At 46.0% G+C, this 72089-nt stretch overlaps 1 protein-coding gene across 1 annotated transcript; it reads left to right on the forward strand.

Moving 5' to 3' along the window:
• Positions 1-26450: 26450 nt before the first annotated feature.
• On the forward strand, positions 26451-46064 carry AREG (amphiregulin). Its single transcript, XM_083583622.1, has 6 exons — positions 26451-26740; positions 29219-29398; positions 34748-34925; positions 37479-37628; positions 40573-40672; positions 43729-46064. Exons 1-5 carry the CDS (start codon positions 26695-26697, stop codon positions 40658-40660), a joined length of 642 nt encoding a protein of 213 aa, XP_083439748.1. The 5' UTR covers positions 26451-26694; the 3' UTR covers positions 40661-40672; positions 43729-46064.
• The last annotated feature ends 26025 nt before the right edge of the window (positions 46065-72089 follow it).

Here is a 72089-nt window from a genome sequence, read left to right on the forward strand (position 1 = left end):
ATCAAAATGCATCATCTGGTTTGCAACCTAGCCAGACAACGAATATTTCATCACGCTTCCCCCTTCGACATTCCCATTCTGTGAATCATCATATTTAGTAAGAAGAAATCTATAACCTTTGCTTTGTTTGCATTGAAACAGCATGCATATTTCAGCTCTCAAAGGAATGTATCTCGGGTACAAAATAGATGTGATGTGTGCAGGGGGGATTAAATATTTCAAAGAAAATGAATACAATAGGTTTTGTTCTGGGCAGAAACTCAAAAGGGACAAGGAACCCCCACTGGGGAACAATTCTTAGCGCCGCAGCAAAATTCTTTCGAGCTTGCTGACATCATCAGAGCAACAGCAATATCAGGTGTTGCTAGCAAAGAATAGGATTTCCAAGGAGGCAAAGCAAACATGCCAGCGACACTAGCAAGACCAAACAAAAAATTATTAACGGGTTTCTTTGCTGATGCAGTGCTTGCAGGAGGGAAGGAAAAGAACCACCTCTAGGATTTGTGCGGTCATTATGTGTGTCTTCAAGCTTTGTTCCAGTGTGGTTTACAGATTTCAAGAACTGGTACAAAAATCTAGTTCTGGCAAACGACAGGGCAGAAAGGAATTTGCGTTTGTTCAAGGCTTCCTTAAGTGACAGGTGGTTTCTAAGCACGTTAAATTCAGAAGATTAAGTTTATTTAGATATTACTTTTTTAAAAAAAAATTAAAAAAGACGCCTTAACATCTTGCAAGCCTATAATGCAGGTGGCGATAAAATGGTTCTGCAGGACTAAACCTCCTTCGACTCTCTCACACATAGCGGTGTGATTTCGTTAGAGTAATTTCCCCGAAGTGGGAGAACAAACAGTACTTGCACAACTGGCCCAAATCAGTTTCTCAATGCAAAGCTGTTCTCATTTGTCCCTCAGTCAGCCTAGCAGACTGGTTTACATGGCTTGGTTCCTTGGCCTCTAGTGGCATTCAGCCAGCCTTGGAAATAATGGCCCCAAAACATTTAAAAAGATTATTTTAGCAGCCCATTTGCCCATTGTAATCATTTGTGGCCATCATTAAGGAGTTGGGTAACTTTGTAAAGGCGTTCTTCCTACTTGTCTGGAAACCAGTTCTTATAAACCAGAATAACCAGGAGAGAAGATGAACATCTGAACGACCATTTACAAGCCTGCAGTAGACCACATTCACAAGGGTGCCAGGGAACCCGTTTAGGGGCTCCAACTGCCACTGGCCGCAGCCAGAGGGGTTGGGAGTTGTAGCCCATCAGCTCCTGAAGGGAAGCAGGTTCTCCACCCCAGATGTAGGGTCATGCCTTCATTTTCCATTATGGCATTTCTGACTCAGCAGGATGTGGAAGGCGGGGCGGCAAGATAGCACAGGTCTCCGGAAAGAAGAATGGGTGGTGAAGGGGGAACCCGGGGCCATCTGCTTCCAGGCACACTGCAGCTAGAATCATAGAGTTGGGAGGGACCCTGGCGATCATCTAGTCCAACCCCTGGCAATGCAGGAAGATGCAGCCCTTCCATAGGGAGATAGAACCTGCAACCTTGGCACTATCAGCACCATGCTCCAACCAACGGAGCTGTCCAGACTGCTGCCTAGTGGCACTGCATTTTGCCAGGAGACTCTAGGTTGGTGCTATGTACTGAGTTGAATAGGATCCAAAATGCAGCAGTCTGATTGGTCCTAGAACAATGCAGCAGTATGATTGGTCCGCAGGAGCCACCCAATCCAGCTCCAGGTGGAAGTGAATCCGCAACCTGATTGGCCTACAGGAGAATCCTGGAATTAGCCAATCACATGCAGCCCATTGTGTAAATAATGTATATAAAGCAGATATTGTGGGGAAACTTCCATTCCTCCTCACCACTATGAGCTGAATAAAGAGCATGAAATCGACTCTCGACTCCGAGTATATTTCAGTTGGCAACGCATCAGCGCAAAGGCAGACTGTCTTGCCAGAATGGTGCAGGCTCAAGTTATCTCCTGCTTGGACTACCGCAATGTGCTCTACGTGGGGCTACCTTTGAAGGTGACCCAGAAACTACAACTAATCCAGAATGCAGCAGCTAGACTGGTGACTGGGAGTGGCCGCCGGGACCATATAACACCAGTCCTGAAAGACCTACATTGGCTCCCAGTACATTTCCAAGCACAATTCAAAGTGTTGGCGGTGACCTTTGAAGCCCTAAATGGCCTCGGCCCAGTATACCTGAAGGAGCGTCTCCACCCCCATCGTTCAGCCCGGACACTGAGGTCCAGCACCGAGGGCCTTCTGGCGGTTCCCTCACTACGAGAAGTGAGGTGACAGGGAACCAGGCAGAGGGCCTTCTCGGTAGTGGCACCCGCCCTGTGGAACACCGTCCCATCAGATGTCAAGGAAATAAACAACTATCTGACTTTTAGAAGACATCTGAAGGCAGCCCTGTTTAGGGAAGTTTTTAATGTTTGGTGTTTTTAATATTCTGTTGGGAGCTGCTCAGAGTGGTGGGGAAACCCAGCCAGATGGGTGGGGTATAAATAATAAAGTAGTAGTATTAGTATTTGCAGCTCCTTGAGGAAAAGCTGCCATGCAGAAACACCTTTCCAATCACATAGAATCATAGAGTTTTGGAAGGGACCACGAGGGTCATCTAGTCCAACCCCCTACAACGCAGGAATCTTTTGCCCGACGTGGGGCTCAAACCCACGACCCTGAGATTAAGAGTCTCGTGCTCTTCCGACTGAGCTATCCCAGTTGCATAAGCTGGCTTGTCTCTGCATACCGTGGATTTGCATGCTAGACAGTACACAAGGCACATTCCATGTCTCTTGGCTCCGTCTTCCCTGTGCCAATCAACATGACATCATGCCGTACGCTTCCCCCGCCCCCACTAGCCAATGATGTAAGGCAGAACTGCCTCCTCATCACTCAAGTTGGGAAAATATGTCGTTTTTGGCTTTCTCTCCCTTTCTCATTTGCCCAGTTGTCAGTTGAGTTCACCACATTTGCACATTGTGTTTATTTCCTTATTTTTAAATCCCTCGTGAAAATGCACCAGGGTTTTTGGGTGCAAATTTCACCTGTTTGTACACAAGATTGTATGCAGTTTTGCCCTAAAAGTGCAAGAGTGGTCTTTGGTAATGTCGAGCCCAGAGCAAGGAACAAATTTGGTACCCACCCTACATATTTCTTATCTTCACAATCTTTCCTTTTGGCACAGTTTACCCATATATATATATATGGGGACGTGGGTGGCGCTGTGGTCTAAACCACTGAGCCTAGGGCTGGCCGATCAGAAGGTCGGCGGTTCGAATCCCCGCGACGGGGTGAGCTCCCGTTGTTCGGTTCCAGCTCCTGCCAACCTAGCAGTTCGAAAGCATGCCAGTGCAAGTAGATAAATAGGTACCGCTCCAGTGGGAAGGTAAACGGCATTTCCATGCGCTGCTCTGGTTTCGCCAGAAGCAGCTTAGTCATGCTGGCCACATAACCCGGAAAAACTGTCTGTGGACAAACGTCAACTCCCTCGGCCAGTAAAGCGAGATGAGCACCGCAACCCCAGAGTCGTTCATGACTGGACTTAACTGTCAGGGGTCCTTTACCTTTGCCTTTCAACCATATATATGTGGGGCCCTTTCTAAGCCGGAACTTGCCAGAACTCAGTTCCAGCACCTCTCAGGTGGGCGCCATTGACATTCTAAGAGAACGAAGCAGATGTAAGTGGTGAATTCTCGCACCTCTTTTTCTAGAAAAAGATTTCACCCCTCCCATATCCAAGAATCTCCTGATGAGTCTGCTGATTTTCCAGAGAGGAGGGGGCGGTGTTCTGCTCTCTACTTATTCCGCTCCAGCCTAACATCAATCAGTCAGTCAGTGTGTCGGAGAGAGAGAGACTGAGTGTTAGAGATCGTGTGTATAGATAAGGTTGCTGCTAAGAGCAGCTGCAGACACTCAGTGCAGTGCAGCATTCATTTATGCTTAGACCTATTTAGCTCTGTATATAGTTGTGTATAATAGTTGTAGATAGAATAATGAAGGTATTCTACAGAGCTGCTCTCCGAGTCGTTTATACTCTGCTAGACTCTGCTAGACTCTGCTGTGCGACGACTGTCTTCTTGTTGGAGAACCACAGCACTTTGACCTGTTCCTGTGCAGAAGGTGGTCTCTGGAAGTGCTACCCAGTTCGCCTGGCCCATTCGGGGCTGAAGTGTGTGAGTCCAGCTGGTGGCACTGGCTCAAGGGCGATGCTGACACTCTATACAGTGGTACCTCGGGTTAAGTACTTCATTCGTTCCGGAGGTCCGTACTTAACCTGAAACTGTTCTTAACCTGAAGCACCACTTTAGCTAATGGGGCCTCCCGCTGCCGCTGCACCGCTGCCGCACGATTTCTGTTCTCATCCTGAAGCAAAGTTCTTAACCTGAAGCACTATTTCTGGGTTAGCAGAGTCTGTAACCTGAAGCGTATGTAACCTGAGGTACCACTGTACATATATATACAGTGGTATCTCGGGTTACAAATGCTTCGGGTTACAAACACTTCGGGTTACAAACGCCGCTAACCCGGAAGTAGTATCTGGGGTTGCGAACTTCGCCACAGGATGAGAATGGAAATTGTGCGGAGTGAGGCCTATATCACACTTATACCAAAGACAGAGACTGAAAAGACTCAACTTAAAAACTACCGACCCATCTCGTTATTGAATGTGGATTATAAAATCTTTGCTGATATTTTAGCAAAGAGACTGAAAAGAGTTTTGATGGAGGAGATTCATGGGGACCAAGCAGGCTTTCTCCCGAAAAGGCATTTGTCGGACAATGTAAGGAATATAATTGACATTTTGGAAAAGTTGGAAGTGAATATAAATACCAAGGCGGTTTTGATTTTTGTGGATGCCGAGAAAGCCTTTGATAACATTTCTTGGAGTTTTATGTTGAAGAACCTCCGGGGGATGGGGGTAGGCCAAGGGTTTGAGAATGGTATAGGTGCAATATACTCTGAACAGAAAGCGAAACTAATTGTAAATAATGTGGTTACAGAAGAGTTCAAGATTGAAAAAGGGACACGTCAGGGGTGCCCTATCTCCCCACTACTTTTTATATCGGTCCTGGAGGTTTTGCTTAATATGATTAGGAGGGACCAGTTGGTTAAAGGGATTCAGGTCGGAGCTAAACAATATAAACTGAGAGCATTTGCAGATGATTTAGTACTTACATTGCAAGAGCCAGAAGCTAGCACGAAAAGAGTTTTGGAAATAATTCAAGAGTTTGGTCAAATGGCAGGATTTAAATTGAATAAGTCTAAGACAAAGGTTTTGGAGAAAAATTTGACACAGATAGAAAAAGAAAGGTTTCAGAACGAGACAGGGTTGACTGTGGTTAAAAAAGTGAAATATTTGGGTATAAATATGACAGCTAAAAATGTGAATTTGTTTAAAGATAATTATGAAAAAACTTGGAGAGAAGTGAAAAAAGATTTGGAGATTTGGTCCAATTTAAAGCTTTCCTTGTTAGGCCGAATTGCAGTTATAAAAATGAATGTATTGCCAAGAATGTTGTTTTTGTTCCAAGCATTGCAAATAATTGATAAAATGGATTGTTTCAAGAAGTGGCAAAAAGACATATCTAAATTTGTCTGGCAGGGCAAAAAGCCCAGAATTAAATTTAAGATATTAACGGATTCAAAGGAAAGAGGGGGGTTTGCCCTGCCAGACTTTAAATTGTACTATGAAGCGGCAGCTTTCTGCTGGCTGAAAGAATGGCTGCTTCTTGAAAACACAGACATTTTGGATTTGGAAGGTTTTAACAATATTTTTGGGTGGCATGCATATTTGTGGTATGACAAGGTTAAAGCACATAAAAGTTTTAAAAATCATATTGTCAGAAAAGCACTATTAAATGTCTGGGTTAGATATAAAGACTTGCTGGAAAATAAAACTCCAAGGTGGCTGTCGCCAATGGAAGCTAAGGCAGTTAAAAAGTTAAATATGGAGTCCAAGTGGCCAAGATACTGGGAAATTTTGGAAAAGGAAGGGGACAAACTGAGATTGCAGAGTTTTGAGAAATTAAAAGGGAAGGTGAGAGACTGGTTGCACTATCATCAAATAAATGAAGCGTTTAAACTGGACAGTAAAATTGGCTTCCAGGTGGAAAAATCAAAATTGGAGACAGAACTGTTAGAACCCAGTACTAAGAATTTGTCAAAAATGTACAATTTGCTGCTGAAATGGAATACACAAGATGAAACGGTTAAATCGGCCATGATTAAATGGGCTCAGGACATTGGTCATAATATTTTGTTTGCTGATTGGGAAAAGTTGTGGACCACCGGGATGAAATTTACGGCATGTAATGCCTTAAGAGAAAACATTATGAAAATGATATATAGGTGGTACATAACCCCAGTCAAGCTTGCAAAGATTTACCATTTGCCTGACAATAAATGTTGGAAATGTAAAGAAACTGAAGGTACATTTTTTCATCTTTGGTGGACTTGCCCGAAGATTAAGGTATTCTGGGAAATGATCTATAATGAACTTAAAAAGGTATTTAAATATACTTTCTCCAAGAAACCAGAGGCCTTTCTCTTGGGTATTGTCGGCCAAGGGGTGTTAAAGACGGATATAACTTTCTTTATGTATGCTACAACAGCAGCTAGAATACTCATTGCGAAGTACTGGAAGACGCAAGAGCTACCCACACTGGAAGAATGGCAGATGAAGGTGATAGACTACATGGGCTTGGCAGAAATGACGAGCAGAATCCGAAACCAGGGAAGAGAAGCAGCGCAAGAAGAATGGAAAAAATTCAAAGACTATTTAAAGAAATATTACAAAATTAATGAAAGTTAGAATGATGTTGGACTGGAAAGTAAATGGTTACTATTAGCTATGGTTAAGACAAGGAGAATAAGGAAGACTAGTCTAAATTTAAATTAAAATAAGGGAAGATTTGCTGAGCAATCGATAAGAATTTGGAATACAGAAAAGGGAGGCATGAGGAAGTCGGGGAAGAAAGGTATAAGAAATTAGGATATGAAATGGTACATGCTTTTTGTTTTGTTTTTGTCTTTGTATGTTTATGTATGTTGTGTTTATATGGAAAAAATAAAAATATTATAAAAAAAAAAAAGAGAATGGAAATTGTGCGACGGCGGTGTGGCAGCAGGAGGCCCCATTAGCGAAAGCGCACCTCAGGTTAAGAACGGTTTCGGGTTAAGTACGGACCTCCGGAACGTATTAAGTACTTAACCCGAGGTACCATTGTATATGATCATCATTATTTTGCGCCTCCTGGGCCCTATGTGGAGACACCACCCACGCTGCCCTAAATCTGGCGCTGATATATGCATCTTTGCAAAGCACTCCCCGCTCTAATCTGATGGATGTTTGTGTGTTATATTCACTAATAATAAGGACGCGGATGGCGCTGTGGGTTAAACTACAGAGCCTAGGACTTGCCGATCAGAAGGTCGGCGGTTCGAATCCCCGTGACGGGGTGAGCTCCCGTTGCTCGGCCCCTGCTCCTGCCAACCTAGCAGTTCAAAAGCATGTCAAAGTGCAAGTAAATAAATAGGGACCGCTCTGGCGGGAAGGTAAACGGCGTTTCCGTGTGCTGCTCTGGTTCGCCAGAAGCAGCTTAGTCATGCTGGCCACATGACCCGGAAGCTGTATGCCGGCTCCCTCGGCCAATAAAGCGAGATGAGCGCCGCAACCCCAGAGTCGGCCACGACCAGACCTAATGGTCAGGGGTGTCTTTACCTTTACCTTTACTTGGCTGGGGAACTGCGAAATCAGGAAAAGCTCACCTATTTTTTCAGAAAGCGTGAGTTAGGAAGTGAATCAAATTTCTCCCCATCCCCGCTCATCGCATATGTTAGCAGATCTTACCAGCGCCTGATCAATACATTTTGCTGCCTAAAGCAAAGACCAGATAATTCAGAGACAGAATGGAGTGGCTTTTCTCAGGGTTTGAGGCTAAGAAAGATGGGAGATATCCCAAGTGGGATCTTTGTTTGTGAATTGAAGATCAAGGTAGAAGTTTGAGAGAATATAAAATGTTTATTTTATTTTTATTTTATTTTATTTTTAAAAAAATAGGTTTTTTAAAATTTTAATTTATTTAATCGTTTTTTCAATAATAACAACCACAAAAAACACATACAACAAAAACCGCAATAACCGCAATAATAACACATTTTAACATTTCAGATTTGAGTACTAGTATACTTATGACTACACCTTTTTAACAATATTTCCCCACCTCTCATCCCCCTACTTCCCACCACCGTCCGCCTTATCGCTTAAATATTCCTTCCAGAATATAAAATGTTGTGTTTTATGGGTGTGTTTCTTTTGTAGCTTCTTTGTTTCCCCCCTCCCTTTTCTTTTTTTAATTATTCTCTTTAGATATTAGCTTTGTTTGTTTTTTATTGTATTAGATGTTAGAAACCTTTAATAAAACTGAGTTTAAAAAACCCAAATAATGCCTTGACCTCTTCCCTACTGGGCACAACTCGCTGCATCCTATAATATTCACACATCAGTTCCTGACTTCCTCTCAATTAATACAGGCACCCATGGGGGTGACTGATGTTTAATAGATGTTTAATAGATTATTGTATTTTAATATTCTGCTGGAAGCCACCCAGAGTGGCTGGGGAAACCCAGCCAGATGTAAAAGGTAAAGGGACCCCCGACCATTAGGTCCAGTCGTGGCCGACTCTGGGGTTGCGGCGCTCATCTCGCTTTATTGGCCAAGGGAGCCGGCGTACAGCTTCCGGGTCATGTGGCCAGCATGACTAAGCCGCTTCTGGCAAACCAGAGCAGCGCACGGAAACGCCGCTTACCTTCCCGCCGGAGCAGTACCTATTTATCTACTTGCACTTTGACGTGCTTTTGAACTGCTAGGTGGGCAGGACCAGCCAGATGGGCGGGGTATAAATAAATTATTATTATTATTATTATTATTATTATTATTATTTTGGCCACTTGGCCCTTCAATGTGACAGGGCTGTTCCTCTGCATTAGGAGAAAGACCACGCAAAGCGATAAAGTCTGCAGTGGTGCCCTAGGAAGACAGAGTTAGTGCAAACATTGTTTTGAAACACATGCTTAGCCTCATTAGACCTAAGGATATGCAAATAATGAAACAGCGTTTAAAGAGCTTTGTCAAACACCAAGCCACACAGAGAATCAGGTCACAAAATCCTTCCCAGGTGATGCTCTGCTCTGGTACTTTAAGCCATGCACGGCCAGGAAAGCCTTGTCCTTTTTTGTCCCCGCCAGAGCCAGCCCAAGGACACAGGCAGCCAGAGAGATGACCGTAGCTTTGAGAAAGGCTTAAAGGTAAAGGTAAAGGGACCCCTGACCATTAGGTCCAGTCATGACCGACTTTGGAGTTGCGGCGCTCATCTCGCTTTACTGGCCGAGGGAGCTGGCGTACAGCTTCCGGGTCATGTGACCAGCATGACTAAGCCGCTTCTGGCAAACCAGAGCAGCACACGGAAACACCGTTTACCTTCCCGCCGGAGCGATACCTATTTATGTACTTGCACTTTGATGTGCTTTCGAACTGCTAGGTTGGCAGGAGCAGGGACCGAGCAACGGGAGCTTACCCTGTCACGGGGATTCGAACCGCCAACCTTCTGATCGGCAAGTCCTAGGCTCTGTGGTTTAACTCACAGCGCCACCCTTGAGAAAGGCTTACAAAGCAGCAAAAAGATCTAAGAGGTGCGCCACTGCAGGTAGCCCTCACACTGGGCACAGCCAGGTGTAATCTGAGTTTTGGAGGGCTGGCCCAAGACATTTGCTGCTTGCATTGCACCCAAGGCCGGCCAAGTTATTTTGGCACAGAGGCAGAACATCCCACAAACACCTCTCCCCCTCTGTGGTAGCAAAAATGGAGACTGACAACGGCAACAGCGAAGGGGGCAAATCTCACCAACATGGACATCATTGAGCATAATTTAGCTCACCTGGGAGCCTCGAGCTGCTATCCCCATGCTAGCATAAGTCTCTTGAAACCTGCCCTGCACTAACATTATATCACATTGACTGATTCACATCTAAGGCTGCAGTCAAAACTACCACCCTCCATTTGCATGAGAGCAAGCCCCATTGAATTCAATCAGACATACAGTGGTACCTCGGGTTACAGACGCTTCAGGTTACAGATGCTACAGGTTACAGACTCTGCTAACCCAGAAGTAGTACCTCGGGTTTAGAACTTTACCTCAGGATGAGAACAGAAATCGCACGACGGCGGCAGCAGGACGCCCCATTAGCTAAAGTGGTACCTCAGGTTAAGAACGGTTTCAGGTTAAGAATGGCCCTCAGAACGAATTAAGTTCTTAACCCGAGGTACCACTGTATATAGGGTTGTGCTGTAAGCCACATGATCTCGCCACAAATGGATGCTGAGTTCCCAAACTGGGTTCTGCTTACATGCCATCTCTGATTTCAGAAAGTCTGAAACCTTCTTCCAACTTTCTAGGGGGGGACACATAGGGAGCGAGGCAGGTAAAGGTCACCTTGGAGCCTGTTCCAGATGGACTGTCTCCCTTCCTGTTTACTTTGTTTATAATGTTTAGGTAAAGGGACCCCTGACTATTAGGTCCAGTCGAGGCCGACTGGGGTTGCGGCGCTCATCTCGCTTTACTGGCCGAGGGAGCCGGCGTACAGCTTCTGGGTCATGTGGCCAGCAGGACTAAGCCGCTTCTGGCGAACCACAGCAGCGCATGGAAACGGCATTTACCTTCCCGCCGGAGCGGTACCTATTTATCTACTTGTACTTTGACGTGCTTTCGAACTGCTAGGTTGGCAGGAGCAGGGACCGAGCAACAGGAGCTCACCCCGTCGCGGGGATTCGAACCACCAAAATGCTTTTTTTCTAAGCTTACCTGTAAGCTGCCTTGGAAGAATTGGAAGGATATAAATAACAGTTGCCAATCGATCCACCATTCAATAAACTCGCCTCCATTTGGTGCAGATCCAGTCTTTCAAGGCAGGTTTGGGGAACCGTTGGCTCGCCAGATATTGCTGTAATACTACATTTCCCATCAGCCCCAGCAAGCATGGCCACTCACCAGGAATGATGGGAGTTGTAGTTCAGCAACATCTGGAAGGGCCCCACCCTCCCCAAGCCACAGACATTTCTGAAACATTTTACTCCTCTGCTACCGTCTATCGCACTGTTATATAAATGCTCGAGTTTCACTCAGCTCAGCAGATCTGAAGCGCATGCAACGGTGTGGTTCTGGATTATGGTTTTGGTGCCCAGAAAAAGACATCAACAGCCGTTCTCCAAATGCCAGCAGAAAGCCTTGGATGAAAATGACAGATTAAATTATCATCAGGAAGGAGTGGGAGATGACTGGCACACAATTTCATGATTAATATCTTAGGAATGGCAGGTTAGCGCAGAGGTAGCTGCAAAGTTAACCCTTTGGAAGCTTATCCGGTAATGCTTTACAAAATGTGGAAAATTCATTTCTTGGAAGGTAGGAGGCCCTTTTCTGAACTAAAGAAGAGAAATGTCTGATTTTCAGGACCGAACATTATTTGGGTGCAGCTTCTGTGTGTATACCAGGGCTATGAATTCCTGCTGTTTTGCACAGAAGCTATTGTGGCGACAGAATAAAGTTATAACCCGATCAATGGCAGCAAAGAAAAGATAGACACTTAGACCTAGTTCTCACAAATAGCAGGCAAGGTGCCTAAACAGATGCACAAACTCAAAATTACTGTTTTGTCCTGTTGGGGAAAGACAAAATAGTTGCAATGGCGTTGACATTTTAAGCCTCCCCGCCCCCATAAATTGAGGCAGGGAATTGTGAATTTTTCATAAAGATTATATTTCTGTGTTTCCTTGGGGGTTTATCCTTTCCACCCAGTGGTTGCCATGCATGCACCCAGGGGTCACACGCAGGGCCGGATTTAGGTTTGGTGAAGGTAATGGGGCCCTTTATATGTCCAGCTGCCCTTTGTCAACAACAAATTGTCTCTGCTTTTTGTGTTGAATATATGCTGTGTGGTAATTTACAGACCAAATAGGTCCATACACAACACTAAACACTGTTGCTGTATGTAGGTTTTATTTTATTTGCTTTTTATCTTATATTTTGGAAATGTACATCCAGGTGTTTTTTCCCTTTGAATTTTTTGGGGGCCCCCAAGCGAGTGGGGCCCTAAGCTATATATAGCTTGTTTAGCTCACAGTGGAACCTCGGGTTGTGGACATAATCCGTGACGGAGGCACGTCCGCAACCCGCAGCGTTCGCATCCTGAAGTGCCGCGTCTGTGCTGATTTGGTATTCTGCGCATGCGCAAGCCGCGATTTAGCACTTCTGCACATGTGCGAGCAGTGAAACCCGGAAGTAACTTGTTCCAGTACTTCCAGGTTTCCCGCAGTCTGCAACCCGAAAACATGTAACCTGAAGCGTCCGTAACATGAGGTGTGACTGTATGTATAAATCCAAGACTGGATCACATGGAGGCTCAGTCTTGGAAGGCAACTCATAGACTTTGCTCTATGGGCAGGCTTCTAGTGCGAATTCTGTGCAATACCTTATCTATCCTGCACCTGCTAGGAAATAGAGGAAAGGGCACGGTTTGCAGTTGTTCTCATGCATTCCAAGAGAGACCATCTACAGTATATGGGTGGAAGGCGAATGCAGGTCAGATCTTGAACTCAGTTATGCAGCTGAGTCAATACAGGAAATTGCACCCCCCCCCGAAAGCAGCCTTGATGCTGAACAAATTTTAAAAGGTTTCTATTTTAGGTATACCTGCCCAACAGCAGAACTTTCAGCTTTCAGTTTGACAATTCAATTTAGCCAGTTTTTTTAAAAAATCTAATCGAATGCTTTCATTTTATCCTAAAATGTCAAAACTGGTTTCATTCCAGTCAGCTTGTTTGAGTTTTCATTAAAAAAATACGAGCCGACACACAGGCTTTAAACAAACAAACAGAAACTGACTTTTTTTTTAAAAAAAGATGCACATGCTTTAACAAAGCCAAGCTACATTTAGCTGGAGAAAAAGAATGAAACGAAGGGAACATGCTGGGTGTGTGAAAAATTACTGGATTGATTTTCCAGCAATTAGGAAATAATTTTCCAAAAATGTTTTATTAAAAGGGGGGCATCAATATACAGTGGTACCTCGGATTACATATGCTTCAGGTTACATACACTTCAGGTTACAGACTCCGCTAACCCAGAAATAGTGCTTCAGGTTAAGAACTTTGCTTCAGGATGAGAACAGAAATCGTGCTCCAGCGGCAGGAGGCCTCATTAGCTAAAGTGGTACCTCAAGTTAAGAACAGTTTCAGGTTAAGTACAGATCTCCGGAACGAATTAAGTACTTAACCCGAGGTACCACTGTAATTTCATCTGTATTTGGAAGACATCAATTAATATGCAACAGTCTGATTTTCTCATCCACTGCAATGGCATGGTTACCAAATTTCTATATTAATCCTCAATATTTGTCCTGTTCAGAACCAGTCCCTGCAGTTGCACCCTTCAGCAGAGAGCAGGATTGATCCCCGGGAGCTAACATGTCTACCCCTAGGGTGCTTCCAGGTGTTGTGAGTTACCAATCGGCCTCACCTGTGCGGCTGTGCCTTGCCTCTTCAGAATAAACTTAGGAAAGTCCCAGTCCTGCGAAGCCCTACCGGTCACAGGGCCTGGCTCCTGCACGCACTCCTGACAAGTTGGTTCAGTTGCTGGACCGAGAATGTCCCATTCCTGGAACTCTGGAGAGCTGATGTGAGTCATTGTAGTCAACGCCAATCTAGACGCCTGATCTTCATTAATAAGCTTCCTATGTTCCAATGGCTAGCAAAAGGGCTGGGGACCAAGATATTTCCCGGAAAGGAGAGTCTGTTCACTAGCTGGAGACATTGATTACTCTTTATTGAATGCCTCCGTGTCCCTGGTTGTTACATTCCTTGAGGAAGTATGACAGTTGTTTCAAATACTTGCTGCACTCAGGTCTGCTGGGCTTCCAGGATAATGAATCTCACTCCGTGTTCTTGCCTTTACAGTGGTACCTCAGGTTACATACGCCTCAGGTTACAGACTCCGCTAATCCAGAAATATTACCTCAGGTTAAGAACTTTGCTTCAGGATGAGAACAGAAATCATGCTCCAGTGGCGCGGTGGCAGCAGGAGGCCCCATTAGCTAAAGTGGTGCTTCAGGTTAAGAACAGTTTCAGGTTAAGTATGGACCTCCGGAACGAATTAAGTACTTAACCTGAGGTACCACTGTATCTGCACAGTCAAGCATGTTTAAGGAGAGTCCTACTGTTCCACAGCTCAGTAAATGGTGTTGACAGTGGCTTGCTTCAGATAGGTTTGTGTCTAGACCCAGTGGATTCATTGGGCTACTAGATTTCTAGTTACTCTGGTTACTCATTGGCTCCCAGTATGTTTCCGAGCACAATTCAAAGTGTTGGTGCTGACCTTTAAAGCCATAAACGGCCTCAGTCCTGTACAGTGGTACCTCGGGTTATGTACTTAATTCGTTCCAGAGGTCCGTACTTAACCTGAAACTGTTCTTAACCTGAAGCACCACTTTAGCTAATGGGGCCTCCTGCTACCGCCGGAGCATGATTTCTGTTCTCATCCTGAAGCAAAGTTCTTAACCCGAGGTACTATTTCTGGGTTAGCGGAGTCTGTAACCTGAAGCTTATGTAACCTGAAGCATATGTAACCCGAGGTACCACTGTATACCTGAAGGAGCGTCTCCACCCCCATCATCCAGCCCGGACACTGAGGTCCAGCGCCGAGGGCCTTCTGGCGGTTCCCTCGCTGTGAGAAGTGAGGTTACAGGGAACCAGGCAGAGGGCCTTCTTGGTAGTGGCACCAGCCCTGTGGAACGCCCTCCCATCAGATGTCAAGGCAATAAACAACTATTTTACTTTTAAAAGACAACTGAAGGTGGCCCTGTTTAGGGAAGTTTTTAATGTCTGATGCTGTATTGTTTTTAATATTTGGCTGGAAGCCACCCAGAGTGGCTGGGGAAACCCAGTCAGATGGGCAGGGTATATATAATAAATTACTATTATTATTATTATTATTATTATTATTATTATTATTACTATTATTATACCCATAAGTGCCAGGGCCTTGTGTGGCACCCCAGAGATATCACAGCCCTCCATAGCCTTTAGTCTCTGGCTGTTAGATGTTTTAACTAATGGAGCCCTCCCTTATTTAACCAGGCGTTTCAATAGTTTTGATAGCTAGGTCTGGAACTACATGCAACTTGCCTGAAATGCGGCTTTGGCTGGCTGGCTACAACAGGTGATAGCAGCTGATGGGTCTTAATTGACAAAAAAAATGTTTAGAAGTACATTTCTAAAAAAAAACCAGAGTCCTCCTTATTGGGGATAATTCAGAGGGAAATTCCTAACTGTCAAAAAAGAATATTTAGGTATGCTATTACCGCAGCCCATGTTTTGTTAGCCCCAAAATGAAAAACGAGCGAGGTCCCAACCAAAGGAGAATGGCAACTTAAATTGATGGAATACATGCAGCTTGCTGACTGAACTTATAGAATGAGAGAACAAGAAGAATTGTAACCGCAAGAAGTGTAGGAGGTGAGGCTTCCACAATCGAGTGTTCACGATGAAGGATGTGTTTCAGGTTCAGGAAGTCATGACCTCCCCAGTCTGAAATTCTGTGTAGGTGAAAACCAGGAGCACAATCTGCTTTTCCCTAAGTTGTGATGAAAGCAATGGAAAATGAAGTGAAAGTTTCAGAGACACCCAGACAAGCTGTAACTCTGAGTCACCCATTCTAGCTGGTTTCTTCTGTGTCATGTGCCCGTAACTGGAATAGAGAGGAAGGATAACTCATGTTTGAATACCCAGGTCAGTGGTGTGGTGTGTGGCAGACACACCCTCAGGAACTCCAGCTTTCATGTGTACGGCTAGAGTAATTTATCCGTATGCCCTTGTTTCACCTCCTTTCAGCTTGTACATTTTTTGCATTCCAAGAGGAAACTGAGTGATTAACAAGATTTTAATTTTCGATGCAGAACATTAAAAAGCTTTGACAGCAAAGCTATACCAGCCTTAAAACACTAATATCATAGCACAGATTATCTATAAAAACAGAAAAATGAAATGTATTTTTTTACAATCTTTTTAAATCAGTTTTACACCATATATTTGAATTCAAACATTAATCATAATCATCAACATTTAGGATTTCCTGAATCCTTAGACTCCCCACTCCATGGTTTCCATTATCAAACTTTTTCTACCACGTCCTATATTTTCTATTTTCTTAAAATAATCCATTTTTACCTTAGTTTTTATTACATGCGTTATTCAAATCCTGCCAAAGTTTTTAGTTGTTTACAGTGTTCTCTTAAGTAAATTGTAATTTTATTCACACCTTATTAAAGTTTCTATCTTCCTGGTTTCTGATTTCCCCAGTCATTTTCGCCATTTCGGCGTAGTCCGTTATCTTCATCAAGTATTCGTCTTTGGTCAGGACTTTATCTTCTTTCCATCTCTGGTCCAGTAGTATCCACACTGCTGTCGTTGCATACATAAATAATCATTTCTGCTCCTGAAAAATGAAAGAGGAGAGCGCAAAATATGGTCTGAAGCTCAACGTCAAAAAAATGAAGATCATGGTCACTGGGCCCATTACCTCCTGGCAGATAGAAGGGGAAGAAATGGAGGCAGTGAGAGATTTTACTTTCTTGGGCTCCATGATCACTGCAGATGGTGACAGCAGTCACGAAATTAAAAGACGCCTGCTTCTTGGGAGAAAAGCAATGACAAACCTAGACAGCATCTTAAAAAGCAGAGACATCACCTTGCCAACAAAGCTATGGTTTTCCCAGTAGTGATGTATGGAAGTGAGAGCTGGACCATAAAGAAGGCTGATCGCCGAAGAATTGATGCTTTTGAATTATGGTGCTGGAGGAAACTCTTGAGAGTCCCATGGACTGCAAGAAGATCAAACCTATCCATTCTGAAGGAAATCAGCCCTGAGTGCTCACTGGAAGGACAGATCCTGAAGCTGAGGCTCCAATACTCTGGCCACCTCATGAGAAGAGAAGACTCCCTGGAAAAGACCCTGATGTTGGGAAAGATGGAGGGCACAAGGAGAAGGGGACGACAGAGATGGTTGGACAGTGTTCTGGAAGCTACCAGCATGAGTTTGACCAAACTGCAGGAGGCAGTGGAAGACAGGAGTGTGCCTGGCGTGCTCTGGTCCATGGGGTCACGAAGAGTTGGACACGACTAAACGACTAAACAACAACAACAAATCCTGAGCACCCGTAGCTAACACAAACCTCACCGATTCCATTCCCCCATCCTTAAAAATTAGCTGTATTTTTGACTATTGTTTTCATGTCTCCAGCCATCACGTCTGTCATCCTTTGCTGTCCACTGGTCTGAGTTCACCTGAGCATCTTTCGTCCATTCTTCCTGTTGCCTCTTGTGACGTCTCCGTAAGCTGTGACAATCAGTTTGCCTGACTTGCTACTCTCTGTTGCAAAAGTCTTCTCATACATCTTCGTGCTTGCTTTGTGCTTCCAGATTTCATCTGGATTTGTGGCACTAAGGTTGCCAAGAGTGCTTTAAATGCACCTTAACTGCACGGACCTAAAGTTATGGTGTCCGTCTGGACCCCTCCTGCAAAATAGTGACAGTTTGGAGGTGCTGTGGTTGGTTCAGCTGCAATCTAATCCAAGCAGGTATGTGAAACCAAGCCTTGCCTGCACATTGTTACCAAGCAGCCTCGTTTTTATGACCAACCTTATTCTTGTGAATAATTTGTTCCAAGCTGTTTTTAAATTGTGTTTTAAATTGTTGCAGCCTGCCGTGGGGTCCTTAGAGTGAAGGGTGGGCAATGAATTGAAACAACAATAATAAATGCCTAGGTTATGTAAGGGGGATGTGGGTGGCGCTGTGGGTTAAACCACAGAGCCTAGGACTTGCCGATCAGAAGGTCGGCGGTTCGAATCCCCGCGACGGGGTGAGCTCCCGTTGCTCGGTCCCTGCTCCTGCCAACCTAGCAGTTCGAAAGCATGTCAAAGTGCAAGTAGATAAATAGGTAATGCTCCGGCGGGAAGGTAAACGGTGTTTCCGTGTGTTGCTCTGGTTCTCCAGAAGCGGCTTAGTCATGCTGGCCACATGACTTGGAAGCTGTACGCCGGCTCCCTCGGCCAATAAAGCGAGATGAGCGCTGCAACCCCAGAGTCAGCCACGACTGGACCTAATGGTCAGGGGTCCCTTTACCTTACTAGTTTATGTATAAATACAAACCTTTATTTTACATCTAAACCGGAGCCAACATTCCATCTCCATTTCCCTCCTGGAGTTGATGAGCAAGGTGACATCCCCGTGGCACAAACTCTAGAGCCATAATCTCGGAATTGTCGTCTCTGTCGATGGTACACTTCCATGTATGGGAGCTTGTGTGAACAACGATGCAGGTTAACAATGTGGAATGGTGCTATTACTAAAGATGAGCTTCGGGCCATTTCCACTCACTCAGGAGCAAGTTACTCTATGCCATGGGTAGGCAAACTAAGGCCTGGGGGCTGGATCTGGCCCAACCGCCTTCTAAATCTGGCCTGTGGACGGTCCAAGGCCTGCCTGGTGTTTTTACATGAGTAGAATGTGTGCTTTTATTTAAAATGCATCTCTGGGTTATTTGTGGAACATAGGAATTCGTTCATTTTCCCCAAAAAAATATAATCCGGCCCCCCACAAGGTCTGAGGGACAGTGGACCGGCCCCCTGCTGAAAAAGTTTGCTGACCAAGAGGACCAGAGATACAAGAATAATTGTAGTAAATTTATTGAATATTTAAAGGAGAACTGTAAAAGCTTAAAGACACAAGCAGGACTAGAATAACACACCTTCAGAGACAGGTTTAACATTGGTTAAGAAAGTGAAATACCTGGGGGTTAATATGACCACTAAGAACTTAAATTTATTTAAAGACAATTATGAGAAATGTTGGTCAGCAGTGAAAAAGGATCTAGAAATATGGGCAAATTTGAAGCTGTCCTTGTTAGGTCGAATTGCTGTTATAAAGATGAATGTATTGCCAAGAATGTTATTTCTGTTTCAATCATTGCAAATTTTGGACAAAATGGACTGTTTCAAGAAGTGGCAGAGAGATATTTCTAGATTTGTCTGGCAGGGCAAGAAGCCCAGAATAAAATTTAAAATATTAACTGATGTAAAGGAAAGAGGTGGATTTGCCCTGCCAGACCTTAAACTCTACTATGAATCAGCAGCATTCTGCTGGTTGAAAGAATGGCGGCTTCTTGAGAACACAGACATTTTGGATTTAGAAGGTTTTAATAACGTTTTTGGGTGGCATACATATTTGTGGTATGACAAGGTTAAAGCACATAAAGCATTTAAAAACCATATTGTCAGGAAAGCATTGTTTAATGTCTGGATAAGATATAAGGACCTCCTTGAAAATAAAACCCCAAGGTGGTTGTCACCGATGGAAGCAAAGGCCCAGAAAAAGCTCGATATGGAGGCCAAATGGCCGAAATATTGGGAAATTCTGGAACAAGAAGGAGATAAACTGAAATTGCAGAGTTTTGAGAAATTAAAAGATAAAAGTGCGAGATTGGCTTCATTATTATCAAATAAGGGAGGCTTACAATTTGGATAAAAAAATTGGCTTCCAGGTGGAAAAATCAAAATTGGAAACAGAATTGCTAGACCCCAAAACTAAGATACTTTCAAGAATGTATAACTTGCTGCTGAAATGGAACACCCAGGATGAAACGGTTAAATCTGCTATGATTAAATGGGCACAAGATGTTGGACATAACATTATGTTTGCTGACTGGGAACAGTTGTGGACCACAGGTATGAAATTTACGGCATGTAATGCCTTAAGAGAGAAGATTATGAAAATGATATACATGACACCAGTCAAGCTTGCAAAAATCTACCATTTGCCCGATAATAAATGTTGGAAATGTAAAGATAATGAAGGTACATTCTTTCACCTTTTATTTTTTTTACTGTTTTTTCTATTTTCTTTCTTTTTTTACTCTGTATTTTTTATTGTTTGTATTCTTTTTTATTATCTTATTATTTTTGTAAACTCTTTCTTGAAATTTGAATAAAATATCATTAAAAAAAAATAGAATAACACACCTTCAGTGTAAAATAGTAGAGATATGAGAGTAAAATACGCAATAAGAATGTGATAAATATACCAACTGAAGGGAGGGAAGTCAGGACTCGGCAGAGTCAAAGGGGATATACTGTGATTGTATGGATTGTTGGAAAAAGATCACCTAGAGAAAAGAATAAAAATTTATTTTTTTAAAAAAAAGAAAAAGTTTGCTGACCCCTGCTCTATGCTTTATAATCAGCAGTTTCTACTGTTCAATTTCTGAAGGGGAATGAGACAGGGAGTCACCTCACAGCCAAAGGAATGCACATGGCAGGGAGTTAATGCTTTATTGTCAAATATAATACTTACAATTGCTTCTCCACACCAATCTAACAGCGAGGCAGCTGTTCCCAGGTCTGCACTCTATGGAGCGGTTGAAGCAATAGGAGACACTCCCCTTCCACCAGTTTATGTACCTTCTTCTGCCGGGCTGCGTGCATGCAGCCAAAGACTAGGTAAAAGGTAAAGGTAAAGGACCCCTGGACGGTTAAGTGCAGTCAAAGGCGACTGTGGGGTGCGGTGCTCATCTCGCTTTCAGGCCGAGGGAGCCAGCGTTTGTCCACAGACAGCTTTCCAGGTCATGTGGCCAGCAGGACTAAACCGCTTATGGCACAACGGGACACTGTGACAGAAACCAGAGCACATGGAAACGCCGTTTACCTTCCCGCCGGAGCGGTACCTATTTATCTATTTGCACTGGCATGCTTTCGAACTGCTAGGTTGACAGGAGCTGGGACAGAGCAACGGGAGCTCACTCCGTCGCAGGGATTCGAACCGCCGACCTTCCGATCCGCAAGCCCACAGGGCTCATTGGTTTAGACCACACCACCACCCGTGTCCTGCCTGCGTGGCAATGTCCTCTGCTCCTCCCTTTTCACTCCCCTCCTGGTACTGCGAGATAGTGATGCAGGAGAGAGTGGAAACCCCTGGCCCTTCCCCTGCCTGACCTGCCTCTTCCTCCTCTTCTTCCGACCCATCCTGTGCTCCACCCTCCAACTCTGAAGCTTACCCTGCCTCCGATTCTTGCCTCCTGGCTGGCATAGGTAAAGGTAAAGGGACCCCTGACCATTAGGTCCAGTCGTGGCCAACTCTGGGGTTGCGGCGCTCATCTCACTTTATTGGCCGAGGGAGCCAGCGTACAGCTTCCGGGTCATGTGGCCAGCATGACTGAGCCGCTTCTGGCGAACCAGAGCAGCGCACGGAAATCCCGTTTACCTTCCCACCAGAGTGGTACCTATTTATCTACTTGCACTTTGACGTGCTTTCGAACTGCTAGGTTGGCAGGAGCAGGGACCGAGCAACGGGAGTTCACCCCGTCGCGGGGATTCAAACCGCCGACCTTCTGATCGGCAAGTCCTAGGCTCTGTGGTTTAACCCACAGCGCCACACAAAACACTGCCCCCTATCCCGAATCATGTTCCAGCGTGCTGCCAGTGCCTGACACAAACCATCCTTGTTGTTTGCCCTGGCAACTGCCTTTGGCGATAGCACCTGGAAATAACACTGACATCAAAGGATTCCATGCTGGAGATACTATAATGAAGTAAACTACATGTTTACTTTACATAATGTGGTGCTTTATGTCACTTACCCAAGCATGACACTTTGAGAGCTAATGTGTGCACTGAAAGGTTTTGGATCAACCTTGAGGCAACAAATCCAAAATCATGCACATTACTATATGCAACCCCTTTAGCTGTGAAAAAAAACATTTCAGGTCATATTTTCCTCTATCTAGCCAACCGACCAACTCCTTAAGTTGTACACAATTTTCACAGGCACTGGTTAATTGGTTACATGGTTACCTTCCTATGGATAATCAAGCCTTTGGTATGATCATTCTTTTTTGTGGGCTTAATATGTATTGTTAGATTTTTCAGGTTTCTGGCACATTCATAAGCAAATGTAAGTTTTGCTTTACATAATATTTATGGTTGTGATTATGCTAGTTATATGCTAGTGACCATATAACTGTTTTATTTGATGTTTTCTTCCTTTCAGTAAAAGGAACATTCTCTTTCAAAGAGAATGTTTCCTTTTGAAGCTTCCCGTCCTTCTCGCGCAAAGTCACGCAGCGTTTTTCGCCCTTCCTCCTTGCCTTCATCCTCACCCCGGATGCTTCAAGTGCTTGGGTCGTGTAGGGGTAAAGGGTACAGGGACCCCTGACCATTAGGTCCAGTCGTGACCGACTCTGGGGTTGTGGCGCTCATCTCGCTTTATTGGCCGAGGGAGCCGGCATACAGCTTCCGGGTCATGTGGCCAGCATGACTAAGCCGCTTCTGGCGAACCAGAGCAGTGCACGGAAATGCCATTTACCTTCCCGCCAGAGCGGTACCTATTTATCTACTTGCACTTGGACGTGCTTTCGAACTGCTAGGTTGGCAGGAGCAGGGACCGAGCAACGGGAACTCACCCCGTCACGGGGATTCGATCTGCCGACCTTCTGATCAACAAGTCCTAGGCTCTGTGGTTTAATCCACAGCGCCACCCGCGTCATGTAAAATGTAGTAATTTCTAATGTGGTTATTGCAGTAAAGTGATTTTTTTAGCAGGGAGGAGGGGTGCCAATACAGCTCCTTGCCAAGGGCCCCAGGGGCCCCAGGTACACCTCTGTCTTCATACAGGATAATAAACCCAGTATCTTCCTGAGAAAAGCATTGTGAACTCGTTCCGTTGAACTCTGAAATCCAAATGGGAATGGCATGAGTAAGTTGGGCAAAGGAAGTTTTTAAAAAGTAAGAGTTTCCTGCGTCTTCAGTGCTCAAATTGCATGAGGGTCCAAAGGGGCTTACCATTACCCAGTGGCCAGCACCCAGTATCTTTAACTGGTTGCTTAGGCTTTGGTGTTACTGCTACCTGAGCTTGGTATGAACCCAACTTGCCTTGTTTAATCTTACCTAGAGCGATGGTGTTGGGACGCGGGTGGCGCTGTGGGTTAAACCACCGAGACTAGGACTTGCCGATCAGAAGGTCGGCGGTTCGAATCCCCGCAACAGGGTGAGCTCCCGTTGCTCGGTCCCTGCTCCTGCCAACCTAGCAGTTCGAAAGCACATCAAAGTGCAAGTAGATAAAAAGGTACCGCTCCGGTGGGAAGGTAAACGGCGTTTCCATGCACTGCTCTGGTACGCCGGCTCCCTCAGCCAGTAAAGCGAGATGAGCGCCGCAACCCCAGAGTCGGCCACGACTGGACCTAATGGTCAAGGGTCCCTTTAGCTTTAGAGCAGTGGTGTTAGGCAACGGTGAGCCGTCCACAATTTTAAATTCCCCACGATACGCAACTCTATGCTGGGACAACGCAGGTGGTTCACAGCCACCTGTTGAACAACTCTGTTCAGTTGCTACTGCCCACCGCAGAGCAACAATGCCGAGGGAGCAAGGGATAGCAGTCACCATTTTGCCAGGGGCTCCTCAAACACAGAGCAGGCCTTGATGCCCACCGACTACAGGGGGCACAGTTTGACTAAAATCAGGGGGGAGACTAGGGATTGCAACTTGTGGGTTTCATTCACAGCCCTCATAGTTAGGGTAGCCTAGTGTCCTCCTTTAGGGACGCGGGTGGCGCTGTGGGTAAAACCTCAGTGCCTAGGACTTGCTGATCGTAAGGTCGGCGGTTCGAATCCCCGCGGCGGGGTGAGCTCCCGTCGTTCGGTCCCAGCTCCTGCCCACCTAGCAGTTCGAAAGCACGTCAAAGTGCAAGTAGATAAATAGGCACCGCTTTATAGCGGGAAGGTAAACGGCGTTTCTGTGTGCGGCACGGGTGCTGGCTCACCAGTGCAGCTTCGTCACGCTGGCCACGTGACCCAGAAGTGTCCTCGGACGGCGCCGGCTCCCAGCCTCTTGAGTGAGATGAGCGCACAACCCTAGAGTCGGTCACGACTGGCCCGTACGGGCAGGGGTACCTTTACCTTTATCTTTTAGTGTCCTCCTTTACAGAGGGCAGCCCTCTGGCACTGTAGGACACAGGTGGCACTGTGGTCTAAACCACTGAGCCTCTTGAACTTGCCAATCAGAAGGTCCGCAGTTCGAATCCTCACGACGGAGTGAGATCCTGTTGCATGGTTCCAGCTCCTGCCAACCTAGCAGTTCAAAAACACACACCCCCAAAAGTGCAGGTAGATAAATAGGTACTGCTGCAGCAGGAAGGTAAACGGCGTTTCCATGCGCTGCTCTGATTTCGGTGTTCCGTTGCACCAGAAGCGGCTTAGTCATGCTAGCCACATGACCCGGAAAAACTGTCTGCGGAAAAACGCCGGATCCCTCAGCCTGTAAAGCGAGATAAGTGCCGCAACCCCAGAGTCATTTGCGACTGGACTTAACTGTCAGGGGTCCTCTACCTTTACCTTGTCCAAAGACAAATACAGTGGTACCTCAGGTTAAGAACTTAATTCGTTCTGGAGGTCCGTTCCTAACCTGAAATTGTTCTTAACCTGAGGTACCACTTTAGCTAATGGGGCCTCCCGCCACCACCGCGCTGCTGCTGTGCGATTTCTGTTCTCATCCTGAAGCAAAGTTCTTAACCCAAGGTACTATTTCTGGGTTAGCAGAGTCTGTAACCTGAAGCGTCTGTAACCCGAGGTACCACTGTAATAATAAATATTAAACAAAAATAAAACCTAACTAGGGAGTAGAGAGCCAGTGTGGTGTAGTGGTTAAGAGTGGTAGTCTTGTAATCTGGGGAACCGGGTTCGCGTCTCCGCTCCTCCACATGCAGCTGCTGGGTGACCTTGGGCCAGTCACACTTCTTTGAAGTCTCTCAGCCCCACTCACCTCACAGAGTGTTTGTTGTGGGGGAGGAAGGGAAAGGAGAATGTTAACCGCTTTGAGACTCCTTAAAGGGAGTGAAAGGCGGGATATCAAATCCAAACTCTTCTTCTTCTTCTAGATAGCCTTGAACTTCGCCATCGACATTGCACACTGAGCAGACACACAGGTCACCTGCTCACTATAGTAAGATGTGATCTCGGCAAGGCATCTACAATGGCTCGTCTCTCCAAAAGGAAATGGGAGATGCTAACAACCATTACCAAGACGAAGGTCTACCAGGTTTGCATGTCGAGGACACTACCTTATGGTAGTGAGCCATGGGCAACTTACACCCACCAGGACCAAGCCATATGCGCCATGTCAGAAAGATTTGGGGCATCACATGGTAGGACACAACTCCAAAGACGTGCTCTCCCAAGCCTACATTCTCAGCATGCTTGCACTCCTGTCTCAGGCACGGTCTACACTTCCTTGGTAGTCTCCACAGAATGGAAGATGGTAGGATCCCCAATGGAGCTGGCTTCAGGCACCAGTTGACAGACCAACTCCGCGTTGCAAAGATGCCTGCAGACGGGACATGAATGCTGGCAACATTAACCACGCCCTGTGGAACTCCCTAGCGCATTACCACAGTGCCTGGAGACTGTCAGGTCGTGTGTCCACTGTAGTGACCAGAGGAGGAATGGCCGCTGGGACAAAAGCAGAGAGAAGGAACACCAGCCGGCACACCTGCAGCAGCACAACTGGATGCCCCACCTGCAATAAAACATATCTCTCCCGTATCGGTCTCTACAGCCACAGCAGGCGCTGTAACTCTCCAGCGGTCTGACGTCATCTCCAATGGCGCACTCTTCCATTGCCTCTCAAGACAGACAGACGCCAACAACCAGGGGCGGACTTGGGTCTTTCAAATTTCAGTCTTTCAATTTTCCAAAATTTGCCACCTTCTGTCCTGCCTGTGCACTACGTTATAGTTGCAACACCGCCTCTGCCAACAACAGAATATATTTTCTGTTATTATTATTATTTTTCAAAACTAGCGATGGTACCTAATATTTCCGTATGCCACTTTGAGACTTCGAAATATTGAACAGTTTGGGAATGGATGTCATTTTGGGGAAGCGCTGGGAGATTCTCACTTTTTTTCTTTGGCAATGTGTAAGCGGCCCACCTGGCGCATTATTTGAGTGTGGCTTACAGACCCTCAGAAGCTGCCTTGACATGCCCCCAAAGTCTTCGGAAGGACTGAGGAGAAGCTGAGCAGGTGTATAACACTTTCGGTGGCGCTTGGGCCTGAGCGCAACATGGAGTTTCTGAATGCCAGAGCAGGCGCGCAGGAGAGTGTCCCCGGGGGGACCCCGCGCCCTTCATTCTGCCCCCCGGGGATCCGGCCGGAGCTCCCTCTCTCCGGGCTCGTGGGGAAGCCGGTAGCAGCTCGTGAGCCGCGGCTGAATCACCTCTTGGCCCGCCTCGCCGCCTCTCCGCGCCCGCTCCGCCTCCGCGCCCTGCTCGCTCTTTGCGCCGCGCGCACCTGGGTGGCGTCTCCGGAGGCGCTCCTGTACCTTTTCCCCACCCGGCTGACGTCGAGCTGCGTCCGACCGGCCTGCCTGCCTGCCTCCACCGCATATATATCTCTCGGCAGGGATGGAGCAGGGTTGCCGTACGGCGCTCGCAGCTCGCCAGGCGCCCGTCGAGTCCCTCTGAGCCGGAGCCGCCTTTGCGCGCCTGCCTAGCCGTCCGCCCCCCGACGACGAGCCCGTGCCCTCCATGCGCGCCACGCTCGCCCTCCTCCGGCTGCTGCTCTGGAGCTTAGGTGAGCGGCAGGGCGGGAAGAGGGGCAGGTGGGTGGGCGGGCAATGAGACCCTGGGGTGGGGTGGGGGTGTCGGGGTTAACTTCGGGTGACAGACCCAAGACGGTGCGCTTTGGAGAGAGACGCGCAGAGAGAGGCGTTTCTGGTACAGCGATGGGAACTTGCTACATTTTCTCTCGCTTCTCACGGCTTGGCTCCAATACCCGACGGCTTCCTGATTCCAGGAGGTTGGACGGGAACAGCACCATTGTTTTGAAACAGGAGGCACCTGAAAGGCTGCGGGGGGGGGGTTCCTCTCCTTTTCCCACGCCCTACACTTTTGATCTGGCCTCCCTAACCCTACTAGATACTTGTTCTTCCCTGGTTTTGTGACATCTTAATTAAAGCTTCCTTTATTTTTAATTTTATTTTTAAACTGCTGTTCCCTCCATGCATCTCTCGTGCATTTCTGTGTCCTTCCCTCTGTGCTTCATAGATCATAGAAAGGTAATGCTGGAAGAAGGTACCCCCCAGGGTCAACTAAGTCCAATCTCTCAGCACACAACGTCCCCCATTCAATTTGAAACCAGACCAGACCCTGCTTAGCTTTGCAAATGTGATGGCAGTTTTATTGTTGCACCATTCGGAGGATGACTAGGATGAGCTCACCTGTTGGTCTCCAAATGTTGTTGGACGCCAGCTCCCATCTGGCCCAACCAGGGTGGTTTGGTGGTCAGGGATGGCAGGGGTTGGGGCCTGACAATGTCTGGAAGACCGCAGGTTGCCCACCTCACCCACAAGTGGGACAGTTGGTCCAAAGGTCACCCAGTCTACTGACCTTCTTGGCAGAAGCTGCCTCCAGACTGCCACTGTTTTGTCGGCAGAAACTGGAACACATTCACCGGAAATTTAGGTTTCTGTAATTCAGGTGGATTAAGGTGCTCTGTTGCCCTAGTGCTACAATTCACTTTGTAAAAGCCCTTTTAGGAAAGTGATGGGGAGGTACACTACAAAGTGTGGAATGAAGGAACAATTAATGGAAAGACGTGTATCTCCCCGCAAGTGAATCTGGGCGAACGCTTATTGTCATATAAGCACCCCATAAACAATTTGGAATGAATGCTCCAAAAAGACTGGGCATAGTCGTAACCCCTGTGTGAACTTTGTGCAAGCAGATCAGGATGAATGCTGAATTGAACCGGTTGTCTGAAGAAGCTCTGAGTGGGGGATTTGAACCCAGCTCTTTCCAGTCCGAGTCAGGGGCTAACCATTGCACCTTGAGCTTAGAATTCATATAGCACCTCTTATATCAACAACTCTGCAAGATAGACCAGTATTCCTGTTTCTGTATTGTAGATGGGGGGTGGTTCGAATAAGAAAGGGGTTAAAGAATTATGTGGCTTATGGTCTTTATAACATACTTACAGCTGAGTAAGTCCCACTATGTTCGGCTGGGCTTCCTTTGAGGAAAGTGCTTATAGGCTTGCAGCCACAATGCACAACTACCCCCCATCTAGAAAGGTGCATTCCCTCTCAACTGTAATTTCTGTCTGACCTGGAAGCAGGGGGCACACAACTTCATATACTCCAGATGTTGTGGACTACAGCTTCCATCAGCCCCAATGACAAGGTCAGGAATGATGGGGTTGCAGTCCAGCAAAATCTGGAGGGTCCCGTGTTGGTTATCCCTGAAAGGGATAATGAGTAGGTAATATGGGATTAGGCTGATTGGAAGTTCCTCCTATAGTAATTGCCTGCGCAGGTGTTTTGGTCCAAACCCACTGTGTTAGTCTAAGATGTGGCTAATGTCAGCAACTGTCACCGCTCTGTGCAATGGCGGCTTGTTTGTCTTGGTCGCCGGATCCCCGAGAATCTTCATCTCAGGATGCACTGGATAGCTCAGTTGCTTAGAGCATGGTACTGATAGGGCCGAGGTTGCAGGTTTGATTCCCTATATGGGACAGCTGCAAATTCCTGCATTGCAGGGGGTGAGTCTATATGATTCTCTAACCCTAACCCTTCCAACTCCATGATTCTTGGACACCCAATGTGCCATCCTTAGAGTGATGGGAGAAATCTATGGCTTAGATGCAACGGGAATCATGTTTGCACGCCATCCCCCAAACCAGATATTCTCAGAAGTAAGTCGTTTTGAATCAAGTAAGTCCTTTTAATAGGAGTGGGGTTTTCCTCCAAATTCAGAGTCATTGTAGCCATGGACTTGTGCCTATAGTGGAGAATCTGTTTCTCGTAAGCGGCGCACTGATTTTGTCAAACGGAGCATAGCAACCCAAAACTTGGGAGGCATTTTTAAAATACCGGGGAAGTATAAATGCATTCGCTCATTAGAAAAGCCAAGAGCTGCTTCTCGGGTGACTCACGGCTGCATAAGACTACATAAGTAATAGCTGCCTAATGTAACTTTCAGGTAAACACCTCTCTGCTGGTTTTGGCTGACTAGTAAGAATGGCATCCTGATTTGTCTCATTTCTCTCTTGCAGTGTGCCAGCATGCCGCTGGATCAGGGCTAAATGTGACGGAACAAGAGCAAAACATGCCCATCCTGCGGACGCTTAATACACCTGCAACTGGGGTGTTTTCCTCGGGAGTTGACTACGAAGAGACTGAAGAGGAAGAGGTGGCGATGGCACCTCAATTCCTTGTAGGTGATTCAGCTACAGGTATGTCAAAGTTGAGCTTTTGCCTGTGGAGAGCTCTTTCGTCCTTGGCTGTGGGCCACGTAGAGACGAGCCTGCTGTCGGGATGTGGTGGTATTTGTGCAAAAAAGTTGCTGGCGTGTGTCTTTTGCAAGGAAATATAGGAGAGAGTTTTTAGTTGGCCAACTTTGATTACAACAGCATGCAAGCTTTAAAAGGTAAAGGGTAAAGGGGACCCCTGACCATTAGGTCCAGTCGTGACCAACTCTGAGGTTGCACGCTCATCTCGCTCTATAGGCCGAGGGAGCCGGCGTTTGTCCTCAGACAGCTTCCGGGTTATGTGGCCAGCATGACTAAGCCGCTTCTGGCAAACCAGAGCAGCACAAGGAAACACCGTTTACCTTCCCGCCGGAGTGGTACCTATTTATCTACTTGCACTTTGATGTGCTTTCGAACTGCTAGGTTGGCAGGAGCAGGGACCGACAGTGGCATAGCGTGGGGGGTGCAGGGGGGGCCGGCCGCACCAGGCGCAACATCTGGGGGTTAGGGTTAGGGGGCGCAAATCCATGGGTTAGGGGTGCAAATTACTTGCCTTGCCCCGGGTGCTGACAACCCACGCTACGCCACTGGGGACCGAGCAACGGGAGCTCACCCTGTCGCGAGGATTTGAGCCGCCGTCCTTCTGATCAGCAAGCCCCAGGCTCTGTGGTTTAACCCACAGCGCCACCCATGTCCCTGCATGCAAGCCTTAGGGTCCCACAAATGCTCTGCATTTTTGTTGGTTCTACTTCCTATGATCCAAGCACTTGCAGCTGGGTTCAACTATATATTAGCGAGATGTTAGGAGAGGTCCTAAGGACGCGGGTGGCGCTGTGGTCTAAACCACTGAGCCTCTTGGGCTTGCCGATCGGAAGGTTGGCGGTTCGAATCCCCACAATGGAGTGAGCTCCCATTGCTCGGTCCCAGCTCCCGCCAACCTAGCAGTTTGAAAGCACATCAAAGTGCAAGCAGATAAATAGGTACCACTCTGGTGGGAAGGTAAACGGTGTTTCTGTGTGTTCTGGTTTCCGTCACAGTGTCCTGTTGAGCCAAAATTGGTTTAGTCCTGCTGACCACATGACCTGGAAAACTGTCTGTGGACAAACGCCGGCTCCTTCGGCCTGAAAGCAAGATGAGCGCTGCAACCCCATAGTTGCCTTTGACTGGACCTAACCATCCAGGGGTCCTTTACCTTAATTGCAAGGGGTTCCTACATTTTGTCAGCTATCCCATCATGTAAAAGAAAAGAGAGAAATATTTTTATTATTAACCAAAATTTCCAGGACAGGAAGAAATGAATGGATTTCAATTTTTCCCTCCTTCAAATTCATGTTTTTCATTGTCTCCACGGAATAATATAATACTCAAATTCCAGTGCTTTAAAAAAAAAGTGTTTAGGGGTACTTCATTTTGACTCAAGAAAATCACCATTTTATAGTTCAAATTGGGAAAAATAAAGACAGTAAATGGACAAAAGTACAAAGATTCTCAAAACATTTAGGGGTATCCATACCCCTGCATCCCCCCAGAAAAAGCACTGTCAAACTCAATAATTCTGCTTTTCACTCACCAGTTGGCATTAATTTTCACTGCTGTAAGTTCATTACCTTATAACGTAGCAACAATGGGCCTGAGACATATTTTCCCATAAGTCACACCAAGTGAGTATGAGGCTAAGTAGAAACTTGCCCTGCACTACCACAGCCCAGTAGGATTTCCTTCCTTTAATATTACTAAACCTTTTAAATTTGAGGTTTTCAAAATCTGAACAATGTGATCATATCTTGGGTTGCAGTTCTCCTGCAACCGCTGTGGGCGAGAGTTATTTGGAATATTATTTAATTAGTGAAACCTGGGTATCAATCTGATAAGCTTTCCCGGTGCATAGTTGCAATTAAGTTTTGGGATGACAGCAGAATGTGTTGTTTGTAAATAGAGCTTTAAATTTCTGGCAAACTCAAAGCATAAGCTATTTATTCTGCTATATGGTAGGTGATCTGGGCTGCTTCTGGTTCATATTCCTTTTGCATCTGCTTGGCCATAAGTCCATTAAAATAATAATCTCTGAAACTTGTATTTAAATATACATTTCAAAACACATTTCCTATCCAAGTACATACTCTTCAAATGTATTTTTAATCTTTTTTGAGCCAAGATCTGGGCTGTAACACTCAAGAACTTCAGCAGATATTAGATAACAAAATTCCCATCTGTACATTATTTTGGGAAGTGCAGATGTTTGAACTGGAATTCACCAAGAGTGAATTTTTCTGCAGTACACTGCTCCCAATGTGTTCGCATTCTGCTGCTGAGCCAATGCATTTAAACTAGGCATCCCCAAACTCAGCCCTCCAGATGTTTTTAGGACTACAATTCCCATCATCCCTGACCACTGGTCCTGTTAGTTAGGGATGATGGGAGTTGTAGTCCCAAAACAGCTGGAGGGCCGAGTTTGGGGGTGCCTGATTTAAACCCTTCAGCCTGAGAGCTGACAGCGTTGTTGCGTTTGAGTTTTAAGGAAACATTGGTTTAGGAGAAATATTTTGCCTTCCTAACGCTCATGACATTTCTAAGACTCTTGAGGTAACTCTGTTGGTACTTTTTCGAAATGGACTGTTGTTGGTTCCAGAAAATAAAGGAGCATAGCTACGCTGCAAATTTATAGTGGTTGCACAAGTCTTGGCTGCCTCCAAAGAATCCTGGGAATTGCTGGCTCCATTGTGGAGTCAAGGGGCAGGATAAAACCATTTAAGCAAGAGACACTTGGAGGGCTGTTGAGAATTTCCCAAGCCATCGTAGGAACATCTGAAGCTGCCTAGTACTGAATCAGTCCATTGGCCCATCTAGCTTAGTTTGTTGACCAACCTGAAAGCCTTTGGCCCCTTCGTGGCAGAATAAAGGTACCATAGGAGCCAGTCCTCAGGGCTGAGGTCTCTTCGGCCATCCCTCAAAAATATTTGAGGGGGCCAAGCCCGAATGGTGTGCACGCACAGCATCACATGATCGATTATGTGGGGTGGGGCTTACCTCCCCCCAAAAAATATATCTTATTGAAGTTGGCACCCCTGAAAGGTACAGTCTTACTCTGGAATGTGTCCATGAAGAGCAGCTTGAGGAGGATACAGACTACAAATTTCTATAGTCTCCGAAGGAAACCATAAAGTGGGCCATCAACGCTCTCAGCAATTCTCAAGTATCTGTATTTTTTGCTCTATAAGACGCACCAGACCACAAGACGCACCTAGTTTTTGGAGGAGGAAAACAAGAAAAAAAATATTCTGAATCTCAGAAGCCAGAACAGCAAGAGGGATCACTGCGCAGTGAAAGCAGCAATCCCTCTTGCTGTTCCGGCTTCTGGGATAGCTGCGCATCCTGCATTCACTCCATAAGACACACACACATTTCCCCATACTTTTTAGGAGGGGAAAAGTGAGTCTTATAGAGAAAAAAATATGGTAATCCAGGTTGGGGGTGAAGAACCACCAAGGTACAGCATACAAGGTTTGGTGATCATGGAGCCTAGCTGGCTGAAGTCTTTTGACAGCCACCTGCCGTGGCTCAAAGTGTCATTCATAATGCTAATTGCAATGTAGCCGTCATGTGCTGAGCAATGTGCGCCGAAAGGATGCTACGGTGTCAGTTTGTGTGCCTGACAGGGAGTTGTACTCCGTCCTGTTTCTCTGATGAGTGTCTCTGTATGATGTCTTCTAAACAAGTTTGTCATTCGTATGGTAGGTTTTTAGAGGTACACCTAGGTGGTGTGGTTTTTTTACCCCAGGCTGAGAGAAAATGACTGACCCAACGTACTTCAGAGTTGCTGTTAGGGGGGGAGGGGAGAGCTATGCGCATTGCTTAAGTTTCTTGGAGGAACAGCATGATTAAAATGCAATAAACACACCTACAACATGAAGTCTAGCAAGTCTTGCCGATCATGACCTAAAAAAAAAAAAAGGCCGTCTAGTTATGTTTTGTGTTCTTAGTACAGTGATACCTCGGGTTATAGACACTTCAGGTTACAGACGCTTCAGGATACAGACTCTGCTAACCCAGAAATAGTACCTCGGGTTAAGAACTTTGCTTCAGGATGAGAACAGAAATTGCGGGAGGCCCCATTAGCTAAAGTGGTACCTCAGGTTAAGAACAGTTTCAGGTTAAGCACAGACCTCCAGAACGAATTAAGTTCTTAACCCGAGGTACCACTGTACCAGCAAAATGGAAAATTCAGGAGGTGATCCTGAAACTCAGTTGTGTGTTAACTGATGTTTTTGCACAGGCATGTATTGGAGGGTTGGGTGGGAATGATTTAAGAATGTCTTTCCGTCCATTAATGGCACATGTTCATTAGCACACCGCTGCAGAATCCCACAAGCATGCATTTTTAAACTGGGAGATGGCTGTGAAATCCTCTTTAACAATTCCTCCTTGGCTGTCTGCTCAGGCCTTTGAACCCCTCTGAAATGCAAATATATTTGGGGTTAACCATATTACCACACTTCATTAGACTTGCTAAGCATAATTAGTCGACACTACTTAATTTGCCCTTCATGTTGAGCAGTAATGTTTATGATAAAATTAGTCAACAACAGTTATTACTAGCTCGGGTTTTATTGCATTTGGGAATCAAACTCGAAGCTATATTAAAAGGGCTTTTGCACATTGACTTTCTAAAATGTGTGTCACATCAACATAAAAAGCAGAGGCAAAAATTGCTTTAGATCTGTGTCAGCTTCTTTCCTGGTCATATGTTACTTCTGGAGTATGAGGTGTGTACTAGGTCTAAAAATAGAAAGGGAAGCACTTCCTGAACACCAAGAGTTAAATATCTAGATCAGGCACCTTGGCCTTAGTGTATAAAAATAAATAAATCACGGTTTCCTAGACTCTGTTCCTTGAGTTTCTGCTGGCACAAAGTTGTCTCCTCTAAAGACATAAGCATCTCTTGTTCATCTTCTGTTGTTGTTGTTATTGTTGGTGCTGCTGTTTTTAAAAAATGCACCTAAAACCTCTTCCACACAAGAATATTTTCAGGGCCATCTTCAATTTATAGCAGGATGCCCAATTGCTATCTTGTTAGAATCTTGTGTATTATAGGCAGGTCTCTAGCATGAAAGCCCTTTGTTGATCTTTGGACTTGCAGCCAAAGTGGTGTACTAGTTTGAATGGGAAACTGAGATTGAAATGCTACTGTCCTTGGCTACATCTCCCTCCCTCTTCCCCCATTTCCCTCTCAATATGATCTAATCTGCAGTTAAAATACCACCCTGAGCTTATTGAAGCAAGGGCAGATGACTCGTCAATGCAAATAAACACTTTTCCCCCCTTTCCCCTTTCCAGTTCCATTTGAACTTAAAAAGCCAGCAAAATCAGAGAGCGGGAAAAAGAAGCCAAAAAGAAAGGGAAACAACAAGGGGAAGAAAAACAAGAAGAAAACGCCATGTGAAGCAGAGTTTAAAAACTTCTGTGTACACGGGGACTGCAAATATTATGAACATCTTCGAAAAGCCACATGCAAGTAAGTTGACCTACTGGCTTTGAGGGCTCGCCTTCTGAATCCTGGACTTTTGCGCAGAATTTATTTATTTATTTGATTGATTTGATTTATTTATTTGATTTATATACTGCCCAGACGTGGGTGGCGCTGTGGGTTAAACCACAGAGCCTAGGCCTTGCCGATCTGAAGGTCGGTAGTTCAAATCCCCGCAACGGGGTGAGCTCCCATTGCTCTGTCCCTGCTCCTGCCAACCTAGCAGTTCGAAAGCACGTCAAAGTCCAAGTAGATAAATAGGTACCGCTCTGGCGGGAAGGTAAACGGCGTTTCCGTGCACTGCTCTGGTTCGCCAGAAGCGGTTTAGTCATGCTGGCCACATGACCTGGAAGCTGTACGCCGGCTCCCTCGGCCAATAAAGCGAGATGAGTGCCGCAACCCCAGAGTCGGCCACGACTGGACCTAATGGTCAGGGGTCCCTTTACCTTTACCTTTATACTGCCCACCATCATAAGATCTCAGGGCGGTTCGCAGAATAAAATGCAGGATAAAAACAAAAACAGAAGGCGTTTAAAGCCACAGCCCTGAGCGTAGAGCTATTAAATGGGCAGCAAAACATAGAAAACACTGATATGTTGACAAATAGTTCACGGATCTGAAGCAAATAGGTGGGAGAATTATTGAGGAAGTTTGAGAACAAATTTCTTATCAACCCACAGACAACCTGCCAGGCTGTATTAACCATGAAGCAAAATAAGCCCATCAAGGGAAGGGGGGTCACCACAGGAATTTCTCATTGCTGTTTTTTTTTAACATTAAGGGTCACAAATTGCTCAGCTGAGCAATTGTTTTCTCAGCTGCAGTATATTAAAAAATCCCAACAGGAAACCATGCCACAAGGCAGGCTGGATGCCTTATCTCTGCTAAGCATAGAAGCAGATGTGTTGCGTTAAGGTGAGTTTTGAGGATCCGATCAAAGGCTTTGCAATTAGAAAAAAGCAGGAGAAAATAAAGTGGTAGTATACAAAAATAAACATTATCTCCCATCTTACTGCAGGTTTTGTTTCATTTCGAAAAATAAAATGGTATTTCACGGTTTATCATGGTTTCTATTTTGAATTGGATATATATGTGGGCATCGAAATCTTTGGAGTGCTTGGGGCTTTGAAAGGTCTTAATCCGACCTTGCCTTCCTGGACAAAGGTGTCACAGAAACCTGGAGATGGGTGCTGCTGACTTGTCTCTGCATTGATTGGAACGAGCCCAATGCCATTGTTAGAATAACTGTGGTTTTTATACATCTATTCTAAATGAAGAATAGAATTGGATGGGTTCCTTTCTGAGCAGCCTTTTGAGGGCCAAAGGTTGGGGTGGGGGAGGCAGGACCAATGGCCAAAATGGGTGGGGCAAAAATTGTACAGAAGTCTAGTTTCTGCATACGGTAACAGCTGCCTCTTGTATCTTCCATTCAGGCAGGCGAAAGGTATTGCTGGAATTTGAGAGCACATAACTAGCCAAAGCAAATACGTCCGGGGTGCAAAGTCAGGCTGGTGAGGGGTGTGTCCTTGGAAAAATTCCAAGGGCTGTATAGAGACATCTAGAACAATAATTAGTGATGTAAACTGTCCAATGGCAGGAGAGGGTTCCCAGGGACAAAGGTACCCAAACGTTGGTGGGTTTTGCTCACTGTCTTGTTAGCACTTCTGACTACCATATTTTTTGCTCTATAGGACGCACCGGACCATAGGAGGGGGAGAACAGGGGGGGGGAAATTCTCCCCCTCTCTGCTCAGCGCTCCTTCAGCCAAGCAGCAGGAGAAACAGAGCCCCTTCCATTTCTCCTCCCGCTTTGCTGAAGGGGCGCTGCGCAGAGAGGGGAAACTGTGCAGCGCCTCTCCAGCGAAGCGAAGCCTGGAGAGCAAGAGGGATTGGTGTGCACTGACCCCTCTCGCTCTCCAGGCTTCAGGCAGCTATCCACAAGTCTTCAGAGCGCAGCGGGAACTCCTGCTGCACTCCAGGGGCTTTAGGAGGCTTCAGCGAAAGCAACACGAAGCCTCTGGAGCGTGGGGGGAGCTCTCCCTCTGCACTTCGGAGGCTTCGTGTTGCTATTGCTGAAGCCAAGGAACCTGCATTCGCTCCATAAGACGCACACACATTTCCCATGAATTTTTGAAGGGGAAAAAGTGTGTCTTATAGAGCGAAAAATACGGTAATTCACTGTGTCACCAGCAAGTCCTCTTTGCCATGTACGTTTTAAACGATTGTGGCATTCGTAAGCTGCACAATGGGCCGCTGAACTCGTAATTTGCTCATGTGTTAAAGGAAAGAATGAAGTACGCTTTTCCTGGAATGTCCCAGCCAAAGTAATTGCAGCTTAGCCTACAGCTGGCAAACTCCTCACTGGCGCTGTTGGATCTGACAACATTACATGGTGAGATCCTGCTCCTCGGACCCCGGCATCTTACAATGTGCTGCTGATGAGCTGCAGGAGGTCTTATCCGAATGGCTTGCCTTGGTGTAAACTTTGAAGCGAGCGCTCGAAAAACTGTGCGGCTAAATTTTGTGTGTGGTTAATTTTCAGGTGCCACTCGGATTACTTTGGCGAACGTTGCGTTGAGCAGTTCTTGAAGACGCACATTACCGCTGGCAACGAAAGTTTCACATCCACAATACTTGCGTCGACGGCTGGTTTGCTCACCTTTGCTGCCATTGTGATCGTTGTAACATTGCTGTAAGTAGTACAATTTCGGTCCTCCGGTTTGTTGAAGAAACCTAGCAAATTGGTGGCAGAAGCACACACAATATTTCACCTACGTCCACGTTCTCCTGTAGTCCTTTTTTGAGTGTGTTATAGGAATAGGGTGTTTGTTTGCACTACAAGTTTGTCCTAAAGTCCTAAAGTATCCCATATGTCCGAATCAACGGTCTAAGCAAACAACCTGGTGAACACTCATGTAAGTTCAACATTTCAGAAACTTTTGAATTGAAATGCAGTCTGCAGACGGTGTCCTTCAGGTCTCCAGGAACTGGTCAAAGTTTACGTCCTCCTAACCTTTAAGATGGGATGCGGGTGACGCTGTGGGTTAAATCACAGAGCCTAGGACTTGCCGATCAGAAGGTCGGCGGTTCGAATCCCCACGATGGGGTGAGCTCCCGTTGCTCGGTCCCTGCTCCTGCCAACCTAGCAGTTCGAAAGCATGTCAAAGTGCAAGTAGATAAATAGGTAGCGCTCTGGCGGGAAGGAAAACGGCATTTCCATGCACTGCTCTGGTTTGCCAGAAGCGGTTTAGTCATGCTGGCCACATGACCTGGAAGCTGTATGCCGGCTCCCTCGGCCAATAAAGTGAGATGAGCGCCACAACCCCAGAGTCGGCCACGACTGGACCTAATGGTCAGGGGTCCCTTTACCCTTTAACTTTAACCTTTAAGATGTAAAGCTCTGGAACAAGCTTAATTTAAACAATGGGTACATGGTGGTCACCAAATAGTTGGGGGCGGATAATGGGTTCAATGTGGGGTGGTGTCATGAGCTAGTGTTGCATTTGTAAACCATGGACCCTTGTGTTTTGGTGATATCATGAGGAGTGGCCCACACTCTGAGGGGCCCCCAATAGGAGGACGGATGGGATTCAGGCAATATCACTCAATCACACCATGCCAGCCAATGCCTGGCTAAGTGTGCCATCTGCATAGGTTTACTGCATGCGATAGCATAAAGCAATGTCCCACTCATGGGGAAAGAGGGTTTAGTGGCAATCAGACTGCTGCTCTTTGTATCGGTGTTATATATTGAGTTGAATAGGATCCAAACTGCAGCAGTCTGATTGGTCCTAGAACAATAGGATTCAGAATGCAGCAGTCTGATTGGTCCTAGAACAATGCAGCAGTATGATTGGTTGGCAGGAACCACCCAATCATGCTCCAGATAGAAGTGAATCCACAACCTGATTGGCTTACAGTAGAATTCCGGAATTAGCCAATCATGTGCAGCCCATTGTGTAAGTAATGTATATAAAGCAGATACTTTGAGGGGACTTTCATTCATTCCTCCTCACCACTATGAGCTGAATAAAGAGCATGAAATCACTTTGCGACTCTGAGTATATTTCAATCGTTCATAGTAAGAATTCACCTTAGATGCTGCCTCACCCAGTTTAATCTACAAATAGTAAGGCAGGGCATTCCGGCTCATTTGAAACCATAAAAATTCACAGCTCAGTGCTAATAATTTAGGATAAATCAACAGTTTATAGCCAGTTTCCATAGAGGCCAGCAAATGATACCATTTGCAGGTACCCGTCAATGTTTTTTTACTAGGCAAACAAAGCCAGCACAAATGGATCTGTCCATGGTATCTGTTGCTGGCAGCGATAGCCGGATGTTCTTGAACTAAGAACAGAAATGCAAAGCCAATTCACTGCCTCCCGAAGTCTTGCTTCTGTATATATCATATTCCACCAAGGGACTCAAGATGGCCGACATGATTCTCTGCCCCCCATTTTACCTTCACGAGGGCCTCGTGAGGGTAAACTGAGAACAGCTGGCCGGGCTGCCGGAAGCTACACCTGTTTGTGAAGGGGCCTTGAAGTGTCAGCCTGGATGGTGGTTAGCTGAGTTAAATGGATCAGGAACTCATCGTTGACACAAAGCAAAACCTCAGAGGCCCAGTCCACCTTCTGCTTGATCAAGGATCCTTGGTGCACATATAGAACATGATGTTATCTCGACGGAGGCTATGGATTTGGCCTTCTGCTTCTAGAAGACTCCTTCCTTACCCTATTCCAGTGGGGAGAGTTGCACAAACCTCAGTTCACCTACTCTGAAGGGCCCTCTCATTCTTTTCCCACCCCTTGCAGCAGATTTGGCCAACGCAGTAGGACATTTCGCAGGAATTAATGCTTGGACTCTGTTAGTCCCTTCTCTACCCCCTACCCTGAGTTCCTTAGAAGGGTTTGTATACAGTGGTACCTTAGTTTACAGCCATAATCCATTCCGGAGGTCCGTTCGTAAACCAAAACAGGTTGTAACCCAAGGCGCGCTTTCGCCAATGGGCCCTCAAAAAAAAAATTGTAATTAAAAAAAAATGGGTTTTAATTCAAAAAAAGTTTGCAAACCGGGACACGCACTTCCGGGTTTGATGTGTTTGTAATCCAAAACATATGCAAACCAGACTGTTTGCAAACCAAGGTACCACTGTGTTTTAATGCACAGTAAACTGAAAGTACAAACTCTGTTTCCTAATGGCCTTCTCAAAATTACCATATTTTTTGCTCTATAAGACTCACTTTTTCCCTCCTAAAAAGTAAGGGGAAATGTGTGTGCATCTTATGGAGCGAATGCAGGCTGCACAGCTATCCCAGAAGCCAGAACAGCAAGAGGGATTGCTGCTTTCACTGTGCAGCGATCCCTCTTGCTGTTCTGGCTTCTGAGATTCAGAATATTTTTTTTCTTGTTTTCCTCCTCCAAAAACTAGGTGCGTCTTGTGGTCTGGTGCGTCTTATAGAGCGAAGAATACGGTATACCATGCACGAGGCAAGTTGCTTTGCCTCCAGATATAATAGGCAACGCTATGCCTGGATTTCAGATCACCGGAGTTTGCGAAAGGGGTGTTTTGTATACTTTTGGAGGGGGCAATCTCGGTTTTCATGACAGATTCCAATGTTGTTGCTTCACAGGGTAAGGAAAAAGTGTTCTGTGTGTGATGAAAAGGAAGAAAGGAGGAGGCTCCGGCAAGAAAACGGAAGTTCCAGCAATGATGTTTAAAGGGAACTGAAGGTAAGTATCGCCTCTCAATATGCTTTCTTCTCCAAAGGTTTTAATTCTCCAAGAAACAAACAGAGAAAAAATCCTTTTTGTAGAACTGAATGGGGATAGCATCGTTTTGGGATAATAGTGCCTTTCAGGAGAAGAGGAACCACACCCCAAATATATTGCAAATCTGGCTATGCGTCATATTTGGAAAAGTGCCTTAGCTTGGGGGTAGAGCAGCTGCCCAGTATGTCTCCTGAACCAGATGGGCCAATGGCTGTCTATATATCCCTATCATCTGTATCAGGACTTCTATGGCCTAGTGACTAAGCACCATCTTGCCACATCTATATGTTCACTAGGTGGGTTAAAGGAAAACACTGTATCTTAGCACATTTCCACCCATGCCCTATTAATACTAACCACCAACGTCACAGGGCAACTGTTATAAGAATTACAACAAAGTATAGTATAAGGGACGCGGGTGGCACTGTGGGTGCCGATCAGAAGGTCGGCAGTTCGAATCCCCACAACGGGGTGAGCTCCCGTTGCTCAGTCCCTGCTCCTGCCAACCTAGCAGTTCAAAAGCACATCAAAGTGCAAGTAGATAAATAGGGACCGCTCCGGCGGGAAGGTAAACAGCATTTCTGCTCTGGTTCGCCAGAAGCGGCTTAGTCATGCTGGCCACATGACCTGGAAGCTGTACGCCAGCTCCCTCAGCCAATAAAGTGAGATGAGCACCGCAACCCCAGAGTCGGCCACGACTGGACCTAATGGTCAGGGGTCCTTTTACCTTTACCTTATAGTATGCCAAGAAAATTCTGAAATTCTGTATTTCCGAAATGATCACAGGGGCAGCGTTTTGTCTGTTTTCAAGCTTCGGGCAAGTGCTAAATTGTGCGTGGTGCATTAATTGGCTCTGTAGGTGTGAACCGACGATGCTTCTATTTCGAGCCATCCTGTTCCCCCTCTTTGGCTGCCATCCTGTTCACATCTACCGGGGAGTAGCCCGCAGTAAACACAGTGGGACTCGCTACCAAAGCAAAATGTATGTGGTTGCCCTGTTTGGTTTGGCGGAAGTGAGTAGAGACTGACTATTTTCCAGTTCCACTGTTGTCATTCCAGGGTTAAATGCAGTGGGTAGTGTTTCCTTGAAAGTATGGACCCTGCAAGAGATCAGAATCGGGCTCTACGGTTGCAGGCATTCTCTAGGAAATCATAGAATCATAGAGTTGGAAGAGACCACAAGGGCCATCGAGTCCAACCCCCTGCCAAGCAGGAAACACCATCAGAGCACTCCTGACATATGGTTGTCAAGCCTCTGCTTAAAGACCTCCAAAGAAGGAGACTCCACCACACTCCTTGGCAGCAAATTCCACTGTCGAACAGCTCTTACTGTCAGGAAGTTCTTCCTAATGTTTAGGTGGAATCTTCTTTCTTGTAGTTTGGATCCATTGCTCCGTGTCCGCTTCTCTGGAGCAGCAGAAAACAACCTTTCTCCCTCCTCTATGTGACATCCTTTTATATGCTTGAACATGGCTATCATATCACCCCTTAACCTCCTCTTCTCCAGGCTAAACATGCCCAGCTCCCTTAGCCGTTCCTCATAAGGCATCGTTTCCAGGCCTTTGACCATTTTGGTTGCCCTCCTCTGGACACGTTCCAGTTTGTCAGTGTCCTTCTTGAACTGTGGTGCCCAGAACTGGACACAGTACTCCAGGGAGCCATCAGATGCAGAGCCGTTATTGTCAGGTCAATATGAAGGCTCTGTCTAATTACGCAATCCATCCAGGAGCTGTCTTCCACTGGCTTTAAATAAGTTGGAGTTCTTGTTATTAAATATACCAAGAGCTCAGGCCAATGTAAGTTTCAGTAGTAGGAGTGGTCCACTACTGAAAATCTTTGTAACGAATTATTGTGTTATACATATCTTTATGAGTTAGAGTTTGTAATCTCTGTTAGAATTTGTAATTTCTATTTGAGTTTGTAATTCTTGTCAGAATACATACTTTTGAATGGATTAGTTTTTGTTATTATTGACTATTGACTTTTGAGTATGGACCACTCCCACTACTGAAACTTACATTGGCCTGAGTTCTTGGTGTGCTTGTTTCTTGTCTTACATTGGCTGGCATTGGACAGAGTCTTCTCTTGACTGGAGATTGATCCCAGGACCTTTTTGCACCCAAAGCACGGGCTCCATCACTGAACCGCAGCACCCCTCTGAATACCAGTTTCTGGGGCAGGGTGCTGTTGTGCTCAAGTCCAGTTTGCAGGCTTCCTTCAGGCCTAGGACCCTCGTACCTACAGGGCCGCCTCTCCCGGTACGCCCCACGGAGGACCCTAAGGTCCATATATAGCAACACCCTAGAGGTCACGGACCCTAAGGAAGTCAGATTAGCCTCAACCAGAGCCAGGGCCTTCTCAACACTGGCTCCGGCCTGGTGGAACGCTCTGCCTCATGAGACCAGGGCCCTACGGGATCTGATTTCTTTCCGCAGGGCCTGTAAGACAGAGTTGTTTCGCCTGGCTTTTGGCTTGGAGCCAATTTGATTCCCTCCCCCTCTTTCTCTTTCTCCTTCTGTGTTGGAACTCCTATTTGGGGACTTCCCTGGCTTTTTTCTGGAACATGTAGGACCAGTCTGGATAGTTAGCCTTGGTGAAGACTTGACGTTTTTATCCCCAAAAAGGTTTTTGATTGAGTTTCCACTGAAATGAGGCTGCATTTTAATATTTTAATGCTGTATTTTAATCTTGTTTTTCAAACTGTATTTCAATCCATTGTTTTTATATTTGGTGTTAGCCGCCCTCAGCCCAGTCTCAGCTGGGGAGGGCTGGGTATAAATAAAAATTATTATTATTATTATTATTATTATTATTATTATTATTATTATTTAGTCCAACACTGTGACGACAGGGTGCTGGACTAATTGGGCCGTTGGCCTGATTCAGCAGACTCTTCTTATGTCCAGATGGCCCACTAAATCCTGCTTTTTAACTCTTCGGAAACACTTCTGGTAGCTCCCAGCTTGGCACGATGATGTTCCCTGTCGAAGCTGTTACCCAATTCTTGCCTCTTCTAGGAGATGCAGCTGAAAAGGCTGTCGCTGAAGCACATGCCCTTCCGTGGAGGCACGTTGGAGAAGGTCAAACTCAGAACCTCCGAGGAGCACGTTGAGAGCCTGAGACCTTGTCTGCCCAACATGGAAGATGCTGCAAGGAGGGCTTTTGCACGCCCTTGGCCTCTCTGCAGCTGCCAGAGGATGTCAAACATGCCGCCACACTTGCAGGAGTCAACATCTGCCGTTTCCACAGCCGCCGGAGAGCTGCCCCACCCTGTTCAGTACCGGAAGACGACCCAAAGACCGTGTGTGCGTTAATCTGTCACCAGAGAACTATCGCCAGGTAGTTTACAGAGACGTCTGTGTGCAAGGGGGAGAATTTAGGGAGGTGTTCATGCCTGCATAAAGAGATGGGTTTCTTCTTCTTCTTCGTGTTGTTACTGACTTCCACATACACACACCCCTCGAGGTGAAAGGAGGGGAAATAGAGCAGGCTTTGAAATAAGTCTCACGTTGCTTAAAGAGCTCTGTGACTCCCAGCCTGGGATAAACTGCACAGGGTGTGCCTCTCTTCTCCTCCACCTCCACCTGTTGTCATCTTGAGAGCTCCTGCTTGCTGCCTGAAAAGGTGGCAGACCAGAAATGTCACTGCTTTCTGCTTTCTGTTCTGGATGTCTCGCCATGGAGGTGCACGAGCTGTTTCCAAGTTTGCTGCTGCTGCTTTCTTTCTTTCTTTCTTTCTTTCTTTCTTTCTTTCTTTCTTTCTTTCTTTCTTTCTTTGATAAACTCTCACCTAAGAGTTGCTTGTTGCTGCTGTCTCAGGGTTTGTCTAATCCCAGCAGTGGCATAGCATGGGGCTCAAAATTCTTTGGGGCACAAAATGTCAAAAGGGGAAAAAATGAAGTAGTAATCATAAATGAAAAATAGTGTGCCCTCCCCCTCACACAGAAGATCTCCCAATGTTTGTGTGGGCAGACTGGAGAGTGGATTTGGGCGACGGCCAATCGCTAGGGTGCCCTCTGCACGGGCTTTAGAAAGAGACTCATTCCTAGCCAATCCCCTGTCCCACCCTCTGCCATGCTCGACACTCGCAGGGCACCATTGTTGCCGCTTGGGTAAGTTGCCAAGCTATTGCCCCTTCATTCCAGCCTATTGGCGGGCGGTGCTGAGGATACTTGTTTTGCCCCGGACTCTGGCAACGCATGCTATGCCACTAAATCCCAGTCAGCTGCAGTGTGCCTAAACTATCGCTGAACTGTCTCTTTAGCGTTCAGAAGCCCAGGGCTGCTGTTTTCGCAACCTGTGCTGTGTAACAATCGAGACGGCTGAGATGTGGAAATAACACTGAAGGCCACCTACTGAAGTTCTCCTCAAAGCACAGATTGTTCTGGATTTAAGTAGGTTGCGAAGTGAATTCTAAATCAGCAGTCTGGTGGTTCCCGTAATCCTTGGAGAGCTTGCCATGAGAGAGGTCATAAAATGAGTCTGTTTTGTCAGTCCTGTTGTCTGGCTGCTTCTCCCTTGAAGCCTGGATCAGGTCTGGGGTTCCTGTGGCTCTCCTGGTGTTTCTGGAGCTCTTCATCAGCTCTCGCCAACTTGGCCCAAGGTCAGGAATGATGCAAGTTAGATTCCATCAACATCTGGAGGAAAACAGGTTCCCCACCGCTGCCCTAGATCCTTCTCCCACCTCAAGTAAAGAATAAATACTTGTGCCAATGCAGTAACAGCAGCCCCTTCTCAGTACCCTTTGGAATATGGGGGCAAATGCATGCTAGAATATGCCCATTTATGGCAAAAGTGAATGATGAGCAATCATATAAGGCAACTTATAATATTTTGATGCAACAATTGTGGGGGAAATGGATTGCTTTGGCACACAGACTTATCGACGCTCACCACCTTCAGTGGAGTTCTTCGTTTTGTTTTTAGAAATGTAAATCTTCCTGCATTGAACAGTGGCATGGCATATCTTAAGCAGTCTAATTGTGTGTAAACCTGCAGCCACATGCTATTACTTCATGCTTCCTGTAAAGTTATGTAGGACTTCCTGCAAAGCTGCATCTTAATTAACTCAAGCTACAGTCCTATATATTATTTCCTGCGAGCCCCACTGAACATTCTGGGATTTGCTTCTGCAAGGAACTGTACCCTTAAGTTACACTGGCGTGTGTATAAGATTGTTGTGACCGAAAAGGAGAACTTGAGCGACACAGTTTGATTTTACATTAGTGTAAATATGTATACGTGGAGAAGTTTTGTTTTTTAATATTGTAAATAATGTGTTCCTGTATTTAATATGTTCGCACAACTTGACATGACCTATTTATTTTATTAAACTTTTTTACATAAATGGAAAATAGAGAGTTGAGTCATAACAAATTTGCATACTACTTGGCACTAGATTCTGAATGATTACGATTGCCTAAATTACTGGCTGGCACGATAACAATCAGGCTATTATAATGCTCTACAATTCTTCATTGGTTTCATTTCTTCATGGCTTTTCCCAGAGAATTTTAGAGACTCTGATTTGGTGAGAGTGCTAGATGCCTAAAGATAAAGGGACCCCTGACCGTTGGGTCCAGTCACAGACGACTCTGGGATTGCAGTGCTCATCTCGCTTTACTGGCCAAGGGAGCCGGCGTGCGGCTTCCAAGTCATGTGACCAGCATGACTAAGCCGCTTCTGGCGAAACCAGAGCAGCGCACGGAAACACCGTTTACCTTCCCGCCGGAGCAGTACCTATTTATCTACTTGCACTTTGACGTGCTTTCGAACTGCTAGGTTGGCAGGAGCAGAGACTGAGCAACGGGAGCTCACCCCTTTGCGGGGATTCGAACCGCCGACCTTCTGATCGGCAAGGCCTAGGCTCTGTGGTTTAGACCACGGCGCCACCTGTGCCCCATGTTAGATGCCTACTTCTCCACTTTTTCCTTGCCTTCCCAGGTTTCCTGGGGCCAGAGAGGCAACTACGCACACCTTCCATTTAAAGCACATAGCTTCCTCCAAGAATCCTGAGAACTATAGTTTAAGGGTGCTGGGAATTGTAACTATGTGTGGTACCTACAGTTCCCAAGGTTTTTGGGGAGGGGGGGAGCCATGCCTCTTAAAGTGGTATAAATGCGGTATGAATGTGTGGTGTAGATCTCAGAGTCAATAAACCAGATTGTAGTGTACAGATATGCCCTTAATTCAGTGTGCCTGAGGAATCATGGAAGCCCTGGCCTGGGAGCCACGGAGAGACTTCCCACCTTGTTCAGGCTTTAGCAAACCCTAAAGCTATCAGGACGTGGGTGGCGCTGTAGTGTAAACCACAGAGCCTAGGGCTTGCTGATCAAAAGGTTGGCAGTTCGAATCCCTGTGACGGGGTGAGCTCCCGTTGCTTGGTCCCAGCTCCTGCGAACCTAACAATTCGAAAGCACACCAAAAAGTGCAAGTAGATTATTAGGTACCACTCCGGTGGGAAGGTAAACGGCGTTTTCATGCACTGCTCTGGTGTCGGTGTTCCATTGCGCCAGAAGGGGCTCCCAGAGTCATTCGCGACTGGACTTAACTGTCAGGGGTCCCTTTAAAAGTAAAGGTAAAGGGACCCTTGACCATTAGGTCCAGTCGTGACCGACTCTGGGGTTGCAGCGCTCATCTCGCTTTATTGGCCGAGGGAGCCGGCGTACAGCTTCCGGGTCATGTGGCCAGCATGACTAAGCCGCTTCTGGCGAACCAGAGCAGCGCACGGAAATGCCGTTTACCTTCCCGCCGGAGCAATACCTATTTATCTACTCGCACTTTGATGTGCTTTCAAACTGCTAGGTTGGCAGGAGCTGGGACCGAGCAATGGGAGCTCACCCGTCACGGGGATTCGAACCACCGACCTTCTGATCGGCAAGTCCTAGGCTCTGTGGTTTAACCCACAGCGCCACCCATGTCCCCAGGGGTCCCTTTACCTTTTACAAAAGCTATCGAACAGACTCAAGCAATCCACTATAACGTTTCCGCTTCCTTAAAGATCCCACCGGTTTGCCAATTTCTGTGCAATTAGATTGCCTCTCCTGATCACCAGGCTGAATCCACTCCGGAGGAGGAGGAGGAGGAGCTGTAGGTTCGCAAATCATGTAAAGATGCCTCAAAGCAGAATTCACCCGAGAGGTTCTGATTTGCAAGCCCCAAAGGAAATGAGTGGGGGGTCTGCAGACGCACTGTTGGTGCCCTTGCAAAGCTCAGGTTCATTTTGTGCAAGAGAGAGAACGTCCACTATAAACTCAAGAACATGACTAGCAGCCAGTCCGCCGTTGCGAAGCAATTTAGGGAGGAGGAATCGCACCTAACCCATCTCTCGATTTTGAGTTTTATCGTTGCGGAGCGAAACTTCCCCAGAGCCATTATTCTGACACTGCTTCTAGTCCCGCCCTGCATCTCATGAGAATGACACTGTACAATGGTACACCAGCCCTCCCTTTCTTGAAAGAGCAAGTAGAACAGGAAAAGCAGAATGTGGGCTGCCTATTATAGTGTGTCAACAGGGTTGTCTCAAGGAAGCCACAAATAGCATCTAGAATTAATGGTTGTCATCCTCCTGGCTGTTTTGGTCATACTGGCTTGAGGTCGTCTCCTGTTTATAGAGGGTGGTAGCCTTCGTGGGGAAGTCGACCTTTTAAGGTTGCTGCTCTCCGTCACTCTCGGTTATACTAATAGAATGGATTCATACTTGTGGATTGTAGCCTGAATTCTTCAAGGCGACTCTCTGAAGATGTATGTTTGCTTTTTCTTAAATTCATCATTGGTTACATCTTCCAAACTGGTCAATTGACCCACAGTGGATTGCACCAAAGTTCCCACCGCCATTTTCTTTCTAAAGCATCAAAGGGGATGTGTGGTCTTCAAGATGTTGCTGGACTACAACTCCCAACATCCCCAACTGTTGGCTATTTCTGCTGAGGCTGATGGGAGTTGTAGTCCGGCAACATCTCAAAGACCACAGGGGTAGAGGCAGCGAGTCACTGGCCAATGTCCAGTAAAGCACACAGCACCTGATGGACCAGCAATGCAGCTTTGATAACCAAGTAGACATAACCATTCAAGATCAATTACAGCAACTGCTTCTCCCATGGTGTAAGCCCACCTGCTCTCACCTCTCGATTGACAGATGCACTCTGCAATATACCGTATTTTTTGTTCTATAAGAGTCACTTTTTCCCTCCCAAAAAGTAAGGGGAATGCGTCTTATGGAGCGAATGCAGGCTGCGCACCTATCCCAGAAGCCAGAACAGCAAGAGGGATTGCTGCTTTCACTGTGAAGCGATCCCTCTTGCTGTTCTGGCGTCTGAGATTCAAAATATTTTTTTTCTTGTTTTCCTCCTCCAAAAACTAGGTGCGTCTTGTGGTCTGGTGCGCCTTGTAGAGCGAAAAATACGGTACATTTTGCTGTATAGCCAACACAAGATTAGCCATCATTCTTCCACCTCTCCAGCCTGTTTGCCTGGTGGTTCGGTTTTTATGACACATATATTCCCCTTCACCTTATTTTCTTTAAAAGGTTAAAAAAAATATCAAAACTCCCCTAGGAAGGGGGCGGGAAGAAGGTTGTTGGTGATGCTTTTAGGCACTAGCCAGTCATCCTTCAGCCTCCAAGGCTGCCTTTCTGCTGGTCGAAACTAAACCACATTGCAAACTTGCAGAACCAGGTTATGTGTGTTCTTGTTGCTGTTTCCCAGAGCTCATCCTAGGGAGGAAAATGGGTTGTTTGCATTGACCTTTATTGCAGGGTGAGGGGGGCGGTGTGTTTGCCTCCTAAACCAACCCCACTACTGAACTACAGTTCTGTGTGGTGTGCATTTTACTATTCAGCTGCCCCTAAATGACAGTTTTCTGTAAGGGGGAAATGGTAGCATTCCACATTAATGACATTCTACAGGCAAGAGCCATAGAGAAATATTGACCAGGGTCCAAGCATAAAGTCAGGTCAGTAGGGCTCTTGTAACACGGCATAAGGTAAAGCTAAAGGGACCCCTGACCATTAGGTCCAGTCGTGGCCGACTCTGGGGTTGTGGTGCTCATCTCACTTTATTGGCCAAGGGAGCCGGCGTACAGCTTCTGGGTCATGTGGCCAGCATGACTAAGCCGCTTCTGGTGAACCAGAGCAGCGCACGGAAACACCGTTTACCTTCCCGCCGGAGCGACACCTATTTATCTACTTGCACTTTGGCGTGCTTTTGAACTGCTAGGTTGGCAGGAGCTGGGACCAAGCAACAGGAGCTCACCCTGTCGCGGGGATTCGAACCGCCGACCTTCTGATCAGCAAGTCCTAGGCTTTGTGGTTTAACCCACATTGCCACCCGCGTCCCTGTAACACGGCATACAGACCTACATTTAAAGCACCTTATTTCTCTCCCTCCCCCCCCCCAATACTGGGCATTGTGATTTAACCCTCACAGAACTACAATTCCCAGGATTCCTCATGGGGGTGTCCTTTAAATGTACAGTGTGTACGCAGCATAAGAAAAAAAGCAGTACTATCTCACAGGTTGTGAGGTAAAATGGGGACAGGAATGTATGCCAACTTGAGTTCCTTGAAGGAAAAAAAGGTGGGATATAAATTCAATAAATAATACTGCGGTGGGATTTTTCAGCAATGTAAGAAATAGCAGCTTGAAACTCAGTAAGGTTACATAAAGGTAAAGGGACCCCTGACCATTAGGTCCAGTCGTGGCCGACTCTGGGGTTGCGGCGCTCATCTCGCTTTATTGGCCGAGGGAGCCGGTGTACAGCTTCCGGGTCATGTGGCCAGCATGACTAAGCCACTTCTGGCGAACCAGAGCAGCGCACGGAAACGCCGTTTACCTTCCCACTGGAGTGGTACCTATTTATCCACTTGCACTTTGACGTGCTTTCGAACTGCTAGGTTGGCAGGAGCAGGGACCGAGGAACGGGAGCTCACCCCGTCGCGGAGATTTGAACCGCCGACCTTATGATCAGCAAGTCCTAGGCTCTGTGCTTTAACCCACAGCGCCACCTGCACATACCCCTACACAAACGCGGCATTTCAAGTCCCTTTCTAACACACACCAGAGAGAGGGCAGGGATGTCTTCACCCGATGCCCACGGCCTGATTTGTTTCCCTGTGCCCAACTCCAGTGCCCCAAAAGTCTGCGGCACCTTTCTTCAAATATACACCCGGCTTAACCGCGGCTTCCGGTTTTCTAATTGGATAGAAACCAGTTTGAGGGAAAGTCCATCAAGCTGAGGTATTTCTCAAGAAACCAAGGAAACACATGGATTGTGGCTGATGCCATGTTGCTTCAAACACCATCCGTGGGAGCGCACAGCAGTTGTGGTAAACATTAATGTGCACACAGCCTTATTTTGTGTTTTTGAACAGTCGCACCCCAAATTGCTTTTGTAATTAATGTGCCTTGGGGTGGGGGGAGGTGAATCTTAATACACACACCCTTACGCGCAGGTTTCTCGTTTCATGGTTCATGAAGCCTGTTTCAATTTGTCAGTTAAAAAAAAAATAGGGTCTCAACAGGGGAGGAATGGCAGATGATGATGATGGATTTTTCGGAGCTAGCCAACTTGACCGGAAGAGTCCGCGACCAGAAGGAAGAGGTGTATCAAGAGGATTGGAAGAAATTCAAAGACTATCTACCATATTTTTTGCTCTATAAGACTCACTTTTTCCCTCCTAAAAAGTAAGGGGAAATGTGTGTGCGTCTTATGGAGCGAATGCAGGCTGCGCAGCTATCCCAGAAGCCAGAACAGCAAGAGGGATTGCTGCTTTCGCTGCGCAGCGATCCCTCTTGCTGTTCTGGCTTCTGAGATTCAGAATTTTTTTTTTCTTGTTTTCCTCCTCCAAAAACTAGGTACGTCTTATGGTCTGGTGCATCCTATAGAGCGAAAAATACGGTAGTTAAATATGTTAAGATAATCTAAATAGAATTACTTGCGAATAACAGATAGGCCTAGGATTTAAATATGTGATGTTGTAGAATATTAAGTTTAAGGTTAAAATGAAAAGAAAGAAAGATGTTAATTGGCTAAGTAAATTTTATGTGAAAATAGTTTTGGAAAACGGCTACAATGATTTATATGGAAAGTCAGCCAGGGGGGTTCGAGGAAGTCACTTAACAATGTTAACAAAAGTGGGATTATTATAGTTACGATAAATGTTTGTTTGTTTGTATGTTAGTTTGTTTTTGATGTTCTTGTTTTGTTTGCTATAAATTTGGAAAACCAATAAAAAAATTTGGAAAAATCATAAAAAAAATTAGGGTCTCAGAAACGTCTTTCTGGCTAAAGCCCATAATTTTGACCGCATAGGTGCAATGTACCACAAGCTCACATGCTTTGTAGCAAATCTGGGACAACTTTGCTGTAATGCCCCTTAGGGTAAACCCAGCATTATCACTTTTTCCTTCTGGTTTTTTGAGAATAAAATTGGATTGGGGGCAGAAAAGAGGAGATCCCTGGTTGGAAATGGGCAACTGTTCTCTACTTCTTTGGCGATCGCTCACAGCCAAGTAAGATTGTCTTTCATGAACACGGTCTTTTTATTGCTTTTTTGTAACAACAACAAATAAAACAAATACTCTTACATTAAAAAAATTGTATGTCTTCTTATTTACCCTGCGGCTTATTGCGCCCGGACTTCCTTCCATCCCTTCAACGGTTTTCACATCTCAAATCTTTTCTTACAGTTTCTTATTTACACTCCATCCGCATCACAAGATTCACATTAATCCTGCTACAGTTTTTAAATTCTTACAATTACTCCGTACACATTCAACAAATTTACTCCAATCCTTTTCGAACTTTGCTTCTTTTTGGTTCCGAATCTTATAAGTCAATTTCGCCAGTTCTATGTATTCAAACATTTTTTTTCTGCCATTCCATTAAAGTTGGGATTTCTTGGGATTTCCATTTCTGAGCCACTAAGATTCTAGCAGCGGTCGTTGCGTACATGAATAGTTTGTAATCTTCCTTCCTGTAATCTTCCATGTGGTGGACGTGTGAAAAAATGAAAAAATATTGGGACATGATATATAACGAAATGAAAAAACTATTTAAATACACTTTCCCAAAGAAACCAGAAGCATTTTTGCTAGGGATAACAGGGGATGAATTAAAAAAGGAAGATTACAAACTATTCGTGTACGCAACGTTTATTCAATTTCAACATGAAGCTTTCATCAGCAGCACCCTTAACAATGGCGGACTTTGGGCTCTCAAATTGCAGCAGCACCCTGTGCGATGCTAACATTTGGCACCCCTAGCTTCTCACGCCCCAATCTACGGCATTGTTGTGGCGCCCCCTGCAGCACAGAGCCCAGCGCGGCTGAACCAGTTGCCCTACCCTAAAACTGCCTCTGCCCTTCTTTCTGAGCTGTTTCATCGGCGCCAATCCTTTGATAAACTAAGGACTCTGGTTAGACTCTTCCTAGCAGGTGAGAATGTCTAGGAGAAATCATTCTGTTGTGTCAACAGACTCCAGGCTTTGGGTAGAGTGTCTGTGGTCCTCTAGGTGTTGTCGGACGGCAAATCTCACTAGCCCCCAGGCAGCAGAACCATTAGAGATGATGGATGTCGGAGTCCAGCAACATCTAGATGGACACATGTTTCCTCACTCCGTAGACCATTTTCTACATCCCAGAGGTTGACCAAGGCTTCCAGAGGTCCGCAGGACAAACCAACAGACGATTCCAGCAGGGAGATCAGGAGTACAGTAGTACCTTGGGTTACTGACGCTTCAGATTTCAGACGCTTCAGGTTACAGACTCCACTAACCCAGAAATAGTGCTTCAGGTTAAGAACTTTGCTTCAGGATGAGAACAGAAATCGTGCTCCGGCAGCGCGGCAGCAGCGGGAGGCCCCATTAGCTAAAGTGGTGCTTCAGGTAAAGAACAGTTTCAGGTTAAGAACAGACCTCCAGAACGAGTTAAGTTCTTAACCCGAGGTACTACTGTATATACAGTGGTACCTCAGGTTACATACGCTTCAGGTTACAGACTCCGCTAACCCAGAAATATTACCTCGGGTTAAGACCTTTGCTTCAGGATGAGAACAGGAATCGTGCTCTGGCGGTGCGGTGGCAGCGGGAGGCTCCATTAGCTAAAGTGGTGCTTCAGGTTAAGAACAGTTTCAGGTTAAGAACGGACCTCCGGAACGAATTAAGTACTTAACCTGAGGTACCACTGTAGTTCTGTTTAATGCGTGTCAAGGCTCCATACCCTGCAGTTCCCCATTGATTAATAAACACACTGACACAAGTATTTAGGATTATGGGCTGAAACAGGCCACAACTTTATTGGTTACAAATGTGAGCGGTTTGGCTTAGGCATTGCGTGAAACCCGACTATATCTTGACTCCTGCCCAACTGCAGGGAGTCAAACTAAGGGTAAACCACCAGAAGGGGGAGCCCTATAAAAAGGTCAAGGGACCCTTGACCATTAGGTCCAGTCGTGGCCAACTCTGGGGTTGCGGCGCTCATCTTGCTTTATTGGCCGAGGGAACCGGCGTACAGCTTCCGGGTCATGTGGCCAGCATGACTAAGCCGCTTCTGGAGAACCACAGCAGCGCACGGAAACGCCGTTTACCTTCCCGCCGGAGCGGTACCTATTTATCTACTTGCACTTTGAGGTGCTTTCGAACTGCTAGGTTGGCAGAAGCAGGGACCGAGCAATGGGAGCTCACCCCATTGTGGGGATTCGAACCGCCGACCTTCTGATCGGCAAGTCCTAGGCTCTGTGCTTTAACCCACAGCGCCTTACATCAAATTGGGGCACCCAAAGGGTCCCCGTTGGGGTTGTGGCATGGCCCTAGCCCACGTCCAGGCATCAGACAGGATCCACACCCCCAGATCCCTTTAACAGGATCCCCTTATTGAGGAGGGGCAGGCGGAGGCTACGACCTCCCATCCCTTAAACAAAGGCTTACCCAATGTGGTTTAAATTACTTGCGGCCATGCCCCCCGCTGGCCGGGCAGGGGTAATGCGGCCGGGGTTAGCAATCCCCTGAGCCAGGTTACTACAGGGATCCGGATGCTTGGCCGCAACGCCGCTCACCGTGAAAGGTGAGCAGTCTTTTTTAAAAATGCTTTTTATTGATTTTTTTATATGGTAAAAATTATACATTCCAAATAAGATACAGAAGAAACAAAAAGTTACCAATTAAAAAAAATATTTGTTGTTGTTTAGTTATTTAGTCGTGTCCGACTCTTCGTGACCCCATGGACCAGAGCACGCCAGGCTCTCCTGTCTTCCACTGCCTCCCGCAGTTTGGTCAGACTCATGTTTGTGGCTTTGAGAACACTGTCCAACCGTCTCGTCCTCTGTCGTCCCCTTCTCCTTGTGCCCTCCATCTTTCCCAACATCAGGGTCTTTTCCAGGGAGTCTTCTCTTCTCATGAGGTGGCCAAAGTATTGGAGCCTCAGCTTCAGGATCTGTCCTTCCAGTGAGCACTCAGGGCTGATTTCCTTCAGAATGGAGAGGTTTGATCTTCTTGCAGTCCATAGGACTCTCAAGAGTCTCCTCCAGCATCATAATTCAAAAGTATCAATTCTTCGGCGATCAGCCTTCTTTATGGTCCAGCTCTCACTTCCATACATCACTACTGGGAAAACCATGGCTTTAACTATGCAGACCTTTGTTGGCAAGGTGTCTCTGCTTTTTAAGATGCTGTCTATATAAATCCTTAAATTCCTAAAGAAGACTTGTATTATTTAAGTATTTTTCTTAATTGGCAGTTACTTAATTTCTCCATATAACCCAACTTCCTCATTGAGAGGTCATCCTTTTATTATTATTATTATTATTATTATCATCACTGCTTCAACATTTCTTTCTTTATTCTATCTCATGTATTCTTTATCTGACTTACAGATTGTGGAGTTTGGTCAAAGCATGTCCTGGTTTTCATTTGTGGACAATGTTTAATTATACATTCTTTATAAATTCCCCCCTTTTTTATATACCTTTGAGTTGGCTGTCTCCTAATTGTCATCTTTGCTAATGCAAGATATTCAAACAATTTCTCCTCTCATTCCTCTTTTCTTATCAACCCCTATGCAGGGCTGGAGAACCAAATCCTTGATTTATTTCTGGGTGGAAACCTGGAGGTTGCCCAGATTTTGCCAGAGAATTATTCCTGTCATCACTGACCATTGGCCCTGTTGGCTGGGACTGATGGGAGTTGGGTGTCCAGTCATTTATGGAGTACCACAAGTTCCCCATCACTGTATTGCAAAACCCAGACTCCGTAGCAGGAAAAGACACTCTGCCAGGTCTCCATCACCTTCTTGTTCTCCCCAAAATTTAATATTTTTGAGCCTTGGTACAGGAAAGGGAGGAGCAAGTGGTGAGAGTTGCTTGCAAGCACCCTCAAACATTGGCAATGAATAAATGCTGGAGCCTTTACAGGTGTTCGCGTGAAACGTTGCAAAGGCTCAGCTTACCAGGTGAGCAATGGTATACTTGTGCCTATGGTTGTGGGGGAGGGGGGAGGGAATTCAATTCAGTTCTCATTTGATGGTGAATTGATCAAATCCACACATTCTGAAACACAAGAACCGAAACACAGCCATCTTTTGATTCACACTTCGCCAAATTTTGTGATGCAGTTCTCCCACAAAAAAATTCAAAAATTCAGGCAAATTCTGCATAATAACTAGTCTGTATGTATGTAAAGATAAATAAATAAATATGAAGTATATTAGAATAAGGTCCGTATAGTTAAAGCTATGGTTTTCCCAGTAGTGATGTATGGAAGTGAGAGCTGGACCATAAAGAAGGTTCATCGCCGAAGAATGGATGCTTTTGAATTATGGTGCTGGAGGAGACTCTTGAGAGTCCCATGGACTGCAAGAAGATCAAACCTATCCATTCTGAAGGAAATCAGCCCTGAGTGCTCACTGGAAGGACAGATCCTGAAGCTGAGGCTCCAATACTTTGGCCACCTCATGAGAAGAGAAGACTTCCTGGAAAAGACCCTGATGTTGGGAAAGATGGAGGGCAGAAGGAGAAGGGGACGACAGAGGACAAGATGGTTGGACAGTGTTCTCGAAGCTACCAGCATGAGTTTGACCAAGCTGCGGGAGGCAGTGGAAGACAGGAGTGCCCGGCGTGCTCTGGTCCATGGGGTCACGAAGAGTCGGACACGACTAAATGACTAAACAACAACAACAAATATTAGAATAAATTGCAAAAAAGGGTACGGTAGTCAAAACTGTGGGAGATTGCAATCAAACACAACCAGCAGGCATAGTCAGTGCGTGAAGCGGTTAAAACAATAGAGCTTTGTTTGTAGACTCAGCTAGGTCACCCCACTCTGCTCCAGAGAGAAGGGAAGGGAAGCTTTTCACTTTCCCGCTCCCTCCCTCTCTCTCTCTCTTTCTCTCTGTGCCATGTAACTGTCCAAGGAAGGGATGCCTAAGTAAGCACATGTGTGAAATATCTTTCTGTATTTTCTACCCAAGAATATTCTGCCTGTGTTTGCCTTGCTGCTGCTTGGATGAATGCATGAACCTAACCTTTGGAACATTTTGTAAGTAAATCATTTTAAACTGCCTTAACTGTGTGTGGTCTGTTCATTGCAAGAGGGATAGAAAGAGGGGAGAGTTTGGCAAGCAGACTAAACAGGATATGCAGAAGGTTTAACAGCCTGGATTCCTAATGCTTCACTGTGCTGCTTGACTTCGTGAGTTTAAACTCTGCTACCAGAGAGTAGCAGGAGAGTGAGTTTTTAGCCCCACTTTTAAATCCAGACAACCAGTCGATTCTTTTGTTATTCATCCCACAGATGTGGGTCACAGCAATTCTATTCCCCCACACACACACACGTAAAAACTGCATGGAAACTGTGTTTATTAGAAGAAATTTGCATTAATTGCTGAAAAAAATACATGCAGCTATTCTAGAGAATGTTAAACCTAGCTGGTGGTAGTTCATCAGACAGCATTCTGAATAACCTTTGTTTTCACAAAAGTCATAACAGAGTGTTTTTCTTCAGAGGTTATTTTGTCCCGTGTTCATGCTATTTGTGTGTGTTGTGTGTGTGTGTGTCTCTGTGTGTACATACGTGCTTTACTGTGGGACTCGCTGCTCTGTCCTGAGGTCACATTCCCTGAGGCAGGTGAGAGAAGATTTCTCCACTCATAATTTGAGTTCAACTCAGGTCAGTCTGCAAGCAGCACAGCTGTCTTTGAGCCCTGAGTTGGAGGATACAGACTGTACATATGTGAGATCATAGCTCATAAACTCTTGATGTAAAGAACTAGAAGAACAAAACTTGTATTGGATTACATGTGCGATATTATTGCCTGAGTGAGTTCATTTAGGGACTTAGTATGAGTGAACATCTAGCCCAAATAAACGATGTCCATTTCTTACATAAACTTTCATGCTTCTTCCTGGTACAGTGGTACGTCGGGTTAAGTACTTAATTCGTTCTGGAGGTCCGTTCTTAACCTGAAACTGTTCTTAACCTGAAGCACCACTTTAGCTAATGGGGCCTCCTGCTGCTGCCACACCACCGGAGCACGATTTCTGTTCTCATCCTGAAGCAAAGTTCTTAACCCGAGGTACTATTTCTGGGTTAGCGGAGTCTGTAACCTGAAGCGCATGTAACCCGAGGTGCTACTGTAATACCCAAAACCACCTTTTTTGTGTATCGCCGTTTTCCCATTTAAACCTCAGGTAGATCCTGTAGATTCTTTTCCTGTGATTTTGGCAGTTATGCCAGAAGACAATTATTTGAGGCCCTAAAATTTAATAGACAGATTTTTACACAACCAACTGTTCAGGACCTGCTGGCGGACAGCGATGATCAAATTACTATTATAGTGGCTGAATTTTTAAGTGCTGTCCATGAAGAAAGAATGGGCCATGATAAAGAGACTTAGTGGTTCTTAATGGTAGGTGATGTTGCTGTGTTGTATTATATTATCTATGTACATCGATTTATTTTTTGGAGTTAAGAATAGGACTGGGATAAATTGTGTTCACTGAGCCCGTATTTTATACAGTCTGTATATGATGTTTGTTTGATAATGTGTGGTGTGCTATGCCTAATAAAGGATTTTGAATTGAAAATAGATCCTGTAGCTGCCATATGTTGATGGACTCGAAATCCCATCATCCCAGACCTCTGGCTGGAGCTGATGGGAACTGGAGCCCAACAACACCTACAGCAGTGGTGGGGAACCTGTGGCCTTAATTGGGGCCCTAAGGTCTCTCCATTTGACCCAGGCAGGGGCAGAGGAAGAGTGGGGCAGGGGGGCGGTCAGCCCCAGATTTCACCACTGAGGGGGGTGACAAAATGCCGGGTGGCACCCACCGCGGGGCCTGAGGCGCCCGAGCCACACCTCTCTCCTGGGAGTGACGTGGTGGCTTGGGCGCCCCAAACGGTCCGCCCACTGCCTCCCCCCCCCCAGTTGTAGGGCGGCTGAGTGGGAGGAGGCAGGCAGGCTCCTCAGAGGCCCCGCGGAGTGTCCTGCCCTGGCTCACCCCGCCCCACAGGCGGCTGGCCCTGCCCCTGGGCGCAGGGCACACACACCACCCCAGGAGCCCTATCCACTTGCTCCACCGCTGGACCCAGGAAGCCATTTGGTGCAAACCATGCTGGAGGAGACTCTTGAGAGTCCCATGGACTGCAAGAAGATCAAACCTCTCCATTCTTAAGGAAATCAGCCCTGAGTGCTCACTGGAAGGACAGGTCCTGAAGCTGAGGCTCCAATACTTTGGCCATCTCATGAGAAGAGAAGACTCCCTGGAAAAGACCCTGATGTTGGGAAAGATGGAGGGCACAAGGAGAAGGGGACGACAGAGAACGAGATGGTTGGACAGTGTTCTCGAAGCTACCAGCATGAGTTTGACCAAGCTGCGGGAGGCAGTGGAAGACAGGAGTGCCTGGCGTGCTCTGGTCCACGGGGTCACGAAGAGTCGGACACAACTAAACGACTAAACAACGACAAATGCCCACAGGCCAATCACCTTGATATCACATGGCATATGATGTCAGGCATAGGACAGTTAAAGGGGTCTCTTACTCTTACTGGTGCTAAACGTATTGCTCTGCTTTCCTTTGGACCACACCAGCAAAGCCAAGAGGTGGGGTCTTGTTGTCTGGGTAGCCCAGGACCTCCATACAGACGACCCAGGCTTGCACCCTGGGAAGATCATTTCAGCGCTGCTAGTGCAGCAAAACCAATGTGAGAAAACAGCAGTTACGAGTTACGGGTCTCTGAAGTCACCAGGCCCAGACGGGGGGGGGGGGCATATGGGCCACTTGGCCCGGGCCTCCGATTCCAAAGGGGACCTCGGTCAGCATATTTATATACTTACAGTCATACCTCAGGTTAAATATGCTTCGGGATGAATATTTTCGGGTTGCGCTCTGCAGCGACCCAGAAGTAACGAAGTGCGTTACTTCCTGGTTTCGCCGCTCACGCATGTGCAGACGCTCAAAATGATGTCATGCGCATGCGCGGAAGTGGCAAATCGTGACCCGTGCACGCGCAGATGCAGGTTGCGTTCGCTTCAGGATGCGAACGGGGCTCCGGAACGGATCCCGTTCGCATCCAGAGGTACCACTGTACTTATTTATAAGACTTCAGTTATCCCCAGGGTAAAAAAAGGGGGGCACATTATCTACCTGGCCCAGGCCTCTGCCTGGCTCTGCAAGGCCCTGGAAGCCACAGCAGTCGCTATGATTCTGTAATGTTTTCACTTCACCCCTGGAGGTGCACTCCATTGTCTCTTGAGACCAACAGATGCCAACAACTCTTATGGAATGGGAAGACGCTTTATCTTTAATCTCAGGACTGTGGTGCTTTACACTAAGTTCCAAAATAAAATATCCCTCTGCCTGATCTTTCGAGAAGGTACCAACCTTCAGGTTTTTGTTTTTTCTGTTTGATGCATCTTTCCTTTCTCTCCTCCTCCTCCTCCTGATGTGTGTGTGTGTGTTTTCTCAGGTTTCTTTGTACAGTGGTACCTCGGGTTACATACGCTTCAGGTTACATATGCTTCAAGTTACAGACTCCGCTAAACCAGAAATAGTGCTTCAGGTTAAGAACTTTGCTTCAGGATAAGAACAGAAATCAGGCTCTGGCGGCATGGCGGCAGCGGGAGGCCCCATTAGCTAAAGTAGTGCTTCAGGTTAAGAACGGTTTCAGGTTAAGAACGGACCTCCGGAACGAATTAAGTACTTAACCTGAGGTACTGCTGTATTGAGAAAAAAGTTGCGTACAGCACATTTTCCCATCAAAGGGAACCGTAGTTTGCAAAGGGTACTGGGAATTACAGCTCTGTGAGGGTTAAACAACAGTTCCCAATATTCTTGGGGAGGGGGGGTTGCTTTAAATGTTTGGTGCTTACACAGGCTGGAATTTTACAATCCTATTGTTCCATTGTATGAAGCTAGCTCTTTGTGTGCGTAATTTTTTTACCTCACCCTCCAGCCAAAAGGACTTCCAGAGTATCCTACAGAAGATCAATAGAAGCAATGATGAACACAACAATCTTTTCTTCCCACCCCATTTCCCCAAAATGTGTGTGCGGCTCCAAAAACAAACAGTGGGAGTGCCCTGGTCACAGAGTAATTGGCAATGCATACATACACTAAGTGACGCGGGTGGCACTGTGGGTTAAACCTCAGAGCCTAGGACTTGCCGATCAGAAGGTTGGCGGTTAGAATCCCTGTGATGGGGGGAGCTCCCGTTCCTCAGTCCCTGCTCCTGCCAACCTAGCAGTTCGAAAGCACATCAAAATGCAAGTAGATAAATAGGTACTGCTCTGGCGGGAAGGTAAACAGCATTTCCGTGCACTGCTCTGGTTCGCCAGAAGCGGCTTAGTCATGCTGGCCACATGACCCGGAAGCTGTATGCCGGCTCCCTTGGCCAATAAAGCGAGATGAGCGCCGCAACCCCAGAGTCGGTCACGACTGGACCTAATGGTCAGGGGTCCCTTTACCTTTACCTTTACCTTTACATACACTAAGTCTCTCCAATCGAACCTGCTTCCAGTCTTCTTCCCTCTCCCCTCTCCTCCATCATTCCCACAGTCCTTCAACTCGTGGCAATTTTTGAACTTTTACTCCTGAAATGCATCGTCATCTCATGTTTCTTCAGTTTCACTTCCTTTCCGAGCGGGCAAGGCAACAAGGTTATCCAGTTCCTCCTGTATTGGGATCTTCATCTGTTTTGATGATAGCTGCCAACTTTGTGGCATCACGAAATTTCATTAACACACTCATGGCTTTGATACCAAGGCTATTAATTAAAATATTTATAAGTCGGGTCCCATAAGGAATTCCTGAGGAACCTGCCCAGTAACTTCTCTCTCTCTCTCTCTCTCTCTCTCTCTCTCTCTCTCTCACTCATATTAATCCTTCACTTTAAAGAATACTGAACTCCAAATAGAAAAAAATTAAGCAGTGCTTGCCAGCCTGCAAAATTGGCTCCTCCAAGATTGGCTCCTGGTCTGATCATCATCTGGTGATCAGAGGATTCGGTCCTGCTGGGTTCAACTTCACCTTCTGATGAGAACATCAGGGTTGCCTGCCTCTTCTTCCCACCCCACCCTGCATCCCCTAACAGCCCCAGATCGCTCCAGGTGGCCACCTGGAGTGCCCAGTACCCAGATCCCCTCAAATGAGCCCAATTCAGTTTGGGATTTGAACCAATCTGGGGCATAGCCCTCCTTGTCAGTGGGTACAGTTGTTCAAAGACTTGCCATAAGACTGTGGTCCCCTCAGGATAAGGTAAAGGTAAAGGTACCCCTGCCCGTACAGGCCAGTCTTGCCAGACTCTAGGGTTGTGCACTCATCTCACTCTATAGGCCGGGAGCCAGCGCTGTCCGTAGACACTTCCAGGTCACGTGGCCAGCGTGACAAGCTGCATCTGGCGAGCCAGCGCAGCACACGGAACGCCGTTTACCTTCCCGCTGGTAAGCGGTCCCTATTTATCTACTTGCACCCGGGGGTGCTTTCGAACTGCTAGGTTGGCAGGCGCTGGGACCGAGCGACGAGAGCGCACCCCGCCGCGGGGATTCGAACCGCCGACCTTTCGATCGGCAAGTCCTAGGCGCTGAGGTTTTACCCACAGCGCCACCCGCGTACCTCCACTCAGGATAGCAGCTATTAAAATGAGTGTCTTACCTAAGATGCTCTTTTTATTTCAAACCATTCTGATTGTTACAGGACAAGGCCAATTCAATGAGCGGCAAAAAATGATTTCTAGGTTTGTATGGCAGGGGAAGAAGCCTAGAATAAAATTTAAACTCTTAACTGATAAAAAGGAAAGAGGAGGCTTCTCATTACCCGATCTTAAAATATATTATGAAGCTGCATGTATAACATGGCTGAAAGAATGGTTTAGCTTGGAGAACACAGATATAGTAGATCTGGAGGGGTTCGGAAACAGATATGGATGGCACGCATACCTTTGGTATCGCAAGATAGGAGTACATCGAGACTTTTTAAACCATATTATAAAAAGACCATTATATGAAGTTTGGACGAGATATAAAGAGTGGTTTGAAAGGAAAACACCATGGCGGCTGTCACCCCAAGAAGCCTTCTCAGTGAACAGCTCACCATGCTTCATCAATGGCATCAGGAGCAGCCATTGAGCAATGACAAGCTATTCCATGCTCTGTGCCTGTCGTTCAGCAGGTAAACACCACACAAGGGCACCAGTGAGAGCATGGTGGGCAACAACCTCAGCCGTAGTGGGAACATGGAACAGGGCCTTCTTGGTGGTGGCTGCTCCCAGACTCTGGATCTCCCTCCCTAGAGAAGCCAGACCGGCTCCCTCCTTGTTGTCTTTCCGCCAGCAGCTGAAGACCTTGTTCCAACAGGCTTCTGGTAACTGACTGCTTTTAGTGAAAGGGCTGATGCCGTGCATTTTTTAAAAAATTGTCATTATTTGTATGTTTTAAACAGATTTTATATATGTATATAGTTTTAATCCTATGGCAGTGTCTGTGCTTTGCCATTATTGTTTTTTCTTTTGTTTTTAGCAATTTTAATCTGTAAACTGCCTTGAGCCCCGTCAGGGCAAAAATCATAATCATAATCATGCAATACTCAATTCCATTTCAGCAGCAAGGACAATTTGATGGCACAGTCCTGTACCTTCATTCCCGCCCCCCGACACCCCCCTGATGAGCAGGTTTGAGCCAGACATGCCACATAAATAATAATAATAATAATAAATTTTATTTATACCCCGCCCTCCCCGCCCAGGGCTGGGCTCAGGGCGGCTAACACCAGTAAAATTACAGTAAAAACATTATAGGGGGAGAAACCCAATTTAAAATACAGGTTAAAATGCAATTTAAAATGCAGCCTCGTTTTAAAAGTAGCCCATAGATCAAAACCATAAGGGGAGGGAAACACAAGGGTCAGACTGAGTCCAAACCAAAGGCCAGGCGGAACAGCTCTGTCTTGCAGGCCCTGCGGAAAGATGTCAAGTCCCGCGGGGTCATGGTCTCTTGTGACAGAGCGTTCCACCACTTCGGGGCCAGTGCTGAAAAGGCCCTGGCCCTAGTTGAGACCAATCTAACCACCTTGCGACTTGGAACCGCCAAAATGTTGTCATTTGTGGACCATAAGGTCCTCCGCTGGGCATATCAGGAGAGGTGGTCTTGCACATATTGAATGCTGCTTTAGCCACAGAGAGGCGCATCAGAATGTATGTCATGCCATGTCATGACAAGTGACTTCTACGGAGGTAGAAAAACAAGGATGAGTCTTGTGGCACATCCAAGCCAACTGCTGTCTTCGCAGAGTGCTCTGCACTGCCGTCTGGTGGCTAAAAAGTAACATCTTTCTGCTCCACTTCTGTGTGTCTGAAGTACAACTTCTACCAGGGACGTGGGTGGCGCTGTGGTCTAAACCACTGAGCCTCTTGGGCTTGCCAATCTGAAGGTCAGCGATTTGAATCCGTGTGAGGGGGTGAACTCTCGTTGCTCTGTCTCAGCTCCTGCCAACCTAACAGTCCAAAAGCATGCCAGTGCAAGAAGATAAATAGGTACCACTGCAGCAGGAAGGTAAATGGCATTTCCATGCGTTCTGGCACTCGTCACGGTCTTCCATGCATCAGTAGTGGTTTAGTCCTGCTGGCCACATGACCCGGAAAGCTGTCTGTGGACAAACGTTGACTCCCTTGGCCTGAAAAGTGAGATGTGTGCCATACCCCATAGTTGCCTTTGACTGGACTTAACCGTCCAGGGGTCCTTTACCTTTTTACCGTACTACCAGGAGTACTTTTGGGTCAACATCCACTTTGAATTGGGCCAAGAACATAACTGACAGCCCATAAACCTGGAATGCAATTCAGGCCTAACTTCTCTAAGGTACCAGCCTCGTATAACTCTACATGTTTGAGATCTAATTCATGCATGAAGCAATGAAGCCATACAGTAAGCTGTCCTGTCAGGCTTAACCTATGTCATCACTTCCCACCTTGAGAGGAAATGGATGCCCAAGCCTTTGTTACCTCTCTCTCTCTCTCCATGTGGACTTCGGTATATAAGGAGCTCTGAGCATGGCTTTTACCAGCCTCTTTGGTTTCAGGCCAGAATGAGGTCTAAAATGAGCGTTCCCCCCCCCCCACACACACACACCAATAGTTTAGGAACTTTTGCTTTTGGAACTAAGCAACATGTTGACTGCCTGTGCATCATTTCTGACTGCTGTATGGAAAAGCACATGAATCTGACCTTTGAAGACTTTTGTAAGTAAATCCTCTTACGACCAGGCAAACATGTGACCTATGTCTATGCTAGAGAAGTGGGAGAGTTCGGGGAGAGCTTTTAGAACTCAATGGAATAGAACCTTTCATAGGTTTGATGGCCTATATTTCCACACAATTTTTGCTGCATGTTTTTCACATCCCTACAAAACACATTGCATTTTGTGCCTCCAAAATGTTTCTCATTGTTTTCTTCTAAGACAGAGTTCAGATGACTAGTAAAGTGAAAAGTATGTGAAAAGTCTATCTACCTGCCAGCCAGGTACCATTCTGTCTACTTTAGCTTGATTCTTTTGGAAACCAATAAAGATCAGTATCACCAGATAGCTGTGAAGCATAAACATAGCCCGCCATAAAGCTATTTTTAAAATCCAAATACAGCTCAGCAATTAGGTCTTGCATTTGACCAAATAACTCACGATCACTTAAAAGAAAAACAAGAGCTGCATGAAACCCAACATCTAAGATACCCAGATGTTGAGAGTTACAATTTCTCTGGAGGAATTTGTTTATTTACCTATTTAAAACCTCCCACAGCAGCTGAAAGGTCAGTCCAAACAGCACAGTCCCTGCCCTTAGGCTAACAGACTGAAAGTACACAAAAGGGAAATGGTTTGGGAGGGAGACGGAAATGAGCAAACTCAGATACACGTTCTGTTCTGCCTAGCCCTCGCACCAGGGTCCTCGGAGGACAAACCGGACCACACACAGGTCAAGGAAGAGAAGGCAAGGCCCCCTGGGACATTTTGCCGCTCGAGGCAAAATAGACAATGTCACCTCTGCCTCTTCCGCCTCTTCTGAAACTCTCCGCCCCTCCCACACCCCGCTAAATGGAGACCAGAGAGGTGGTGGGCAAGCAGGAGACGGCAACAGCTATGACAGCAACCCGCCCACTCCTCAGAGACTGGATCTGCCCCCTGAGGCGGCTGCCTCACCTGCACGGTCAGGGGAAAAACAATGCTGTCCAGGGTTGTAAAGACTGCGGAGAGAATAACTGGGTGCACTCTTCCCACCTTGGACCAAATCTACGCTTCCAGGTGCCATAAGAAAGCTGCAGAGATAGTGCAGGATAGTGCCCAACCCGGAAATGATCTCTTTCTTCTTCTGCCTTCTGGAAGAAGGTACAGGGTTATAAAGACTAGGACTAGCCGCCTGAGAAACAGTTTCTATCCAAATGCGATTTTGGTTTTAAACGCAGTGTGAGGTAGTCTCTGTGGGAGTATATTGTATTTAATTATGGGGTTTCAGAGTTTTTAGGGGGTTAACCAGGCTGGGATAGCAGGCTTGCTGGTTTTTGAATGTCCGATGTAGATTTTTTCAATTTCGTTGTTCTGTATGGGACAATGACAATAAAGATTATCGTATCATATCGGCAGCGTGGCCCTGACTGAGGGTTGATACTGCATGAAGATTCCCTGGAACTGTCAAAGGAAAAGGTGGAGCCATCCCACCTATCAGACTATGGAGTGTATGACTTATATGTCATAGAGAGATAAAATGTGAGGGAAGCTTCTCCTCCTTCTCACACCGCGACACAAAGGCATGTGGATTTCTTAGCCCTTCCTCCTCGCTTTGCCCTCACTCTGAATGCTTGGAGTACTTGGGCCGCTTAAAATATAGTGAAATATACTCGGAGTCGAGAGTGGATTTCATGCTCTTTATTCAGCTCATAGTGGGAGGAGGAATGAAAGTTCCCCCAAAGTATCTGCTTTATATACATTATTTACACAATGGGCTGCACGTGATTGGCTAATTCCAGGATTCTCCTGTAGGCCAATCAGGTTGTGGATTCACTTCCATCTGGAGCTGGATTGGGTGGCTCCTGCAGACCAGTCATACTGCTGCATTGTTCTAGGACCAATCAGACTGTTGCATTTTGGATCCTATTCAACTCAGTACATAACATATAGTCATTTCTAATGTGGCTATTGAGGCAAAGTGATTTTTTTTCCCCTAGGAGAGGGAGCCGATACAGCTGCTTGCCAAGGAAACAAGCGACCCAAGGTACAAGAATATTTTTTTTGGGGGGGGGACCACAAGGAAAGAAACATCTCATATAACCTCCATCACTGCCACTCAGCTCCCTGAAGTCCTTCAGGATGGGGCAGGTGACATTGAGGCGGGGCTGGAACTTGTGAATGTGCAGCAATGCCTGCAGAAGACTCTGGGTTTGGCAAATGTTCCAACAGAGTTCTGCTCCCCATTTTGGGCCAAATCCCTGGAAAAGTGGTTGTGCATCCTCAAAGCAAGATTCAGGTTGCTAGGGTGGATGTTAAAGAAACACGGATGTAGTCCCAAACATCTGGAAGGCCCAAAAAGGCTGGTGTGCATCATGGTGGCATGACTGAGATGGTCTTTGGTTGGTTTTTGGAATTGTGCTTCCTATTTTGGTTCCCCCCTCTCTCTCTCTCTCTCTCTCTCTATCTCTATCTCTCTCTATCTCTATCTCTATCTCTATCTCTATCTCTCTCTCCACAGCAAGACAAGCGCAGATAATATTTCACAGGTCTCTATCAACCCGCAGTTACAGGATACAGTTGCTTCTCCTTGCTAGCCAAAATGCACAGAGGCATCTACACACTCCAAAGGAGTGAATCATTAAAGAGAACAAAATAAGGTAACTCCTTTTAGGCACTGTTGTTCCCTAGGATATGAATACACGCCCAGCCATTAACCCTTTATCAAAGAAAATGGGATGTAGTCAGCAGTACAGAGGTTTAACTTGGGAAGAATCTCACTTGGCCACCTGTAACTGGAACAAAGTTAAGGTGCTTTCTTCACTCAACCAGCAAGATGCTTAGCATCTGATATAGGAGCTGAAGAGACAAGCAGCAATGCAACCCTTCTCTCTAAGCAAAAATAGGCCTTACAAAGGAAACACGGTGTTACGTTGTGGGTGAACATATCAGACGACACAGCGATTCTTCAAACAGCTCTTGTTTATTCACAGGCCAGGACAGAACTGAACTGAAGGGTTGAGCCAGCCTGCTTATATAGAGCTCCATTACAACGCAACAGTAACCATTTTCTGTAACTATCCAATCACTGAACGTCACTTTCGATCCCTTATTTGCATATGTGGACCTGAACTCTCTACAGTATCCCCCTGCTGGCCCGGGGTGAGAATTTCAGTACATAACACACGGATTCTCTCCTTAAAGTTGGAGAGGGTACTTAGCACCTCGCTTGGGATGGATGGATTAACTTATTTTTGTTTCATATCAGTTTCGCATGAGTTCAGTCACAGGTCTGTCCTGTCCCATTTTTGGTGGATTTTTTTTAAAAATGCACATTTTAATATGTGTGTTTTGTCTGCATTCTTCCCCTCACATTTTCATTTTGGTATGCTTCCCGGTCAATTTCCCTCCTAACATATGCATTTTGAACACATTTTGCTGCAGGAGATAGCTAAAGGTTTGGTTATCACAGGATAAATCTTGTAACCAAGATACCTTGCTAAAACCTTCAGTGATTTTAGGGACTTTGGTTAATGACTCTGAGATTCTGAAACTGTTAGTGCAATGTGATTTGCAAACCATCTTGTCTTAGCATCACATAAAAAGGTAAAGGTAAAGGGACCCCTGACCATTAGGTCCAGTCGTGACCGACTCTGGGGTTGCGGCGCTCATCTCGCTTTACTGACCGAGGGAGCTGGCGTGCAGCTTCCGGGTCATGTGGCCAGCATGACTAAGCCACTTCTGGCGAACTAGAGCAGCGCACGGAAATGCTGTTGACCTTCCCGCCAGAGCGGTACCTATTTATCTACTTGCACTTTGACGTGCTTTCGAACTGCTAGGTTGGCAGGAGCAGGGACCAAGTAACAGGAGCTCACCCCGTCCCGGGATTCGAACCGCCAACCTTCTGATCAGCAAGTCCTAGGCTCTTGCGGTTTAACCCACAGCGCCATCCACATCCCTACCATCACATACTTGTATGTAACTCCTTAACTGCACAATCTTATGGATGTATATTCAGAATTATGTCCCACTGAGTTTCACGGAGTTTATTCCCAGTAAATAGGTTATAGGATTACAACTGTAATCCTGTTTTCCCTAATTGCTATTGCAACGGTTCTATGTGTAAGTTAAGGGGAAGGGACATCCTTGCCTAGTACCTCTAAATGTGTTATTCAGCTTTAGGTTCCCAGACTACAACTTCCACCGTTCCCAAAGGAACTATCATTTAGCATGCGTAGAGTTTGTGGCTTTGTATATATCAGATTAACCCATCAAACAAGATGAGAGCTGAATCCAAAATTATTTAATGTACACTTCAGACAATTACAGTCAACACAATCATCAGCCTTTTGAAATGTAGTTATATTGTGTATTGCTTTAGCATTGGTACTGTTCAAGTTTTTACTGAATGAGTGAGTGTTGTATTAAACTATTGTGTTATTTAACTGTTGGAAATTTGAAATTACGGAAGGGACATTTTTCCATATGTGGTGGGATTGTAAAATCATAAAGAAATGTTGGGAAATGATTTATAATGAAATGAAAAAGATGTTTAAAATAACCTTTGTTTAAAAACCAGAAGCTTTCCTATTAGGTATTATAGGAGTGGATCTAACAAAAGAACAAAAGAATTTATTTATGTATGCAACCACGGCTGCACGGACATTATTAGCACAATATTGGAAAGAAGAAGGTGTCCCAGAGAAAGAAGATTGGAAAATTAAACTAATGGAATATGCTGAAATGGCAAAATTGACAATGAAATTAAGAGGAAGAGACAACAACAAATTTAAGGAAGAATAGAAGATGTTTATTGCATATATACAGAAGCATTGTACACAGGTTAATTACATTAGCAGGGTTTTAGAGTTACTTGTAATTTTGTTATGAATGGATAATAAGTAATTTAAATAAGATTTTAAACTGAGCAATGGACACGCAGTACGTTGATAAATAATGGAACCAAGGAAGGGACTAGAGGGAAGTAAATTTGTTTTGTTTTTGTATTGTTGTTTGTATTGTTTTTTGTTATCTTTGGAAAATCAATAAATTGCTAATAAATAAAAAAACTATGGTCCCCTCATGGTCCCTTCCTACTCTACAATTCTGTGATTCTATGACTGTTGCTTTTTTCAGCCTATTGGTGCCTTTGAATGCAATTTAATTATGGAAACAGGGCGTATAATTAAACGTGATTAACAATGCAGGTGGTTGCTGGGTGCAAGTAGATAAGACAAAGACACACACCTATATACACAAATGTATTTACACATGAAGGTTATATAAAGCAGCCATCTTCCCAAAGGAATTAGCTAATAATAGATAAGCCTCCCACTCTGCCAGGAGTGCCAACTTGCATAAAATATTGGGGATGCCCCACATAACTGATCACAAGACACAGGGAACACACCCCATTTGAATAGCAATGCACATCAACTTTGGGGGGAAATGGGCCCCTCAAATATTTTATTGGAGCGGACCAATGGACATCAGCCCCTAGGAGTTGGCTCCTATGCCCTCTGCCCCCTGCCAACCAGAGATCTGTTTTGACCCAGCAATATATCACGAATCATGATGTGTGTGTGTGTGTACCATGCAAAAATCACAGTAAGGTAAAGGGTGTTGGGATACTGCCAGGGAGATAATGTCCATCTGACCCTCCAAGCTCGGTGCCGGACGATCCATCGACCTCCCGTAGTCACGCAGTATCAGCAATTTAGCGACACTAAGCCTCTGGCTTAGTGCACACTCTTAACAGCAGAATTCACACAGCAAAAGTTGCACAAGCATGAGAGCATATTTACAGTTTATTTGGCATTGGTCAGAACAAAGAAAACATGACCGTCTGCTCCGACTGCTCAGGCAAAACAGGCAGAAAACGAAAGGAACAGATAACATAAACATCCTGTGAACAGGAAATACGCAGGCTGTGATACAAACATCCTGCTGCCATTTAAGGTGGAACGGAAATATCCTAACAAAGGGACCCCTGACCATTAGGTCCAGTCATGTCCGACTCTGGGGTTGTGGCGCTCATCTCGCTTTATTGGCTGAGGGAGCCGGCGTACAGCTTCCAGGTCATGTGGCCAGCATGACTAAGCCGCTTCTGGCGAACCAGAGCAGCACACGGAAACGCCGTTTACCTTCCCGCCGGAGCGGTACCTATTTATCTACTTGCACTTTGTGCTTTTGAACTGCTAGGTTGGCAGGAGCAGGGACCGAGCAATGGGAGCTCACCCCGTCACAGGGATTCGAACCGCCGACCTTCTGATCGGCAAGTCCTAGGCTCTGTGGTTTAACCCACAGCACCACCCGTGCTCCATCCTTATTTCAGACATCGTGAGATATCGTTCTATCGCAATGTTTAGCTGGTGCTGTATCGCGATGTTGAAAACCAGGTATCGCCCAGCCCTAGTCTGGAAGCACCCTAAGCCTTGCAAGTGATTTTCCACCACCTGCTTTGTTTGCATATTTATATGAAGTTTACTCTGCTGCCTGGATTCTCATTCCTCATACAGCCTCATTAAGTTCAACAACACTACTTACTCCCAAGTAGGCGTGTATAGGTTTCAGCCTTAATCCTTTTGATCTCATCTCCATCACTCAAGCTCAGCACAGACCTTTTCTTCTGAAGAAATGATGGCTTTATTTTCCTGTGCGAGTACATAGTTACATGTTTGGT

Source organism: Podarcis filfolensis, assembly GCF_964270895.1.
Source record: "Podarcis filfolensis genome assembly, chromosome: 13".
NCBI lineage: Eukaryota > Metazoa > Chordata > Lepidosauria > Squamata > Lacertidae > Podarcis > Podarcis filfolensis.

Bases quoted from the DNA above. Each gene is read 5' to 3' on its own strand.
- AREG (XM_083583622.1), top strand. From the start codon at position 26,695: ATGCGCGCCACGCTCGCCCTCCTCCGGCTGCTGCTCTGGAGCTTAG. The intron at 29,399-34,747 runs GTATGTCAAAGT...TCCCCTTTCCAG, and splicing joins TGTAGGTGATTCAGCTACAG to TTCCATTTGAACTTAAAAAG. The intron at 37,629-40,572 runs GTAAGTAGTACA...GTTGCTTCACAG, and splicing joins GTGATCGTTGTAACATTGCT to GGTAAGGAAAAAGTGTTCTG.